Source organism: Papaver somniferum, chromosome 10 (genome assembly GCF_003573695.1).
Source record: "Papaver somniferum cultivar HN1 chromosome 10, ASM357369v1, whole genome shotgun sequence".
Classification (NCBI taxonomy): Eukaryota; Viridiplantae; Streptophyta; class Magnoliopsida; order Ranunculales; family Papaveraceae; genus Papaver; species Papaver somniferum.
The window spans coordinates 39,623,544-39,695,632 of NC_039367.1; the positions used below are offsets into that span (position 1 = coordinate 39,623,544).

Consider the following 72,089-nt stretch of genomic DNA (forward strand, 5'->3'; position numbering starts at 1 on the left):
AAGGTTCCTCCGCACCCATATCGAAACAATTCTGATTTTGATAAAGAACGACTTCAGAAGGAAGGGAAAGGTAAAATATATGCCAAAAGAAACAATCAGGAATTTCCGATAGTTGTTTCAGACAATCACACTAATGTGGAAAATAAGGAAGTCCTTAGAATGAGAAAATCTTATGAAAATCTCATTGAAAGAATTAAGAGAGATTTATCTATATCTGAGAATTCTCACATTAGTACGTTTTCTCCACATGATCATATCTCTCTAGTTAGAAAAGATCATCGTCTTGGGAGAAAATATTTTGGGCAGAAATTCCCGAAGAGAAAGATGAACTATGTTTCTGATATTTACTGTATCAAAATTGTGCATTCTCGTCCCTTTTCGTGCTCATAATCTTGGATGAGAAAGGCACAATAAAACAGGAGCACATTGGTTTTGTGTAGTTGTTTATCAGAAAAATTCGGTGACACTGTATGGGTAGCTGCGAATCCATGGTTGTCTGAAAAATGTTCATGTTTAACATGATCTTCCAAAAAGAAGTTTTATTTAGAATTTTCGAATTTTAATAAACCTTCCAGCTTGAGAAATTTGGACTAAGGAATCGAAATATATTCCTTTATATTTTCGGATTCTCCAGAGGTCTTTTGGTCCGAAAGTTGTCTCTTTTAAAAGGAGAAACTTTCTCTTACCTGTATTCGGAAACCCTGATCAAATCTTTTTATATTTATTTATTCATAACCGAGCATGCCTCCAATAACTCGCAGTGTCTCAAAGGCTAATAAGGAGGAAGCTCAAAAGGTTAAGGATTGTCAAGGAATCAATACAGAGAGGAAGAAGAAAGGAATATCAAACATCATGTCTGATTATGACTTTGATAGTTCGGTTGGATCACAAGATGAGTCATGTCAGTTGGCATACAACCTACAAGATCCAACCAAAACCAAGTGGATCTGTTCTGATAGTATGATTGACTATATCCAGGGTTTTGAGGAACTAAGAACCAATCTCAATATAACGGTTCGAAATCAAGATTGGCTCAAAGATAAGATTGAGGAAACAAAAGCTGATATAGCTAATATGAAGATTCAAGTTGAAAGACTTGAGAAACAAGAAGTGGTTGCGGACAAGTCTCTTGAGACATGCTTTAAGAGTTTGAACACTGAAGAGACCTCAATGAACAACAAGAGCACCACTAGAGATTAAGTTAGTTACTGTATTTTTGATTTCTTTGAATGATTGTATTGGTCTATTATAAATAAAACTATTATGAATAAAATTATTTGATTTATAAATTTTCTTGTGATAGTTTTCGGTTCACATAGCCTGTGTTTGAATGATTTTATCTTATTGCTATGTATGTTTATGGGATGTCTGATTTCAGTTTTACTACCTTAATATTCGATCTCATATAATGTGAACCCTTGTGGTTTGGGTGACTTTTTGATTTAGCAGGATTAAGTTCTAGCCCATGTTGGTAGGCTTTATCAAAGAATCATGAGGGGTTCTGGTAGAAACAATATATGAAAAAGTCACAATATGTTGAATCGGTTTTGGTTTAGCATAAAAGCATATGTGTTTCGACGGTTTTCAACTTTTGCTTGCAATTGTTAAAACCGATTTTCAACCTTTCTCTTGAGGTTAGTGATATTTGACTTGCAATGTTTCATTCCCTAACGTATCTTTCAAGTCGTGCATATTGAAAACAAAACTGCGAAGCATATTTGAACTCTAGATAGACGTAGTACTAAGGAATACAATACGAGGTTTATTGCTTAACCATTAAACTTTGTAGATAAGACATCACAATAATCATTTGAATGCTATTGTGATTATGTATGGGTATGAGGTGAGGATTTCATCCTAGGGAACAATGTTTTACATGTGTTCTAAGGAAGTAAGTTCATAAACTTGTTTGTGAACCGAAAAGGAAATTGCCAGGCGTTATTGGTTTTGTTATTCATTGCATATCTTATGAACAACCAATATGTGTGATTGAGTATAACCGTTCACGACTTGTTGTGTTCTTGGTAGAACAATTCACAAAGGCCTGACTTATGTATTGGTATGACTTTTATTAGTGAAACCGACCTTAAGTAATCACCTGAGATGGTATGATCGGGTTTGTGATTTTATGTCTGACCAAATATGGGAAAGGGGAACCGATCCTAGTAAGAGGTGCAGTAAATCACAAAGGGGAACCGATCCTTGTATGAGGTGCAACAAGGTTTATAACAGAAAGGGGAATTGATCCTATGGACATGTGCAACATATATAAGTTAGATACCATATATATGTGGGGAACCAATCCTAGTACCTAGTCAATCGAATTTTGGAAAGCTAGTGTGACTATGCACAGTACTCACATGGAATGTAGAACTGAAACTTGTTTTGGTAGAACCGATAAACCCATGATTGTGATTGAATATTATTTCATCAGTCACATAGTTCTTGAAAGTAAGATGAACCAATTCTAAACTTGTTTGGAAGTTTGACAAATCGGTTTCAAGGTTGTAAGTGTGAAAGAGAACTTACAAAGTAAGGATGTCGACATACTTTGAACACGTGCTATATATGTTTATTATTTAATTGTTCAAAGTTATTCATTAATATCTAAGGGAAGAGAATCCCAGGATCGAAACATAAATGAGTTAAGAATCTTTTAATTAAGGTATTTAACTTCATTTTATAGGGAAATAAAAATTAGTAATGTGCATTTACTAATTAGAGATTTTCCGAGAGATTTCGATCATTATTTTTGGACATGAGCATTTCCAAGAATTAGGAAAACCGAATTTGTGCTTTAATGAATATCTTGAGAATATTTTCTGTTTTGGAAATTCCTTGGTGTCCAAACTGCCTTGTCTATAAATACTTGAAGTTTGCCTTTCTAACAAACTAATCCTTCATAACAACAAGTTTCCTCTTTGTTGTGTTGTTACTGGTGTAGCCGCCTATTCGGAGAGGAGAGTAACCTAATTAGGCGAAATCTCTTACGGCCACTCAGTTTAAAGTCTTCTTTGAGAAGCTCTAGCGTGTACCGTCGGTGGGAAACTAGATACTTGTGGTTTATCTTTTGTTTTCATTGATTTGATTGACTAGCGGTGGTTGAACTTTGATTGCACCTAGTTTTTATGCTTGAGGATCTTCTCTTCTGATATAAGATTCACTCAAACTAGTTCAGAGTTTCGACAGGGATCTTTAGACTGTTGTTAGTTCTAAAGACGATCTTGTGATAATCCGTTGTTAACATACTTCGTTATGTGCATGATTGATCACAAGAGATTCAAGTGATTGTGTACAGGTTATTATTGAAGATCTAAGAAGATTTGAAGACGAAGAAGATATTGAAGATTTCTGATTTGTGGGTTCATAGTCTTTGGTGTGCACAATACTTGTTTCGGTAAAAGAGGATCCAATTAATAATCGGTTTATCCTTGTGATAGATTGGATTGATTAATTGAGTAGATCGGCATCAACACAATTCTTTGGATTAGTAGTGTTGTTGGCTTAATCTTAAACGATTACTTCGGTAATTGAATATAAGATAGATCTAAGAACCTGACGAAGGAGTTTATGTTAAGATAAACAGAAGAGCCTTTATCCCACTCATATCACTTGGTTGAAGAGAGTTGATACCAAACAGATTTGTTGTTCATTTACTGTTTGGAATACGAACCAAAGGAATTGTTCCAAGTACGTGACTAAGGTCAGAGGCGTGGGAATATAGACGGAACTAGGTGAACTATAGGTTTAGTTAAAGTAAATTACACAAACGTTAATTCCTATTTACTTGATAAGTGAATCTTATTGTGTTTGGTTAAGTCTGAACCTTTTTATCAAGTAACATACTTCGCTGTTGTATTGTCTCGATCTCGTATCCATAGACGATCACACGAAGTGTGAACCGATTAGTTGTATTGTATCGACTATCGGAGAAAGGACTTATAGGTAGGAAAAGTTTTAGCTTGAGGTATATTTGGGTACCCTCGCATTTTCACATTTATTTACTCACATGCATTGCCATTCTATCTTTATGAGACTATGTCATATGACTTCTAATAGATTTAATATTGTAAAAAAGAATTTTCAGATCAAGTTTGTCTTGTTTAGCATCTCAAAATATGATTTTAGCAATGGATGTTCATTGGCCCTTAACATTTTTGTGCCATATAGATCATTTAAAAATTTCCCAAGCAATGATATATAATATTTATGAAAAATGAGAATGTTTCAACATCAAATGAGAGTCTACCAGAACTACTGAATTCTAGACTCGGAGTAGGTTGAAAAACCATCTCGTGAACCATGGATATTGGTGGACCCGGGAAAGCGTATAAAATTGAAGAGCAATGAAAACGCGGGCCTACAGTAATACCGCAAGTGCACGGTCGTCGGTTGTAGCTCGTGCAAGTACGGGTCGATCCACAGAGATTGGGAGTGTTTTGTAGTGTTTAGCTATTTGGGCTCTAAATTGCTATTGGGCCTTGAAATGGACTATGGTCTTAAGGTTGAGAACATGAAAATATAGTCTATTGGTCTCAAAACCTTATGTTGGGCTTATGAACTCTTAGCCTAACCCAAGAAGTAAATGTGGACTGGGCCCTTAACCTACTAAACTTTTAAACAATAAACTGGGCTTGGGCCTTTGGATTGCTGTGAGCCAAGCTCAGTTGCAGCAGCAGCAGCAGTGGAAGGAAAGCAGCAGCAGCAGCAGGGTTGCAAGGCAAGGAGAAAACAGCAGCAGGGGGAGACAAGGCAGCAGAACAAGGCAAGGAAGAAAGAAGAGATGGCAGTGAAGCAAAGACAATGCAATAAATAAAATGTAAAGAAGCAAAGACAATGAAGTAAAGAAGACTAACAAAATAGCAAAGAAAACAAAACAAAGAACATCAATGACAGTGGAGGAAAACAAAAGTAACAAGGAAACAATGGAGGAAATGGAACAAACCAAGGCTGTTTTAGCCAAGGGCAGGGGTGATGGTGAAGGTGAGATGGTGAAGGTGAGCCTAGGCATACTACTAGAGTGGGAAGAGAACTAGTTTGCTCACAGTCACTAGTGAGCACTAGTTTCTCCCCACTGCTCAATCAATCCAAAGCTTCAAAGCTAAACTTCTACCACTAACAGTGAATAAAACATGAATTTAAACACAATAACATAACATGGGAAGCACATAACAGTGAAGGTGAAATGGTGAAGGTGAGATGGTGAAGGTGAGCCTAGGCATACAACTAGAGTGGGAAGAGAACCAGTTTGCTCACAGTCACTAGTGAGCACTAGTTTCTCCCCACTGCTCAATCAATCCAAAGCTTCAAAGCTTCTAGACTAACATTCCATCATTTCACAATGAACAAACTTAACATTTGAGCATTTAAACTAACATTAACATTAAACAGAATTAACACTAACAGGATTATCATTAACAGGGGACAAACAGGAACAATGAACAATATTAACCTAAACATGAACCCTAAACAGAACACTAAACTGGACACTTAAACAGAACAAGAACAGGAATTACAGTGAGCAAAACATAAGAAGAATAGGAACAGTAAGCATTAAACATCAAGTAACAGGACATGGTATTCAGAAATTAAACAGGTCATGGAATTATAAAAACAACAAATATTAAACAGAAATATAACAACAAGAATTAAACAACACAAAATAACAGAATTGAGAACAAATTAAACATAACCCTAAAGATTTAAATTGATTTGAAGCTGAAATTGAAAATTAAAAGTGAACCTAACCCAAATTGGGTGGTTACTTGGCTAGTCCAAGAACACCTTCTACACATAATACATATCCCCTATTTATACCCAGGACACCCAATTAGGGTTTACAAACCAAATCCCTAAATTTCCCCCAAAAACGGTAAAACTAGGGTTTTAAATTCATCTCACCAATCATGATGAAAGTTGTTTCTGACTTCGACCCACGTTGCTACATCTCCTTCTAGCCTTCCTGCACGCTTCGAATTCGTCTATAGACTCACTTATTTTACTGATTTCTCACCTAGGGTTTCAGAGAAAGGAATGGTGAGAAATCAGTGAAATAAGGGGCTAGAGAGAGGGGGAAAAAGGGAGGGTAGGTGATGGTGGTAGATATGGAGACGTTTGGTGGCTGTGGCAGGTATGAAAGTAGCAGGTGGAGGTGATGGTGGCGGAATGGGTGTTTCTGCAGAGGAATGGGGGAGAAGAATGAGTCGACAGTTTAGGGTATAGGGTATCCGTTTTTAGGGTGTTGAGCGGGCGCATCAAAGTTAGATGTTGGCGAAGCTGAACCACTGGAATCGAAGCTGGTAGGTGAATCGGACGGCTCCGCCTGAAGAGTCTGGTATCTACCGTCGGATGTCTTGATACAACGAAGTTAACGGCTCTAGATGGGGTTAGGTGTTGAAGTGTTAAGCGGAAGTATCGAGATTTGATGCGCAGGCAAAGAAGCGACCGTAGGATCTAAATGTGATCTAATCTGAAGGCTTGGAATTTAGGCACTATGGTGTTTTGCAGGTACTTCAGATTTTGATGAACGATGAAGAAGCGACCATTGGATGATGAGATGGATCCAATCTAACGGCTGAGAATGAGGGGGTATGGATATAGAAAATGGGTTTGGGTAAGGGTTTTGGGCCTTGGGTATGCCAAGCCCATATCTTCTTTAAGAACAATTCTTCCTTCTTGAGCCCATTCCTAGCTTTTTGGACGTGCGCTCCATTCTTTGCGGCTTCCTTGCGTAATTTCTTCCGGCTTTTCACCACTCTTCAGCTCTTTTCCGCTCCGCAATTCATCCAGACTTTATTTATTACCTAAAAATGCAAAATTAAGTAAGAAAAATATTTATTCTTGAAAACAATGAAAATACAGAATATGGGATAAAATGTAGAATTACTGCACAAAAGATGAGTTAAATGCCAACAAAAAGGGATAAATATATACAATATTTGGCACTCATCAAATACCCCCAAACCTGAATTTTACTTGTCCTCAAGTAAAACAAAACTAAGGAAATCCTAACTATACCACTGTCGCTGGTCTCTCGAATGCATTTAGCGTATGCACTAAGCCTTTTAAACCACTAAGTGTCCCTAGTGGACGAGTTGAAGTCTCGTGAAGGTTTGCTTAGAACGTACCTACAAAGTTCTAGGTCAAAATATAAGCTCAGATTCCATCAAATGTGACATGTGCAAAACAGTTTAAGCTCACAGCAAAATGGAGATGTCAATCTAGCTATCGAAGGCACAATCCTAGCACTGATAACAAAAAAAGACATGTGATAAGAGTGTAAAGTGTATCTACACATGTGTAAAGAAAGATCTGAAGTTATGACTACTAATCACCAAGAGATAGTTTCTCAGGCTAAGAACTGAGGTCGAAATCTAGCTAGCTGTCCGGACTTTACGAGAATTGTGAATGAGTTGGAGGTATTTCACAATTACTCGCGTTGTACATCAATGGCATACACCCTCCTTGCTTATTACAAAAAACAACAAAATGACTCTTTACATGACTCTTATTTACATTGACTACTCTCTTTTATTTTTGGAACAAGAGAGGATGGAATTGATAAATACTTGATTTTGATTTTTTTTTTTATTATTTTTTTATTATTATTATTATTTTTTTTTTGAATATATACATCGTTTTTTTTTTTTTTTTTTTTTAAGAAGGAAACACTTTTGCTACATATACAAAAGGAAACAAAAGATTACATGACACTTTGCAAGAGGTAGCCCTTTTTGATGCACCCAGTTAAATTCGATGGTTGTCTTTCTTAATGTAACCTCCACCTTCTATCCCAACCAACCAAAGAACAAGCTAGTCAAGTTTCGTTCAGTATTCTAAAGTGATTGGCAATCGTAACTTCCTATCAAACACCTTGAAGATCGAGGCCATACATGTATTGGTAGATCGTGCGCGTGCAAATTTCTTATCACTATGTGAATTGTGCTAGAATCAGGGTGCCTAAATATCTAGACTAAGACTCCTAATAATTACATATTTGCACAAGAGTCAACATTTCAAGGTAAATGAGCTCCATTTTTATGATTTTTCATTTTTTAATTTTTTTTTTGAATTTTTTCGATTTTTTCAAAAAGATGGAGTTTTGTTTTCAATTATGGCATATTATCGTGGTATCTACTCTATACCCCCAAACCTAAACTAAACATTGTCCTCAATGTTTAAAAATATGGAAAGAATTAGAATGCAACATATGGAAAGGGACATGCTGAGTAGAGTAAAAGGAGAGAGAATACCCGATTTCGGCGAAAGCAGAATTAAAACTCCGTTATCCAAGGCAAAACTCCAACATATTCGGAGTCACAATGGATGAGCACAAAATATATACAAAAGGAATTTTAACTAACACATTATCTACAAGAAAATTTGGTTTTTAATGGGATTGGACTTTTTGGGAAAAATTTGGTTTTGTCGGGAGACATTTGAAAATTTGGTTTTGAAATGGGAGTAAAATAAAACTTTTGGTTTAAGATGGGATAAAGAAAAAAAAAAAATTGGTTTAAAATGGGAGCAAGTAAAATTTGGTTTTTTTTTTTTTTTTTTTAAGAAAATAAAATTTGGTTTTTGAATGGGAGCAAGCCCACTGTTGGTTTTGTGTTTGCTTTGGCTCAGCTAGGTTGAAAACTTTTGGTGGAACTGAGTCCAAAATCTCGGCCTAGAATTTGGGTACTCGGCCCACTAACGAGTTCAACTAGCGTGATCGGTTACAAGCTCAGCTGGGTTTAAAAACCCAGAATACAAAATACAAGTCCAAATTAAACAAGCTCACAAAAATTAAATACAAGCCCACAAATTAAACAAACAAGCCCACATAAATTAATTACAAACCCAACAAAAAATAAAAAGCCCAAAAATTGGCTTTAATATTACAATCCCACAATTAAAAATTGGAAGCCCACAATTCGGGTTCTCTTAAATGGGTTACCTTTTAAGCACAGCCCAGCTGCTCTGATATTGTTGCAAAAACCCAGTTGGGCTTTGGTTCTTTTCCTTGGTGGCGTCCCAGCAGAGGAAAACAGGTTCAGAACAGCAGGTCCAACAGCAAATGAAGTGAAGCAGATGCAGATGCAAATGCTATGCAGTGAAATGCAAAAATAGCTAATAAAACTACAAGAAAAAACACAGCACCAATCCCCGGCAGCGGCGCCAAAAACTTGGTGGACCCGGGAAAGCGTATAAAATTGAAGAGCAATGAAACGCGGGCCTACAGTAATACCGCAAGTGCACGGTCGTCGGTTGTAGCTCGTGCAAGTACGGGTCGATCCACAGAGATTGGGAGTGTTTTGTAGTGTTTAGCTATTTGGGCTCTAAATTGCTATTGGGCCTTGAAATGGACTATGGTCTTAAGGTTGAGAACATGAAAATATGGTCTATTGGTCTCAAAACCTTATGTTGGGCTTATGAACTCTTAGCCTAACCCAAGAAGTAAATGTGGACTGGGCCCTTAACCTACTAAACTTTTAAACAATAAACTGGGCTTGGGCCTTTGGATTGCTGTGAGCCAAGCTCAGTTGCAGCAGCAGCAGCAGTGGAAGGAAAGCAGCAGCAGCAGCAGCAGGGTTGCAAGGCAAGGAGAAAACAGCAGCAGGGGGAGACAAGGCAACAGAACAAGGCAAGGAAGAAAGAAGAGATGGCAGTGAAGCAAAGACAATGCAATAAATAAAATGTAAAGAAGCAAAGACAATGAAGTAAAGAAGACTAACAAAATAGCAAAGAAAACAAAACAAAGAACATCAATAACAGTGGAGGAAACAAAAGTAACAAGGAAACAATGGAGGAAATGGAACAAACCAAGGCTGTTTTAGCCAAGGGCAGGGGTGATGGTGAAGGTGAGATGGTGAAGGTGAGCCTAGGCATACTACTAGAGTGGGAAGAGAACTAGTTTGCTCACAGTCACTAGTGAGCACTAGTTTCTCCCCACTGCTCAATCAATCCAAAGCTTCAAAGCTAAACTTCTACCACTAACAGTGAACAAAACATGAATTTAAACACAATAACATAACATGGGAAGCACATAACAGTGAAGGTGAAATGGTGAAGGTGAAATGGTGAAGGTGAGATGGTGAAGGTGAGATGGTGAAGGTGAGCCTAGGCATACAACTAGAGTGGGAAGAGAACCAGTTTGCTCACAGTCACTAGTGAGCACTAGTTTCTCCCCACTGCTCAATCAATCCAAAGCTTCAAAGCTTCTAGCCTAACATTCCATCATTTCACAATGAACAAACTTAACATTTGAGCATTTAAACTAACATTAACATTAAACAGAATTAACACTAACAGGATTATCATTAACAGGGGACAAACAGGAACAATGAACAATATTAACCTAAACATGAACCCTAAACAGAACACTAAACTGGACACTTAAACAGAACAAGAACAGGAATTACAGTGAGCAAAACATAAGAAGAATAGGAACAGTAAGCATTAAACATCAAGTAACAGGACATGGTATTCAGAAATTAAACAGGTCATGGAATTATAAAAACAACAAATATTAAACAGAAATATAACAACAAGAATTAAACAACACAAAATAACAGAATTGAGAACAAATTAAACATAACCCTAAAGATTTAAATTGATTTGAAGCTGAAATTGAAAATTAAAAGTGAACCTAACCCAAATTGGGTGGTTACTTGGCTAGTCCAAGAACACCTTCTACACATAATACATATCCCCTATTTATACCCAGGACACCCAATTAGGGTTTACAAACCAAATCCCTAAATTTCCCCCAAAAACAGTAAAACTAGGGTTTTAAATTCATCTCACCAATCATGATGAAAGTTGTTTCTGACTTCGACCCACGTTGCTACATCTCCTTCTAGCCTTCCTGCACGCTTCGAATTCGTCTATAGACTCACTTATTTTACTGATTTCTCACCTAGGGTTTCAGAGAAAGGAATGGTGAGAAATCAGTGAAATAAGGGGCTAGAGAGAGGGGGAAAAAGGGAGGGTAGGTGATGGTGGTAGATATGGAGACGTTTGGTGGCTGTGGCAGGTATGAAAGTAGCAGGTGGAGGTGATGGTGGCGGAATGGGTGTTTCTGCAGAGGAATGGGGGAGAAGAATGAGTCGACAGTTTAGGGTATAGGGTATCCGTTTTTAGGGTGTTGAGCGGGCGCATCAAAGTTAGATGTTGGCGAAGCTGAACCACTGGAATCGAAGCTGGTAGGTGAATCGGACGGCTCCGCCTGAAGAGTCTGGTATCTACCGTCGGATGTCTTGATACAACGAAGTTAACGGCTCTAGATGGGGTTAGGTGTTGAAGTGTTAAGCGGAAGTATCGAGATTTGATGCGCAGGCAAAGAAGCGACCGTAGGATCTAAATGTGATCTAATCTGAAGGCTTGGAATTTAGGCACTATGGTGTTTTGCAGGTACTTCAGATTTTGATGAACGATGAAGAAGCGACCATTGGATGATGAGATGGATCCAATCTAACGGCTGAGAATGGAGGCGGGTATGGATATAGAAAATGGGTTTGGGTAAGGGTTTTGGGCCTTGGGTATGCCAAGCCCATATCTTCTTTAAGAACAATTCTTCCTTCTTGAGCCCATTCCTAGCTTTTTGGACGTGCGCTCCATTCTTTGCGGCTTCCTTGCGTAATTTCTTCCGGCTTTTCACCACTCTTCAGCTCTTTTCCGCTCCGCAATTCATCCAGACTTTATTTATTACCTAAAAATGCAAAATTAAGTAAGAAAAATATTTATTCTTGAAAACAATGAAAATACAGAATATGGGATAAAATGTAGAATTACTGCACAAAAGATGAGTTAAATGCCAACAAAAAGGGATAAATATATACAATATTTGGCACTCATCAAATACCCCCAAACCTGAATTTTACTTGTCCTCAAGTAAAACAAAACTAAGGAAATCCTAACTATACCACTGTCGCTGGTCTCTCGAATGCATTTAGCGTATGCACTAAGCCTTTTAAACCACTAAGTGTCCCTAGTGGACGAGTTGAAGTCTCGTGAAGGTTTGCTTAGAACGTACCTACAAAGTTCTAGGTCAAAATATAAGCTCAGATTCCATCAAATGTGACATGTGCAAAACAGTTTAAGCTCACAGCAAAATGGAGATGTCAATCTAGCTATCGAAGGCACAATCCTAGCACTGATAACAAAAAAAGACATGTGATAAGAGTGTAAAGTGTATCTACACATGTGTAAAGAAAGATCTGAAGTTATGACTACTAATCACCAAGAGATAGTTTCTCAGGCTAAGAACTGAGGTCGAAATCTAGCTAGCTGTCCGGACTTTACGAGAATTGTGAATGAGTTGGAGGTATTTCACAATTACTCGCGTTGTACATCAATGGCATACACCCTCCTTGCTTATTACAAAAACAACAAAATGACTCTTTACATGACTCTTATTTACATTGACTACTCTCTTTTTTTTGGAACAAGAGAGGATGGAATTGATAAATACTTGATTTTGATTTTTTTTTTTATTTTTTTTATTTTTTATTTTTTTTTTTGAATATTACATCGTTTTTTTTTTTTTTTTTTTTTAAGAAGGAAACACTTTTGCTACATATACAAAAGGAAACAAAAGATTACATGACACTTTGCAAGAGGTAGCCCTTTTTGATGCACCCAGTTAAATTCGATGGTTGTCTTTCTTAATGTAACCTCCACCTTCTATCCCAACCAACCAAAGAACAAGCTAGTCAAGTTTCGTTCAGTATTCTAAAGTGATTGGCAATCGTAACTTCCTATCAAACACCTTGAAGATCGAGGCCATACATGTATTGGTAGATCGTGCGCGTGCAAATTTCTTATCACTATGTGAATTGTGCTAGAATCAGGGTGCCTAAATATCTAGACTAAGACTCCTAATAATTACATATTTGCACAAGAGTCAACATTTCAAGGTAAATGAGCTCCATTTTTATGATTTTTCTTTTTTTAATTTTTTTTTGAATTTTTCGATTTTTTCAAAAAGATGGAGTTTTGTTTTCAATTATGGCATATTATCGCGGTATCTACTCTATACCCCCAAACCTAAACTAAACATTGTCCTCAATGTTTAAAATATGGAAAGAATTAAATGCAACATATGGAAAGGGACATGCTGAGTAGAGTAAAAGGAGAGAGAATACCCGATTTCGGCGAAAGCAGAATTAAAACTCCGTTATCCAAGGCAAAACTCCAACATATTCGGAGTCACAATGGATGAGCACAAAATATATACAAAAGGAATTTAACTAACACATTATCTACAAGAAAATTTGGTTTTTAATGGGATTGGACTTTTTGGGAAAAATTTGGTTTTGTCGGGAGACATTTGAAAATTTGGTTTTGAAATGGGAGTAAAATAAAACTTTTGGTTTAAGATGGGAAAAGAAAAAAAAATTGGTTTAAAATGGGAGCAAGTAAAATTTGGTTTTTTTTTTTTTTTTTTTTAAGAAAATAAAATTTGGTTTTTGAATGGGAGCAAGCCCACTGTTGGTTTTGTGTTTGCTTTGGCTCAGCTAGGTTGAAAACTTTTGGTGGAACTGAGTCCAAAATCTCGGCCTAGAATTTGGGTACTCGGCCCACTAACGAGTTCAACTAGCGTGATCGGTTACAAGCTCAGCTGGGTTTAAAAACCCAGAATACAAAATACAAGTCCAAATTAAACAAGCTCACAAAAATTAAATACAAGCCCACAAATTAAACAAACAAGCCCACAAAAATTAATTACAAACCCAACAAAAAATAAAAAGCCCAAAAATTGGCTTTAATATTACAATCCCACAATTAAAAATTGGAAGCCCACAATTCGGGTTCTCTTAAATGGGTTACCTTTTAAGCACAGCCCAGCTGCTCTGATATTGTTGCAAAAACCCAGTTGGGCTTTGGTTCTTTTCCTTGGTGGCGTCCCAGCAGAGGAAAACAGGTTCAGAACAGCAGGTCCAACAGCAAATGAAGTGAAGCAGATGCAGATGCAAATGCTATGCAGTGAAATGCAAAAATAGCTAATAAAACTACAAGAAAAAACACACACCAATCCCCGGCAGCGGCGCCAAAAACTTGGTGGACCCGGGAAAGCGTATAAAATTGAAGAGCAATGAAAACGCGGGCCTACAGTAATACCGCAAGTGCACGGTCGTCGGTTGTAGCTCGTGCAAGTACGGGTCGATCCACAGAGATTGGGAGTGTTTTGTAGTGTTTAGCTATTTGGGCTCTAAATTGCTATTGGGCCTTGAAATGGACTATGGTCTTAAGGTTGAGAACATGAAAATATGGTCTATTGGTCTCAAAACCTTATGTTGGGCTTATGAACTCTTAGCCTAACCCAAGAAGTAAATGTGGACTGGGCCCTTAACCTACTAAACTTTTAAACAATAAACTGGGCTTGGGCCTTTGGATTGCTGTGAGCCAAGCTCAGTTGCAGCAGCAGCAACAGTGGAAGGAAAGCAGCAGCAGCAGCAGGGTTGCAAGGCAAGGAGAAAACAGCAGCAGGGGGAGACAAGGCAGCAGAACAAGGCAAGGAAGAAAGAAGAGATGGCAGTGAAGCAAAGACAATGCAATAAATAAAATGTAAAGAAGCAAAGACAATGAAGTAAAGAAGACTAACAAAATAGCAAAGAAAACAAAACAAAGAACATCAATAACAGTGGAGGAAAACAAAAGTAACAAGGAAACAATGGAGGAAATGGAACAAACCAAGGCTGTTTTAGCCAAGGGCAGGGGTGATGGTGAAGGTGAGATGGTGAAGGTGAGCCTAGGCATACTACTAGAGTGGGAAGAGAACTAGTTTGCTCACAGTCACTAGTGAGCACTAGTTTCTCCCCACTGCTCAATCAATCCAAAGCTTCAAAGCTAAACTTCTACCACTAACAGTGAACAAAACATGAATTTAAACACAATAACATAACATGGGAAGCACATAACAGTGAAGGTGAAATGGTGAAGGTGAAATGGTGAAGGTGAGATGGTGAAGGTGAGATGGTGAAGGTGAGCCTAGGCATACAACTAGAGTGGGAAGAGAACCAGTTTGCTCACAGTCACTAGTGAGCACTAGTTTCTCCCCACTGCTCAATCAATCCAAAGCTTCAAAGCTTCTAGCCTAACATTCCATCATTTCACAATGAACAAACTTAACATTTGAGCATTTAAACTAACATTAACATTAAACAGAATTAACACTAACAGGATTATCATTAACAGGGGACAAACAGGAACAATGAACAATATTAACCTAAACATGAACCCTAAACAGAACACTAAACTGGACACTTAAACAGAACAAGAACAGGAATTACAGTGAGCAAAACATAAGAAGAATAGGAACAGTAAGCATTAAACATCAAGTAACAGGACATGGTATTCAGAAATTAAACAGGTCATGGAATTATAAAAACAGCAAATATTAAACAGAAATATAACAACAAGAATTAAACAGCACAAAATAACAGAATTGAGAACAAATTAAACATAACCCTAAAGATTTAAATTGATTTGAAGCTGAAATTGAAAATTAAAAGTGAACCTAAACCAAATTGGGTGGTTACTTGGCTAGTCCAAGAACACCTTCTACACATAATACATATCCCCTATTTATACCCAGGACACCCAATTAGGGTTTACAAACCAAATCCCTAAATTTCCCCCAAAAACAGTAAAACTAGGGTTTTAAATTCATCTCACCAATCATGATGAAAGTTGTTTCTGACTTCGACCCACGTTGCTACATATCCTTCTAGCCTTCCTGCACGCTTCGAATTCGTCTATAGACTCACCTATTTTACTGATTTCTCACCTAGGGTTTCAGAGAAAGGAATGGTGAGAAATCAGTGAAATAAGGGGCTAGAGAGAGGGGAAAAAAGGGAGGGTAGGTGATGGTGGTAGATATGGAGACGTTTGGTGGCTGTGGCAGGTATGAAAGTAGCAGGTGGAGGTGATGGTGGCGGAATGGGTGTTTCTGCAGAGGAATGGGGGAGAAGAATGAGTCGACAGTTTAGGGTATAGGGTATCCGTTTTTAGGGTGTTGAGCGGGCGCATCAAAGTTAGATGTTGGCGAAGCTGAACCACTGGAATCGAAGCTGGTAGGTGAATCGGACGGCTCCGCCTGAAGAGTCTGGTATCTACCGTCGGATGTCTTGATACAACGAAGTTAACGGCTCTAGATGGGGTTAGGTGTTGAAGTGTTAAGCGGAAGTATCGAGATTTGATGCGCAGGCAAAGAAGCGACCGTAGGATCTAAATGTGATCTAATCTGAAGGCTTGGAATTTAGGCACTATGGTGTTTTGCAGGTACTTCAGATTTTGATGAACGATGAAGAAGCGACCATTGGATGATGAGATGGATCCAATCTAACGGCTGAGAATGGAGGCGGGTATGGATATAGAAAATGGGTTTGGGTAAGGGTTTTGGGCCTTGGGTATGCCAAGCCCATATCTTCTTTAAGAACAATTCTTCCTTCTTGAGCCCATTCCTAGCTTTTTGGACGTGCGCTCCATTCTTTGCGGCTTCCTTGCGTAATTTCTTCCGGCTTTTCACCACTCTTCAGCTCTTTTCCGCTCCGCAATTCATCCAGACTTTATTTATTACCTAAAAATGCAAAATTAAGTAAGAAAAATATTTATTCTTGAAAACAATGAAAATACAGAATATGGGATAAAATGTAGAATTACTGCACAAAAGATGAGTTAAATGCCAACAAAAAGGGATAAATATATACAATATTTGGCACTCATCAGATATCTAAAGTTCAGAATATAGGTAGGTTCACGAACCCAGTTCGTGAACTGTAGATTCTGAATGGGACAGTTCACGAACTGTGATGATCTGAATTTGTGAAATAAACAACGATTCATGAACCCAGTTCACGAACCTAGATATCCGAGTTCGTGAAAAGATGAACGGTTCATGAACCGTAACGCCCTAAATTCACGAACTGGCTAAAGGTTCACGAACTATTTTATAAACAGTCCCATTACGTATTAGCATATGCTTAGAGACTATATTTTCATAAATATATTTAGTATTGCTATGACTCTCATTAACATGTATCTATGATCACTAAAACACCTTGTGTATATGTATCATGATTCAAATCTTAAGTATTTAAATGAACACAATATTGCTTACAAGTTTGAATGGCATATTTGCCAAGAACTATCATTGTACACGGTTTAGGAACCCAAACCACAGTGTATACGCTTCTATGTGATTTCAATACAAGTTTATCTAGCTAGAGTTTCATCTAAACAGCGAAAGTTTTGCTTGATTCTCAAGTTATCCTAACTTGAATTCTAACCAACCCCCGGTCTTGAAAAATTATAAATAGAGAGACTCGTTAAACTGGGAAATTTAATCTCTGACACTTTTGTGTCCTAATTGATTTGCTGGAGTTTTCCTCTATTGACCTAGGTTTCCTCGAGAAACATAATTAGGTATACGACTTAAAGATTTCACCTATGGATTCGTGAAGCCAGGTCCGACTATCTTTACCTCGATAGTTCATGTATCCTGATCCAGTTCTTCCTGTTATCTAAGTTTTAATAATCTCGTTCAGGAACAAGATAAATAGAAATAAAAAAGTTCTCTTAATCTCAAACTTTGTGATTCCTTAAGATAAATATCTGAAAACTATTCTTATTTGATTAGTTCACGATATTTCTTGACAAATGGTTAAGAATCCAGGCTTCCCAGCTAACGATTTTTATTGTGAGGTTTGTTAGCTTTGTCTATTGTGAACATATTTCCAAGCTTTGATTTATTCGATCTAAAGGGAAACCAAATAGGCTTATTTGTTAGAGGCAGATTGGTATCAAAAGTCTTCAATTAGGTTGAAGCAAATCTTAGGTTGTAAAGGACGTCAACTAAGGGAATCAATTGTGTAAAGCCTTGCGAGCTTCAAGAGATGTAAGGAGCACGACTGAAGCTGAATTGCTTGGAGGGTAAATTCGGTTCAACTGTATTCCAATCCGGAGACTGATAGTAGGCTAGTGTTTGTAGCGCCTTAATACAATTCGATGTTCAAATCTGGACGAGGTCCCGGAGTTTTTACGAAGTTGCAGTTTCCTCGTTAACAAAACTTCTGGTGCCTTACGAGTTTTCATTTTCCGCATTATATTATTTTGTTTATCTTTATAATATGAGTAGCACACGTAGTACATGTTTGTACCCAAAAATAATTCTAGGCACTAAACACGATGATTTGATGATGATTATATGAATTAGGGCTAGAAGATGATAGAAAATAAATAAGAGAGACACGAATTTAACGTGGTTCGGCAAGTTGTGCCTACATCCACGGAGGAATCCCATAGGGAGTGATTATATTGATATGAGGTTTACAATAATTGTGGTTAGCTAACCTAGGATTCCATATCTTCTTAGGGCTTAGAATACATGTATTTATATAGTTTGTGTAACCCTAATACTGATATAAACTTCATGTGCAAGCAACTTTGGCAACAAGACTTCTGGAATCTTTTATCACGGGCTTGAATACCAGACCATCTGTGTATTTTATACACGGTACAAACAGTACATATTCCATTCTAGTAGATAAGTTTATATTAATTGTGATCGATCACGAGACTCTTTCTAGTAGAAGTCGTACCTTGAAAGATAAATATCAAGTTTCATACTTGACAGAATTCTGATATGATTATTTGGGCATGATTAGTCTGATCTTGGTTATTGATTTTTGAGATCCTCCAAATATTCTTCCTAATGATTAGGTTCACAGACTCTTGAGTCTAGACTTTCTGTTTGAGAAGAGATAGAGATATAAACTCTACATACATGTTATCAATGATCATTAAGTTGGTTTCCTTGTATTTGTATTAGGTTTTGTCTATACAGGTTGTCGGACGAAAAAATTGGTGGTGTACTTGGTACCCTATCCTTTTCACAGCCAATATTAATCAAGTAGTTTATTTGATCGCTCTGACTGTCATATAGCTCTAACTGCAAACATCATTCCTAATAACTTATCTGGCAGACAGAATAATGGGAACCGGAGGAAACTTAATTTCCCCTTTTCAAAACTGAACATTGATGCAACTTTAAAAAATCAAACCAAAAATGCAGGTATGAGGCTAATACTGAGAAATTTTCCATGTGACACAAATGAACTTATATATTGTAACTAATGTTCTTCTGGAAGCAGCTGAATAGGCCAAAAAGAAACGTGTGAGGAATGTACATCTTAAGGGATATTGGAAAAATGTTGTTTGCTTTATGATAGCTTATGATTAATAAAATGGATCTTGAATGCTTTTGACAGTTGGATATGCATTTATGCACATAGAGAGATTAACCACGTAGATGATAAATTCGCTAAACGTGACATTTCTTTACTATTATATATGAGGAAGAATGGTTAACAATCTACCTAACTGGATACATTTATGTGTTCAGAAAGATGATACTTTGTAAGATTCCACTTCAATCTGATGAATTTATTTTATATTAAAAAAGATATTAGTGTCCAATTCACCAATGCATAAGTCAGAGAACCCATCCACAATAAATCGAACAAACCAGGGTGGGTCGGCTGATTGAGTGAAAAATACTCAGCCTTGTGATTGACGCCCACTGCGTAATTTCTGGTTAGTCCATGTAATTTTAATATGATTTAACGTAGTTAATCTCGAATCTCGGTTTCGATTGGGACCGAGACACTGGCAAAACTTTGTATCAAGGAGATTATCGTTGAAATCTCAGTGAAATTTTGGTTCCAAATTTTATACCTATTTTATATCAAATGTTTTTTTTTTCACATTGCAGCTGTTAAGATATAAGGAAATACCATCAATTTTTTTATTTAAAAAACTACTATTCATTCAAAATATAAGAAAACTCAAGATCCATACAAAGTTTAATATGAGAGTGCGAGAGAGGTCATTTTGCGACTGTTTAGGGATCAATATGAGATTGAGAAGAAGAAAAAATAATCTTTAGTGCTTTAATCATTGTTAAATTTTCTAAACTACCCTCATATTTTAGGTAAATTTTCATTATCACCCTTTTTTTTTTGCTCAACAAATATAAATTTTATTAATTTCAAAAGGAGATTACAAAAGAACTAAAATCTTCAAGAAGAAGAAAACAATAAAGAAACTAAAACAAAAATACTCCATTTTTGGAGATATACAAAAGGCTCATTTAGTAAAATCTATAATATGGTTGATTTTCAACTTCCATGTTGTGTAGAAATGGGGGTCTTCTTGTGAAGATAACAGTTTCTACTCTTGCCATATTAGCTCCTCTCTTAGCCATAACATCTGCAGAGAAGTTCACTTCTATGTAGCTGTGAACAAAACTCAAGAACTGCAACTTATCAATGATTTTACTCCATCTGGTGACTGTAAACCATGGTATATGACCTGATGTAAAATCTGTGATAACTGCCTTTGAATCAATTCTGAAGATGACCTCCAGTTTACCATTCTTGATAGCCCATTCTCCATCACATAGTAAGACCATAACTTCTGCATAGTAGTTTGTTGCCACTCCCAGTCCTCCTGCCAAAACAACTATACATTCACCCTCTGAATTTCTTCCAATAAAACCATACCCTAAATTACCAGGATTCCCTTTTGAAGCACCATCACAGCAGAGAACAATCTGAGTATTGACTGGAAGAAAGAAATAAATTTCTTGAATTCTTGTGGAAACAGTTCTTCTACAACTCATGTTAAAATGTTTCAAAATTTGCAAGTCATATGCTGAGTTCCACATTTTGCCTTTCATTCTTACTTCACTCTCAGCAGTAAGTTTAAGAACTCTAGTCTTGAGTAATTGTTCATTGAAGCTTTCATTTTCATAAACACATTTATTTCTCAGAAACCAGAGCTCTCTCAATGTTATGAAAGCATAAGTCATCCATATTTCCTTAATTGTCGTGTTCTTTTGCTTAGCAAATTAAAGTATCTCCTCAAATGATCTTGGATTTTTAAAACATAACATATCACCTAGCCATTTCCACACAATCTCACTGTGATTACAGTTCCACAATATATGTTCTAGATTTTCTTCAGAATTTTTGCAGAATGGGCATCTAGAAGCAATACTAAAGTTCCTCTTTTTCATGTTTTCATCAGTGGAGCATATATTCCTTCCACACATTACTAGAGATAGATGGATGAATGGAATGGTTCCATACCTGTTTATTCCACTGAAGTTTTGGATTCTTTCTCCTGATAGTTTCCATTGCTGAGGCAACAGTAAATTATGCAGTTATGGTATTACTCCAAATTCTTCTATCTTCTTGGTTATCAGCAACTGGTAGCTCATTTATATCAAACATCTCCAGCATTTCTGTTGGAATCACCCATTCACCTTCCAGCAAAATGTCAGAGACTTTCATATCTGAAAATTGGATCAAATAAGGATTTTCAGGGAATAACTCTAACAGAGTCTTATCTTTTATCCATTTTTCTTTCCAAATTGATATTTTTTCTCCATTCCCCACTATCCATCTAAAATGATTGAGAACATCATTTGCTACCCATTGCATACCTGGCCATACAGATGATTTTTTATAATACTGAATCCAATCACCATCTTTCTCTTGATACTTAGCTTTAAAATATCTAGACATTTCATCTTCTCCAGTTAGAATTTTCTAAACGAAAATTTCCATTACCACCCTCATCTCGGTCATCTCGAATATCCTGTCTCGCGTCATCTCGGGACGAGATTTCAAATTAAGAGACCAAATTTGTTCACACTCCTCTAACGAGTGTATATTTCAGGTATTCTTCTGATTGGTTGATTATTTAACTGATGGCCCCATTACCCTCCATGTTTAGCATCACGATCCTCGTTGCATAACTTTCTAAATAAATCAAGGATAGAGATTGAAATGTGAAATATAGACTCGTTAAAGAGTGGGCAAGAATTCATACTCTCAAATTAAATATGATACAATGTATACCATCTCGCTTGAATTCCGAAATTGGTAATTTGGGTGAGATACGGGCCATCTCGTCTGAGATTGACTATATTGATCCGAGTAAAACGCAGAGTCCTTCTAAATTCGGATCCAATCCCCTACAAGTGTCAATATCGTAATTTCAGGTCTGTCTCCACTCTCGCAGTTTCTCTCTCTCTTCTTTGGTGTACTCATTCTCATTGACTGAAGACGTAAAATTAATAGAAGTTGTGCAAAACCTCAGCCATCCTATTCTGGTCCTGTTAAACCTCCTTAGCAATGAGATCTCGTAACTTACTTTTCAAACCCTAATCTTACTTTACTCATCTCATTTTCGTACAAATCTGTCTTCTCATAATAATAATAATAATAATATTCATCTGTTTATGCAGCAATGGCCAGAAACTTAGGGTTTCTGTTCGTCTTGATATCAGTAGTTGCCATCTGCGAAGCTTCAGTATTTCACCCGATCTCTGAGAATCATCGATCTGCTGCTTTAGAGCTCTTTTCACCTGTCGATGGATCTTTCACAAGGTTCAGTTTAACCTAATTTATACTTGTTTGATCCTTCAATTATGCTGTAATAATCACTTTGTATTGTTTATTATGAGGGTTAACCTTTCTAGATCTTATTTGATACTGATAATTGGACGTAATTTGACTATTTGATTTCACTAAAACCATTTATGATTAACAGAATTTGATTTTTTACTTCAGTCTACAAAGATCTGATTTCACTACTATAGTGAAATTTAGAACAATGTATGACTTATAATTTTTTTCATATAGGAAGGCGTTTGATTGAACTTTGACGTTTAGGATGATTCTCACATTGAAATAAGCCCACTTCACATTAGAATAGTGATCGTGTTTCTTTCGAAATTGCTTCTGTAGGAGCGTGGTTTATTCCTGCATTTTGATTTTGAGTTTATTATGCAATTTTTGAACATATATTTTTATTTTTACAAGTTCAATACAAGTTACAAAGCAATCTTATGCTGCAACTTTCTGATTTTTGTTTGTTTTTGCAATTATTTCGTATTGCTAGCAGAACTTATTGGAGTTTCAAGTTCTCTCCAACATTATTTATTAAATATTTGAAACCGATAATTTAACTAATGATACTGATGTTTGTATCAGCCTAGAAGAGGCATATGAGGCATTAAGAACTTTCCAGATTCTTGGTGTTGAGAAGAATACTGTATCAAGTACTTCAACATGTCCACTTGTTGTGAAGAATCTTCAGTTGTCATCTTCTCCTAAGGACTTGTTCTATGCCTTGAAAGTCAATAGTTTCTTGAACTGTAAAGTTGAGGCTAATACTTTTGCGGTATTCTTCCAATTCTTCTCGTTAATCTGTTTTATTAGCATACTCAGTTACTAGCCACATACCATAGAAAGTGCGTTCTTGTCAAAATTGACTTTTTTTCCTTCCTATTCTTCCTTAAGGGGATTTTTTCGAAACTTCAAGCTGCTGTGAAGGATGCAAGTTCAGTTCTTGACTATTATTATTCAGTTGGCAGCTTAGTTTTGATCAAGGTATTATTTAGTCTAACCTACTCGTGTCTTTTATAATTTTATGTTGCTTCAGATCTTATCTTTCATTTTGAGGTATTGCAGGTGTTAATCGTATTGGAGTTATTGCAGCTTCTTACATACTTTGTTTTGATCTCTCATGCAGGATAAGGGTGCTGAAGGGGATGCACTTCTTGCGGATGCAGATGGAACATTTCACTCGATCAAGGTAAGGCGGCATTTAATAATTTCGAACTGCAAAGTTAGTCTTTTAGAGTGCTTGAGGATCCCTTTTTCTCGGTTTCTGATATGTCGAATTGTTGCTTAAACGCCCTTGGCAGGCCCTTAGTCATGGTGATGGTAGATGGCGCCTTAACTCAAAAAGTGCTGAATCTAGTATTTATGCTGCTGGACTAGCACTTGAAGCACTTGCTGGAGTTGTTTCGTTATCCTCTGCTGAAATTGATCAATCATTGGTAAGCTATTTCATGTATTGATTAAAAGAAAGCCTTGAAATATCATTCCACAAACAAACACTCTTTAATAACTATTTTATCTAAAGTCTAAGAAAATAGTAGCATCATCTATAGTAAGAGCAAACATACTTGGGATAAGGAAATCTGCTGAAGTTAGCCTGCATCTTCTTATCTGTGGGGGTATCTGCTACCACTTCTATAAGTACAAAATAAATTCCTGTTTCGTGAATACTGAAAAGATATAACCATTCTATTCCTATTTCGTAAAAATATATAAAATTTTACATGCATATTATACTCGCCGCATAAAAAATTAAATTGCGAAGCTTCGAATATCTCATCAGTTGCGAATGATTTACTGATATTTGGTTTGCCGTTATTTCAGATTGGGACTGTAAAAAATGATGTAGTGAAACTTTTTGACAGTCTAGAAAAATATGGTATGTATGTCTTTCGAAGTGTCAAAATTCCCGTTATCTTTGTTTTTCCTTGCCATGTTCGTCATATCTATCTTATTGTATTTAGATTGCTTCTCAGTTGCTGCATGGGTTGCAGTATTACCTTGTTTATTTTGTCTTCTTTTTTCTTTTGTACTAGTCAGAAATTCTTCTATACTACACCGACTAAACAATAACAATATATCTAATTATTTGAATAGCCGCTGTACTTCTATTCTATGATGCCGACAATGGACCCTTGTTTGTTGATGCAATGTAATTACGAAGTAATAGTATCTTAGGAGACACCAAATCACCTGTGCGTTGATTGTAAATTTGGTCTTTATTTTTTCTTCTGTTCTTTCATATTTTTCTATTGTAATTTGGAGATAGAATTCGTTCTGATACGAGTTTGTTAAAGTCAAACATGTATATAAATTTTTATTGCCAGTTTGCCCATATTCATGGCTTTTACTGGTTCAGATGACGGAGCCTCCTATTTCAACGAGAAACTTACGGACGCACGTGAAGATCAAGGTCCAATTTCAACCTCATCATCAGTAGTAAGTGGGCTGGCAGCATTTGCGTCGGTTAGCACTGGAAAAATAAATGTATGTGAAACTTGATACGAAGGGATCTGTTTTACTCATTAGTTTTTTCATTTCTGGTTCATAATTGAATATTTCTCCATCTTATGTCAAATGTTTTAAAATTTGCAGCTTTCTGGAGATAAGATTTTGGGTTTGGCCAAGTACTTCCTTGGAATCGGGGTCCCTGGGAGTGCCAAAGACTTATTCAATCAGATTGAGTCCTTGTATAACTTGGAGAATAGCAGGCAAGTAATTTATGTGAATTGTCCTTAAGCAATCGTTTTCCACCATTATATTGTAACAATTTAGTTAGCTGTACCAGTTCCGTGAGCGTGTGACCATTACAGGGGTACATAGTATTGCTATCTGAGTACTGAGAAAGTATTTACGCTGTAACTTTATTGTTTCGTATGGATAACTCAGTTTTGACATAGTAGTTACTTCCTCTTTGCAGGGTTTCCATTCCACTTATCTTGTCGCTTCCAGCAACTGTTGTATCATTGAGTGATAAAAATCAGCTCAAGGTGTGCCAACTGTTTTAATGTTTCTAGTGCTCATCACTTGGGATCTCTCCGTATGAAAGAGAAGTTTCTAATTAATTACCTAACTGAACAAAGTCAGCTGCGTTTGTTTCTTTCGTGAATTCTCCTGAAATGCCTCTTAATGCCTTTACCATGATTCCTCGGCGTGGGAAAATGTTGATGGAAACACGGAGGATTGCGTGCTTTATGAAATTCTGAATTGAACCGCATTGGCTAAATTGTAAATCTCTGTCCTTGTCAGGTTAAGGTGACTACTGTGCTTGGATCTGGTGCACCACCTTCAACTGTGAAACTTGTGCAAGCTTTCCAACCAAGCTCAAAAGACACTCCATTAATTGAAAATAAGGTGCAATATCTCCTTGCATCATTCAGTTTATGCCTTTCTTATACTATCTTTAGAAGTATGGTGGCTCTATTGACTAAGGTGTTTTCTCATGAATAGTAAACTTATGATTTGTGTTTAACTGTTTTTATGATGCAGGAACTTAAGTTTGACTCAGAAAGCAATGCCCATTCATTAGATGTATTGCCACTAGGTTTTGATATTGGGAAATATGTTTTTGTATTCAGGGTAATCCTCGACTAATTCCTTCTATCCCCAATCGTATATTTTCACCCACTTATCGGATATGTCTCTTCAACTTTTTTGCAGGTGTTGCTTCATGATTCTGAGCATAAGAAGATTTATGCTACGGGAGGTCAAACTCAAGTGCCTATTTTTTTTACGGGATCAGTCAAAGTTGACAATGCAGAGATTGCTGTATTGGATAGTGATTTCCAGAGTACTGGAAACAAGAAAAAGTAAATCATGTTACTTCTCTCTTAGTTATTCTTGTGGCATATAATACCATGTGTTAAGATGGTATACATTTGCTTGATTACATGGTTGTGTACCGTACTTCGGAGAGTTGTAGACTGCTCCCTGTATTTGGATGCATTTCTTCCTTGTCTTACCTAGACAGGTGAAGATTGGAAGGAAATTCAGTAAACCATAGTGATGCATCCATATTATTTAGGTGAAAGGTGTCAACGTCGCGATTAATTGAACAACTTTGATGATTCATGAGCTGTCAAAGATACATACGCTGGTGCAGAATGTGTCGTTGTACATTATTAATGTGAATTATGATGAAATCGACCTAAGGTTCAGTCTCAGATACCTGAAATATGTTTGTATTGTTTATCAGATTAGATTTATCTGGAGATACTTCTTTATCACTGTCAGCAGACCATCTGCAGAAGTTGCAACTAACCTTTCAACTTATCACTACTCTTGGCCACTCCTTTAAGCCAGAACAGGTATGTAATTCACTTTCCTGTCAAGTTGTGTTATGGCGTAACTTTCACCTTTCATTATTTATTAAGGTCTTTAACTGTGTGTAGGTCTTCCTCAAATTGATTCATGAGACCAAAGTTGAGCATATTTTTGTGGTGGGGAGTTCTGGAAGCCAGTTTGAGATTGTCTTAGTAAGTTTCTCCGTTCACTTGTGTATCCCGTCTTAATTATTTGCGAAACTTTTGCTGTATTGTATATGTTAAAGAGGCAAGTGAATCATTGATAAGGTAATATGATATTTTATACTATGCTGGTAGTATTCACATCTTAATTACTAGGTCGCCACTACTGTTACTTGTGTTTTAGTAGTAAGTTCAAATTAGTCTGGTGACAAGAATAGATTAAGTGTGTCCACTAGAATTCTTATCAGTTTGTTCAAGATCTATGGATGACAGCAGTTGATATTGTGTACCACACAAAACCGAGGCTGTGCTTGTATAGGACCCCTTTTTTCTTGAAATATCAATTTCCATCAGAAAAGATAATCAATATTTTATTGCTTAGGAGTGATATCTAGAGCTATGCGATTGCTTGCTGTATGGTTCTCTCATGATATATTTGGCTGACAGTAATTCTGCTCGCAGGACTTTCTTCGTTTGGTTGAGAAGTTTTACTACCTCTCAGGAAGATACAATATTCAACTCACAGTTGGTGATGCTGCTATGGTATACTTTATCTAACTAACGTTTATGGTATACTTTATCCAACTAAAGTTTAAGGTATTTCCGTCATTCCATATGTGTTGAACTAGTTCTTCGTAACTTTTGTAGGAGAATTCGTTCCACCGGGATCTTGGTCATGTTGAGCTGGATCTACCAAAAGCACCAGAGAAGGCAACACGTGCTCCTCTACAGCCTGCAGATCCTTACTCGAGATATGGTCCCAAACCTGAGATTACCCACATCTTCAGGTTACCAGAGAAACGCCCACGTCAAGAGCTTTCCCTTGCTTTCTTGGTTCTTACCTTTGTACCTTTGTTTGGGTTCTTATTAGGGGTAAGTTTTCTTTTCTTTATGCGGTGGAGTTTGGATAGGGTGTCGTTTCTGGAACATGAACAGTGATGTTCACTTATTTCCTGGTTTTTGAAAGCTGAAAGCTTGACATATGTCAAATAGGTCTCAGGCCCTAGATAGGTTAGGAATTCACTAATTAACGGTTTGGTTTCGTCGAGTTATGTAGGGTTTCAAAGGTTTTTTTTCTTTGTTTTTGCCCTTGAGAACCAGCTCTTGGTTGTGTTTTTTTGGGTGGGGATGTCGGGTGTTGGTAGAACCTTGTTTGAACTTGAAAACATCATTTCAGGGCCCTCTCACTTTCCAGTTACATCTGTACTATTGGATGCATGCTTTGTCTTGTAGTAGTTGTTTCAACTCCCGACATTCTTTTCAGTTATTTTCTACTTCTAGAAAAGTTTTGAGTCTGCTTATAACCAGGCTTTGGAATCTTTCAACAGCTTTTACGTTTGGGAGTTAACTTGAAGAAGTTCCCGACCTCAGAGAGCTCCCCTCTTGTACATGCTGTTCTCTTCCATGTATTCCTTGCAGCAGTTCTGGGCTGGTACCTGCTTTTTTGGCTGAAGGTAATATTACCACCTTTTGTTCTAAAGTATCTTCTTATGTACTATTAATATATTTGTCATCTAACATGGTAGTAAAGCGAGATTTATTTCCAATAGTAAAGAGCACCCAGGCAAGCTTTTTCCCTCAATTACGACTGGAAGTTTTTATTTATTTTGTGTTTTTTTGCTTGAATGCACAGATGGATCTATTCACTACTTTGAAGCAGTTGGGAATTTTGGGAGCCATGCTGTTGTATTTTGGACACAGGACTCTTTCATACTTGGCATCAGGATCATCCAAGCAGAAATCTGCCTGAGGAAAATTAAGAATTAGCATATATTAGACTCAATTTTGTAGAAGTCCTGCCAATTATATTGCTTCTGACTGTCTGTAGACGCATGATTTGAAAGAAATGTATAATGTCTGCCTTCTGGAGCATGTTCTTTTGATTTGAGAGAAATGCAGTGAAGAGCACGTATGTTGCGTTAATAGAATTATTTTAAATGCATCGTTTTGGGATGTCTGTGGTACTTAAGGTCAAAAAGTTCTTTTTTGGGGGGGTCAAAATGAGCTTAAGCGGGGGTTTACTTTGTGTTTACTTTGTTGGTGCATAAGAATAACATGGCATGCAAGTCATGCGGCAGACATACATCATGATGTTTGTGGTGAAGGTAAGTTTCTCAATTCGGACGGAGAACCACCTCCTCGGGTTTCAGAATTTGGATTTGCCCGCCTTTTAATAGGATGATGTAAAGAACACTTTCATTAATATTACCACCGAGCAGTGAAGCACTGACACACCAGTATTGGCGCCGTGTCTGCGTCAAACGCGTGACGGACACACGATGCGCGTGGTACACTGACACGACACACATGTAAAAGTCTATATTCTATTTTAGTAGTTTGGTAACATAGTGTGTCAAGTAAATCCAGATAATAGTTAATGTGGGAATGTTATATATGTCGCTACTATCCATGGACTTATCACAAATACCCTTGTCCATTATGTATATACCCCTAGCTTCTAAAAAGGAAACTAAAAAATAATAATATTCCATTTTTACCCATTAATCAAAAGTGGAAATAAGTTTATTTCATTTACAATTATCAGGTCTAAATTTATTCCCTTTGCTCTCTCGTCAGTTTCAGACTTTCAGTCTCTTCCTCCTCCACATCCGCCATCACCAACACCACCACTATATCGATCAAACCAAACTCCACCACCATCATCTCCACAATCAACATCTCCACCTCTATCTATAACATTTCAATTTGTGTTTCTTTTTTATTTCCAGTTAGATTCGAGAGAAAGATTTAAGTTTTTCGATGAAATTGAAATCATCATCAGATGTAGTAGAATTTGATAATTGCTCTTCATCTTCTTCGTCCAGATTTTGATAATTGATCCCGTTTTCGAGATTTTTCGATCTATTAATTTCGATTGAAGATTCATGGAGTTATATGAGTTGATCTATGTATTAACAGGTATGATTGTTGTAGGTTTAGGTCTTTAATTTTGATAAGAACTACTCATGAATGAAATTGGCGTTGTTGTTAAATTCGAAATTGTCACATCGATTTCAGATTTGATAGATTTGGTGATTTGAGAAGAAATGGAAGGTAAATCAGAAACACCTATATGAAGAGATTGTTTGTGAAGAGATGATGGTCGTTAGTATCAGATCCGATTTGGAACTGATCAGGAAAATGAGCAGTGAAGATAAAATTGATCGAGAGATTCGTAATCAGGTGAGAATGAACCAACGAGTTCGATTTATTAATTTGGATATGTTAATTGTTTTTATTTTCTTTCAGATGTATGATTAGGGATTTTTTTTTTTTTTGTTGGTGAGATTTTAGGAGTTTTGTGAATGATTTTTGTTGGTGATTGGATATTGTATGATTAGCAAATGCAAAAGTTGTTCTCAATTCAAGATTATGGTGGTGCTTGTAGTTTGTATTGTTGCAACAACTGATGTTATGCTGGTGAATGTTGTGTTTGCAGCAGTGTTTGCGGCAGTGGATATTGTGGTGGTGGCAGTGGTGGTCCTTTTTGTGTTTACAGCAACCTTTGGTGGTGGATTTTAGTGCAGTGTAATAGAGGTGATAACAACATTTATGTTGGTGTTGGTGCAGTAGAGGTGGTGGTAGTGTAAATGGAAGCAGCAAACCTTATGTTTAAATGAAATTCAAATATAAAAATCATCAGGAGCAGCGGTCCATCTTCTTCTTCTTCGTTGAAGATTCGGGTGAGATCCCAATTTTAGGTTTTGATTTCTGGTATGGATCTCATTTTAAACTAAATTTCCGATAATAAACGATTTCAATATCAGATTCAGAGTGATCGAGATTGATTTTTGGTTTCATTTAACTTTTAAGATCGAGATTCGATTTTGAATGAATAATTGGCAGTTTGAATTTGGAGTTTGAATGAAGAATTCAGTGTTGAAAAAGATACATCAGTCATGGGTACTTGTTGATTTCGATTATAGATACTATAATTAGAGAAAGCAAAGAAGAATCAGGGGTCTGTTGAGAAGAATCGAGAATTAGGGATTTGATTTACATAAAATGAAGAAATTGAAGCTCTCTAATAAAGCAATTGAAAGTTACTGATCAACTTTGAGTTGGCTTGGTGTTTATTTGTGATTGATTCAAGAAGAAATTTGAAGATGTTGGTGGTATCTGAGATGGAGTTGACCTAATTGATTGCTGTTGTGCAACATGGAAATGGAAGCAGAGGTTGCTAGGGATGGAACTGCAGGGCTGGGAGTTGCTATTGCAAACAACAAGAATTAGAGCTGATATTGCAGACAACAACAATTAGAGCTAAGAGAGGAGCTGTGTTTGAGGATGCAAGGCTGTATTTACAGTGTAGGTGTGGAACTTGGTGATTGTCTTTTGGAAACTTAGGAGATGGCTTATGATGGAGATGTTTTTGATGATTTGGATATAGTTGTAGTTGTTGAGATGGGTTTGCAGTATTTGCGTACTTTAACAAAGACGGTGGTGGTTATATTACAGTTGACGAACTCCAGCAAGCTTGTGTGGAGCATGACATGACTGACGTTCTTCTATCATTAAAGAAGTTGATCAGGATAATGTATGTATTGAAAATCATTGAAATTTTTAATTGTTCATATATCATTTTGAGCTGGAATTGCAGTGACTGGTACTGGTAAAGATGCAAGTGCAGGAATTGCATTTTTAGTGATGCTGCAAGCGCAAAATTGCAGCTGTTGTTGGAGTTGATCTATAAGTTTGTGGAACAAGGTTGCAGTTGGTGAAGCAGTGAACAAATGGGAGTTGAAGTGAAGTGCAGAACAGTTTGATGCTGCAGCTGAAGCTTGGCCAATAGAGCTGGGTTTGCATACAGTTTGTGAAGTTGAGCTTACTGATAGATGCTCAGCTGGTATATGTGAGTTTTTTTTTTGTCAAACCAGGTAGCTTTTTATATGCATGTTACCTTGTGTTTATGCATGAATATGTGGTGCAATGGTAGCACAACTACCTATATGTCAGAAGATGTGTGTTCGACTCACACTAGGTTCACTTTTTTGTGTACAATTTTTATTTTTTGGAGACAACTTGTGATAGTTGCCTCCATATATGAAGATAACTTGTGCTAGTTGCTTTCACTTTTGAAAACAACTTTGTGCTAGTTGCCTTCATTTTTGAAGACAACTTGAGCTAGTTACCTCAGATTCGGAGACAACTTGAGTTAGTTGGCTCCATTTTGTTTTGCAACTTGTTCTTGTACATTATTTTATTGAAAACAACTTGAGCTAGTTGCCTCCACTTTTGGAGACAACTTAAGTTAGTTGCCTCCGTTATGGACACTATTTATTGGAGACAACTTGAGCAAGTTGCCTTAGATATGGACACAACTTCTGCTAGTTGACTCCACATGGTAGTGGTGGTCGTCGACGGCGGTGGTTGGCGGCGATGGTGGGTGGCGGTGGACATTGGTGGTGTTGGTTAGCGGTGGCGGTGGTTGGCGGTGGTGGACAGTTGTGGTGGTTGGCGACGGTGGTGGTTGGTGGTTAGCGGTGGTGGACAATGGTGGTTGGCGGTGGTGGTTGGTGGTGGTGGTTGGTGGTGGTGGTCGTCGGTGGTAGTTGGTGGTGGTGGTGGACGGCGGTGGACAGTGGTGGTGGTGGACGGCGGTGGACAGTGAGGTAGTTTTTTTCTTTTTTTCTTGAATAACGGTTAGTCCTTTTTGTAATACACTATGTAAAAGAGAATATTTTAGTAATGTATTAAGCTTAAAGGTATTTGTAAAGTTTAAAAGGATATATTTGCAAGGATTAATGTTAGTTAATTTTTCTATATGTGAGCTAACTTAACGGCATAAAATTGAATTTTCTTTCATGTATTTACGTGATTAATGTATTTGATATACTATATCACTATGATCTTAGCATATAAAAATTATTTTATTAATGTATATATAGACGCGTCCGTGTCCTGATGATTTTGGATTTTTGCCAGTCCATGTGTCCGTGTCCCGTGTTAGTGTCCGTGCTTCCCAGCCACCGAGTGTTAAAGAAGACGTCGAGACTTTTTCTCTCCCCGTATATTATCCATATCCCCCAAAGAAAGGGATATGCACATCTAAGCGTCCCAAAATGTTTCCAACCGCTCAAATTTTGAAGGCACAGTTTTCCGAACGCTCTTTAGGTACTTCTCTTCTCTCTCTCTCTGAACCTTAAATTTTTTGCAGCAAACATGGTTTAAATTCGCAAAACACAAAGAAGCCATTAATCAATGGCTGTTCTTTATACTGAATTCTTTCCATACTGTTACTCTCTAAACATTCACTCAAAAGCCTCTCCATTTCCTTGTCATCATCAAAAGTCGATTATTCTCAGCTGCAAAAACCCTACCACAAATGACCGCATCTCTGGTAAGATAAGAGTTTCAGCTGAAACAAGATACTTCATTTTCAGTCACTTGATTTTCAAGAAACCCATTTCATTAAACTCCTCAATAGGTCCTGTAAAGCAGGAAAATATAGCGAAACACTTTATTTTCTGGAATGTATGGTGAATAAGGGTTTTAAACCAGATGTTATTCTCTGTACAAAACTTATTAAAGGGTTTTTAAATGCTAGAAATGTTGCGAAAGCCGTCAGGGTCATGGCGATATTAGAGTCACATGGTGAACCAGATCTTTTTGCTTATAATGCATTGATCAGTGGATTTTGTAAAATGAATCAAATAGAATCTGCAAATAAAGTATTACATCGAATGCGAAACCGAGGTTGCTTACCGGATATAGTTACTTATAATATACTTATAGGGAGTCTTTGTAGTAGAGGGAAGTTGGAACTAGCAAGGGAGGTTTTCAGTCAGTTGGCGCTGTATGATTGTCATCCTACTGTGATTACTTATACAATTCTTATTGATGCTATAATTGTACAAGGGGGCATTGATGAAGCAATGAAGCTTTTAAAACAAATGTTATCGGAAGAGCTTCAACCTGATATGTATACTTACAATGCTGTTGTTAGAGGAATGTGCAAAGAGGGGATGGTAGATCAAGCTTTTGACTTCATAATGAATTTGGCTGAGCTAGGCTGTGAACCAGATGAAATCTCGTATAATATCTTGTTACGAGCATTTTTGAGTCGAGGGAGATGGATTGATGGAGAGAGAGTAATCGAGAAAATGATCTCGAGGAGCTGTGAACCGAATGTAGTCATTTATAGTATTTTGATTAGTTCATTATGTCATGATGGCAAAATGAAAGATGCTATCGTTGTACTGAAGACCATGATGGCCAAGGGGTTAACTCCAGATGCTTATAGTTTTGACCCAGTAATCTCTGCGTTATGCAAAGATGGGAGATTGGATTTAGCAATTGAGTTCTTGGATTTTATGATCTCTAATGGTTGTTCTCCTGATATTGTAAATTATAACACAATCTTAGCAGCTCTCTGCAAGAGTGGAAAGGCCGAAGAGGCTCTTGAAATCTTTGAGAAGCTGAGCCAAACAGATTCCCCTCCGAATGTGAGTTCATATAACACAATGATAAGCGGGTTATGGAACAGTGGTGACCCTAAAAGAGCTTTAAACATGGTCTCAGAAATGGTAGATAAAGGCATAGACGCTGATCAAATAACATATAATTCTCTAATTTCATGTTTGTGTAGGGATGCAATGGTGGAAGAAGCGATTGAGTTGTTGGTAGATATGCAGAATAGCGGGTTTAAGCCGACAATTATTAGTTACAACACTATGTTACTAGGCTTGTGTAAGATACATAACATTGATACGGCTATCGATATACTCGCAGTGATGGTGGAAAATGGGGTTCGACCAAACGAAACTTCTTATATTTTGCTTATTGAAGGTATGGCTTATTCTGGATGGAGAGCTGAAGCTATGGAGTTGGCAAATTCACTTGTTTCTATAGGTGTTGTTTCTAAGGATTTCTTCAAAAGATTGAACAGGACATTTCCTATGATTAATGTATACAAAGATCTCTCTAATTCAGACATCGAGAAATAGTTCTTTTTGGTGGCTGTACTTTTTCAGATCATGGATTATTTTTAATGTGTTCTCACCATATGACCAAAATGGGGTTTACTAATTATGATCCAATTTGTTTTAGTTTCTTTTCCTCGGCTGCTTCGACCACGCTGTCGAAAACTTGACCCAATTGTTAATTTAGCAAATTTTAGCGCTGCAGTTTCACTGCAATGTCCAAACAATCTCCATTATATTAAGATTATAATGGAGGCTTCAGCAAATGATATTCAAAGAGTCAAGACTACTTCTCGGGTGTAGGGCATGAATGTTGCATGAGGGCCTCTTACAAGCAAAATCCTATTAGTTCCTTTCGGCTATGCCTTCCTGGTTCAAGCTAGAGCCATATATGATTTTTAACAAAGGCTTTAGTAAAGTGTCCTACCGATTACTGAGAGTGAGTCACTATTTTAAAATGGCATTCTACCAATTACTGTTGTTGCTGCAGTCAGCCGCTACTACTACCACCAATCCTGCAAGTCACATTCGTCGAAGTCATTTTGTTGATCATCATCAGAATTATTCTAAATTGTACACTGGAAATAGATATATCAACCTTCAGTCTCAAAGTAGAGCAATACTAAATGTTTGTGGAGTACTTCTAAATTTACTAGACGCACAGTGAAAGCATCCGTTGTCTTCAGTTTGTAACTCCAATTATGGAACACGAATGTGTTTCAAGATTAAACCATGTTTGGTTTGTTATTTATAAACGATTAGACAAAAAGACATACAAACCTATCCAACTAGAAAACTGGTTCCCTGTTCAATAAAAATGATTTCATGCTAATTACTGGTGAAGTGGCAGGTCTCATATATCTGATGGACAAATCGAGCCATTACAATAACCCACTACCTCCTTGATTTATTTGCTATCTTATGAACACGTCTTCCACTACCCTCGCTCTCAGGATTTACAAAAAGAGAAGGAAATCAACATCCGGGATGGTCTCCCTCTCCATAGGATTTACCCTTATACAAACAAAAATACAGTAGCAGAGAGTAGGAAAAATGAATAAAGAACCCCATGGGGGTTATAAAAGAGAGCGAATTCCATAAAACTAGAATTTTATTCTTAACTTGTCAGAGTTGTCTACATAACATATAATACAATTTCTGAAAATATGAACCAGATCTACAGAACTTTTTTCTGTTGGCAACAGATTGCCAACAGGATATTGAAATGGAGCCAATTACCTCTTCAAATAGATATAGCTGGAAAGATGCAAATTGCAATCCCAGTATTCTGACGCCCAACAAATCTGTAGACTGCAAATTCGTAGAACTCTTCATGCCATGTCTATTCCGTCTCTGTATCTTCCTTAAGTACCTTCCGTTCGATCAGTTTATTACGTAGCTTCGTAGCATCTTCTGTCATACCGGCAGCAGCAACTCCATTAACTAGGGCAGTGTAAATTATTTCATTAGGCCTGCATCGACTAGATACCATCATATCTAGAACTTCAATAGCCATTTCCACCTTACCATTTTTGCATAATCCCTGAATTACAATACCGTACGTACTAGTTCTGATCTTACGGTTTCTTCTGTCCATTTCCTTCAACATCTCCAATGCCTCTGTCACCAGATCCACCCGGCAAAACCCAGCAACCAAAGAATGAAAAGTAATATCATCAGGAGTAACCCCATGCTCGTTCATCTCAATGAATAGAGCCATTGCTTTCTCCATATCACCCTTCTTAGCTAATCCATCAATCAAGGTATTATAAGTGATCAGAACAGGAGAACAGCCGATGCGTCTTAACGATAGAAATATGTTTAACACCTCATCTGTCATTCCCTCCTTAACAAGGGTCCCAAGAAGAGTATTGTAGGTAATGATATCAGGAGTACATTCCCGAGAAACCATTTGATCTAGGAAGTCAATAGCCCGATCCAAAAGCCCATTTTTGCATAGACCATTCAGCAAGATATTGTAAGTGACAAGAGTAGCATCATTGGAAGTCTTATTCATAATTGAGAGGACCTCATCCACTTCATCCCAATGCCCATGGCTACAAAGGCAATGGAGAAGGGTGTTGTAAGTGACTGAATTTGGCTCCATCCCACGTGATAGAAGCTCAACGATAATGAAGGTAGCTTCTTCATATTTCCCTTCCTTACACGTAGAATTAATCAGAGAATTATAAGTGACTATATCGGGATAACAACCCTCCATCGACATATCCTCCAAAACCTCCATTGCCCGTTCTGCACCGCAGTGCCTACAAACAAGCTCGATAAGCACAGTGAAAGTGATCAGATACGGAGGACACCCCTTTCTTAGCTGGTCCTTCCAAAATCGTATTGCCTGGTCATACTGATTGTGATCGAACATGCGCCTCAGAATGGTGTTATATGTGATCACATCAGACGAACAACCACTCAAACCCATGTCCTCAAGAACATCCATAGCTGCTCTTATCTGTCCTTTTTTACACAGACCACCAACCAACATATTATAAGTGATTATGTCCGGCACCCCACCAGACATAACCATAACTTGCAATACTTTCATTGCTTTCTCCAACCGACCAACTTTGATCAAGCCGCGAATTACGTTTACGCAGGTATTAAAATTGGGAACTTGACTTTTACGAGACATCACATCAATAAGATTCGATGCTTCCATTAATTTACCATGGCTACAAAAACTCTGAAGGATATTATTTTTCAGAAAAGTGAAAAATACTAGAACCCCTTACTATATGGGTTCAATATATAGAAGCCCCACTAAATGGATCATATATTGTCAACTCCATACTTTCAGAAAATGATATTACTAGGCCCAAAATATCAAATTTTCTTCAGATCTGGCCCATAATTAATTATTATGAATTTTAATAATGACAACATTACCCTTTAGTATATATACAAGAGGAATATATCAGAAGATATTTCATTTCTTCATTCTCTTTCTCTTTCTCTTTCTTCTCCATCTCTTTCTCTCTCGGCTCCAGCGTTTCAGATCTGTGAAGAAGAAGAAGACGAATCAATCCAGTAGTTTTTGCAGCTGATCATCAGTTAATCTTCAAATATGAATCAATCATTCAATCGATTTCATTTGAATCTAGGTTTTAGTTGGTTTTTAAGCTGCATCAGGTTAGGTTTTCGTTGGATCGACTGTTTTTTTTGAAGATTTTGAATCGAATCTAAGTTTCAGTCGATTCGAAGCAGCAGAAATCATTTCCGATTAGGTTCATCATTCTTACTTTTCTTAGTTCGATTAATTCGATTAGGTTTTTGATTTTTATTTTGATTGATTCTGTTCATATATGAGAAGAAGAAGAACCTGATTTTTTTTTGAATCAATCGAAGATCTTTAATGTAGTTTTAACCCTAATTACTTACTTTTTATGCAGATTCAACAATGGAACTAAGAAGATCTTCAACAGCAGCAGAAATAAATTCGTCGTACGAGAAAATATATGAAAATCAATAAGATTTCTCTCGTTTTTAATTGAATCAACAAGTTTTAAATCTAGGTATGCGTTTAGGATATTGTTGTTTCTGTTGTTTTTGTTGTTGTTGTTGACTTGTTTTTGTTTTTATTTTGCTTATCTCGCCTACACATCGTTTGATTGATGAATCTGTGGCAGTGTTGGTGGTGGATATGCAGGTTCTGGTGGAAGATGAGGAGGTTGTAGTGGTTGAGTTGGTGGTATTGGAGAAGTTTTGGAGGAGGATCTGAAGTCAGTGGTAAGTAAGCTGATTCTTTCTTTCTTATTTGACATAACTTGCTTTATTTTCAACATTTTTTATGAATAGATGTATTTTGTGTACAAATTTATAGCAATATGACATGTTTTGTGTTGTTTCATTAATTTTGTATTCTGTGTACAAATTTATAGCAATACGACATGTTCTGTGTTGTTTCATTAATGTGTATGGATAGTTTGATACTTAGAAATTACTGTGCAAGTGTATGAGTCTTAGAATTCTGATGCACAACATGTGTAACTTGCGTCTACACATCCAAATTTCATGTGTAACTTGCGTATACACATGTATAATTTGCGTATACACATGTGTAATTAGGAGTTACACATGCTAATTGAATGTGTAGCTTATAGTTACATATGTGTTTTCATTGAACTGCTGGATACACATGTCATATATGGATGTGTAATTCTCAGTTACACTAGTCAGGTGCATGTATAACTCCTAATTACACATGCTAAGCAAACAAAAGCACCCAATTGTTGAGACAAAAGCAATTGCAGGCACTTTCCTCCCCCCATTGTTGAGACATTACTTCCAAAACACCCAAGGTCTTATCTTCGTGTAATTGCTAGTTAATGGTGGTGTTTTGGTATGAATCTAAGAGGTTTAGTATGGATAATTTGTATTTGGAGTTAGTGGTGGTGTTTTGGTATGAAGCTTAGAGGTTTGGTATGGATGTTGGAGCTGTGTTAGACACTGTAAGTTGGATCTACTTTACATTCTGTTTGTCTTAGTGGTGGTGTTTTGGTATGAAATATATTTGTATGCACATCATGTTTTAAATATGTTAGCCATCTATAATCTCATCTTTTATCGACTCTGAGAAGGATATCATGTGATTTCTATAACCATATCCTTGTTTATCAGTTTGCAGCTATGTGTACACTACGTGACAGTCTGCGTGTTTAACTAGCATTGGTAGACTATGGATGAGTAACTAGTAGTTACACATGCTAATTAAATGTGTAACTTATAGGTACACAAGCTAAATGGATGTGTATCTACTAGTTACACATGTTAATTAGATGTGTAACTATAAGTTACACATGCTAATTTGATGAGATATGCATATACAGTTCTTAGAAAATATTGAATGGTGCTGGCAATAATTTTGATTATTTTATTTGTTCCTGAATTTTTCTTTTGTAGTGGATTGACTACGTTAAACTACATAGAGATTGATTAATTGTATCAGAAGTGCAAGGATGAAGGTTTGTGTTTCGATTTTTAAATGCCAGTACCTTTTGTTATTTGTCTGAAACTTTTACAAGTAATTCACTGGACTTGACTGATAGACTAGATTTGGCACTTGATATCATCACATATATTGACATATTTAAACTGAACCAAGAATGATGTTCATGTGAAACCAATCCTTTTTTAGCTGTTTGCTCCTGGCCTGTAGTTGTATGTTTTATTTGATGTTTGTGAGTCTTCGTTTATATCTGAATAAGTACTTCCTTGGCCTTCTACAACTGAAGTATCTAGTATTCATGTATTGGAGGTGATTTGTATATGAGCATCTTGGAAGATGCTCATGATTTTGCTATATTCAGTTGTCAAATACAAGTGTGGTGGCTGTGGTAGGAAGTGCAGGTGATGGTGCTTACAGAGTGATGGCTGGTGCTATACTGAAGAATGGTTGCAGCTGCTGGAGTGACTACCAGAGCCACCACACCTTATATGACATGTGTAACTGTTGATTACACATTTCATATGCATGTGTAACTCCAAATTACACATTTTATATGCATGTGTAACTCCAAAGTACACATGCATTTTATGTGTACTAGATGATTATACATGCTTGTTTATGAGTGTTTAGTTAGATGATTATACATATGCTATGATTTGATGAAATTTGTAGTGGAAGGTATGCTGATCTTTTGTAATGAAATGGTACTGAACAGGTTATGGATGTGTTGATTTCAGAGTATGAAAGTTCATAGAGAGCTGTAGGAGTGTGCAAGTTGTACAGATGCAGATTTGGCATTGGTTTGTAATGAACGAGTACTGTTATTGCTATCATATAGCTCAGGTATGCACTGGTTGAAGAATCAGAATGGTTTGAGTTAATGATGCTCAGGTAGATTTATGTTAGGAGTTAACATTACATGTACTGGTGCAACTACAGTTAAGACAGTGGTATGGAATAGAGGAAATGAAGCTGGCTGGTGCTGAGATTTGTACTCAGTTGGTGTTGGTTGCAGTTGCAGGACATGGGTTCCGATGGAATTGATATGTGGTAAGTTATGGCCTGAGTCTGAGAACTCAATATTGCATGCTAGATGCATGTTAGGATAAACAGGTGCAGAGTTGCCAATGTATGTTGCTATTGCAGTGGATTTGTCAGGAATTGATGCTGGTAGAGAATGATGAAATGAGTCATGGTGGTAGCTGTAGGATAAATGTTGTTTAAAGTGTGCATAGTGTTGTGTAAATTTCAATTACACTAGATATATGCATAGGTAACTCCCAATTACACTAGACAGATACGTGTGTAACTAATGCTAAGAAATTATTGTAAATAAATCTTAAAGTGTAATACATGTATTTTTTTTGTGTTTACTTTTTTATGTCTATTTTTTTATGTGTAATTTCTCATTACACATGCCATATGGATGTGTAACCGTTGGATACACATGTTATATGCATGTGTAACTTCTGCTTACACATGTCGTACACATGTGTAACCCTTTCATGCCATACCCATGTGTAACTTCTAGATACACATGCTCGTTGCATGTGTAACTTCAGATTACACATCCATATATTATTGGTGGGAGGCAGTGGTCAGCGGTGGTGGCCGCCGACGACGGAGGTGGTGGTTGGTGGTGGTTTCTGCTGCTGCTGGTGGTCACTGGCGGAGGTGGTTGGCGGTGGTGGTTGGTGGTGGCGGTAGTCGGAGGTGGTGGTTGGTGGTGGTTTCGGTGGTGGTGGTCGGAGGCGCTGGTGGTCGCCGGCGGAGGTGGTTGTTGGTGGTGGTGGTTGGTGGTGGCGGTCGTCGGAGGTGGTGGTTGGTGGCGGCGGTCGTCGGAGGTGGTGGTTGGTGGTGGTGGCGGTCGTTAAAGATGGTTGTGACATCATGTTTAGTATATTTTAATATTTTGAGATTAAATTTAAATTTTATTTAATTTGGGGTTTGGAAATATAAAAAAGGGTATGGATGTCTTTTAATAACTCGGGCCTAGATTTAAACTTCTTTTAACTAGGGGCCTCATACTATGGGTTATCCATGGGTTGGGCCTTAGCCTAATTTTCCCAAAGGAAAATCGCTATATGGATCTAACTTACCACGCAGGACTGAAATGGATCTGGGTTCTATTTTGGATCTTAGAAAAATTGTCGGGCTTGGCTTGGGAAGTAAAGGTGGGTCGGTGTCGGTGATAAGGTTAGAACCATTCTTTAGGGACCATGGTTTTTTTGGGGACCATGGTCTTATTAGGCCACATACCATATAATGTTAAGGGATGTCCTAAAATCATGAGATTACTAATTTGGCCCTTACCCTAATTAAAATTAACTCTAATCTAATAACTTTTCCTGATTAAAATTAACCCTAACTTAATCTAAAACAAAAACAAAAGAATCCTAAACCCTAGCCGCACCAAAAAAACGCAGAAAAAAAAACACTCTTCTCCTGTTCTTCTCTTCTTCCCCATTTCAACATCGTCTTCATCGATTAATCGTCGATTCATAAATTTTTCATCGTCGATTAATCAATCGAGTATAAGAATGGTTCGTCGAAAGCAAACCAACCGACTCCCAGGAACAGGTCCCCCATTAGGATATCTAGCAAATCAGCCAAGTGATTTGGAGATTCATAAAGAAGTTGAACCGGAAAATGAAGTCATAATCAGCTACAATAGATGCCCGAAGAAGCCTGAAACTGACATGGCAAAGATCCGCATGTATTTTTATGCAAACCCATTACTTTTAATTTGATTTTGATTCGTTTAATTGTATAGAAATCATCAAAATAGGGTTCAAATGGAAGTTACATTGTGTTGTTCGGTTAGAACGAGTTTCAAAAAAACCCTAGTTTTCTAACCGAACTTCCTGATATGAAGAACACGAAGAACAGTTCGGTTTCATGAAATTTAGATATAGCTTACCGAACTCGTAGTTCGGTTGTTTCGCAAAAAATGTTAAAACTGTTTTGCAACCGAACTTCACCTTTATTACTCAAAATTTGTTTGTTGAAATTTTGTAACCGAACTCTGCTTGTTTGCACACTATGTTGGGTTATGATACAACCGAACTTTGTCCATTATGTTAGGTTGGTTCGCAATTTTTTTTTTAAACTATGTAGTTACCGAACTCTACCCATATTAAAAAAAAAAAATTCAATGTAACCGAACTGTGCTATTTCCCCCCTGTGTTGAGTTCTCGTGTAACCGAACTTGTCCATTTCTGTTCGGTTGATTCGCAAACAATTTTTAAAACTACAACGTAACCGAACTCTACCCATATTACAAAAAAAATTCAATGCAAACGAACTGTGTTTTTTTCTCTGTATGTTGAGTTATGATTTAACCGAACTTTTCCCACTCTGTTTGGTTGGTTCGCAAAAAATCATGACAAACCGAACTCCTAACTAATTGCATAAATGTGGAGTTCGGTTTGTTCGCAAAAAAACTGGACTAACCGAACTATTCCCCGGAACACAATTTTTTTTTTTTTAGAGTTGGCTTATTTTCGTGAACTTCTGCTACTAACCAAACCTTACTACGAGAACCCTTATGTTGCGTATGATTTAGTCAATCATAAATCGGTTAAGCTAATATCTTTTTTTTTCTTGATTAGTCGAAAAGGAAAAAAATCAAACCAACCTTTACTGGAAGATCTGAGAACTCCCACGCCTAGAGGCAAAGTACACCTTGGTGTCAATAAGCGTGGAACCAAAAATGCTAAGTATGGAGGTGGGTCATTACCGGGTGTTGTCATCCAAGATGTTGTCAATAGAGATAATGTTGACAATGTAATCCAACAAGTTAATGAAGAGATTGTGGAAGAGATGGGCAATCAAGAACATAATCAAGGTGGAGAAGAGGAACCAACTGAAGAAGAAGAATGAAATGAGGATGACAATGATGACGGTGAGGAAGATGGAGATAAGGATGGAGATAATGAAGATGACGAATCAGAGGAGGACTCGGATGAAGAGGAAGAGGAACAAGTAGAAATAGTGGCAAAAAAAACCTAGAAAGACGCCTAAAAAGCCTTGTGCTAGATATGCATACATTCCTGATGACGATTTGTGTTTGCCGCCAAAGAAGCCAACTTATGGTACTCCAAGAGATGGAGGGGAGGTATTGATGGGCTACCAAAACTCATGGGCTGCCAAGATCTTTGCGACTAAGGTATTGAATCTTAACCATCAAGATGTCTCAGTCATTTTATTATGAACTTTATTATATTTTGACATATATTATATTTTTATATATATATTAGTATATAAGATATGATGTTGTTTTTGTAGGATCATAATAATGTTGTTCGTGTTTTGAAATGTCAAAAGAACAAGATATGGAAACTAGATAATGAGTGTCATGAGGTCTGCTTGGCGGTATTTGATTGTGTATTATGGAACGGGATACAACATGCACACCAAAAATTTGATGTTGTCACTGTTACTGCATTTGCCGAGAGGGCTTATCTAGAGACGGATACCTTTCATCTACCTTTTGGTGAGATGGCAATAACTCCGGATGATTGTTTTAGAATCACATCCCTACCAATTACGGGAAAAAGTGTTCGAGATGGCTACGATCCCTCGATGAGTTATGAACTTCTTGAAAAGTTGGTCGAAAAGTGTCTAGGATGCAGCGATAAAAAGGCACAATGTGAGTTTAGACGAGCTTCCAAAGATCCTGAGAAAGGTGATGAGTATAATGAGTTTGAGGCAGACCGCACATACAAGAAGAAGTTGAAAAAGATCAAGTTCAAAACCTTGTTTGATGAGTTTTCAGGGACGAAATATTTGGTTGCTCGAGGAAAGTTGGTGATGACACGAGAGAAGATTAAGCACCATGTGACTGCTTATTTGTTATATCAACTAGGAACCATTTTCTTCCCGACACTTCAGATCACGTGGTAAATGCTCATTACATCCAGATATTGGACCCCCTGAATAAGGTGAACAACTACTATTCGGGCATTTCGGTTCTTTCATTCGTTCAAGCGGAACTCAGAAAAGCTTCGAGGCTTAAGAGTGGCTATTTTGGAAGCTTATACACCCTTGTTCAGGTACCCCGTTAAATTATCATTTGTGTGTTTCAATATATAAGTGAATGAATGTGTATTGTTACTAATCGTATTGCGAATGTATTATTTGTTGCTTCTTCTCATAGGTTTGGGTGTACGACCACTTCCCTAAACTGCAATTGTCTCATGCTCACACTCCTTGGCCTTATGGGAAGCCTACAGCTGGTAAATATGAATTTTTGAATTCACAGGAAAAGAATAAGAAGAAAAAGGTGTTGGAATTGAGGGAGACATTGGATAAGTTAACAGTCGAAGATGTGGTTTTCCATCCTTACACCATTGCATCAGATGAAGACGAGGAGGATGTTGAGGTTATTGACTTCTCACCTGTTGCGGCTTATAATTGACCGCTGTTTCATCCTGAAGGTTGTACAATGTATAATCCTCGAAGAGTATTGAGACAACTTTCTTGTGCCAAAGTGTCCCACAAGTGGAAAACTTCAACTTCAAGGTGAAGAAGGAGGGAACTAAGAACACCGAGAAGAATTTCTCCCCAAATACGATCCTGCTCCATCAGTGGACCACTGGAAGAACTTTGGGAATTATCTTATTCCAGTCGAAGAGTGTCAAGATTCGTTTGATAAGCCAAATGCCGCTGACGAGGGATATATGGAATGGTATGAACATTTTTCTCATCCTCGTGTAATAACAGTGTCCAACAAGCCCGTGCTGATAAAGCAAAAATGAAGGCAATGGAGAAAGAGGCTCAGAAAATTATGAAGCATACCCCTGTGTGTGGTGATGAGGCCTTGATCTTGTGGAATTCGACGGTAAGATATTTACTCTTATTTTTGTTTTTTCAAAATGTTATAAAGTATTGAAAAATAATAGTTACTTATGTTTTTTATTGAGAAAAGGTGAAGGCAAGTGCTAAATTGTTGAAGAAAATGATGGCAAAAATCCGTAGTGGAGAGCCGATGGACACTCGACAACAAACAGACCTCTACAACCAATGGACTAATGTTTTTAATCCCAACCTTGTCGATACAAGCCAGGTTGATCCAAGCCATACCATGCCGCCGAAGAGGAGTCGCCGAGATGGGGAAGGTTCAAGTCGGATGGTTGGACAATAAAGCAGTGGAGATGACACTCCTAGTGACGAAAAGACGACCTAAAGCTCCTAAACGCAAGAGTAGAAAAGTTTCTCGTAGTGGTCGTGGTAAATGAGTGATTGCAACAATTAGTACTTTGGTTTCTTATGTTTAGAAAACTTATTGTGGATTTGGTACTTTGTTTTGTTATGTTTGGAAGACTTTTTTATTGCGGATTTGGTAGTTTGTTTCCTTATGTTTGGAAAAATTTTGTTTTGCGGATTTGGTAGTTTGTTTTCTTATGTTTGTTTCCAACATTTAGTTGTGTGGATTAGTAAATGAATTTCATAATTTGGTTTTTAATTTGTGTTTTAAGGGATTAGTTCGGCTATTTGACTCATATGTGTTTCATTAAATTCAAATTTTTAAGAAACAATTAGGTATTTCGGTTAGTAGACTAAATATCGTAAACAACCGAACTTGATGGTCCATAAGTTCGGTTTGTTCGCAAATTTTGTAATCTAACCGAACTCAGCTACAAAAAAATTCAAAAGTTACAGAGTTGTATTCGGTTACTTGCATTTTTTTGCAGGCAACCGAACTCCAGTGTTCGGTTACCTGATAAAAAAATGCAGGTAACCGAACTTATGGGTTTATAAACCATCCTTAGTGTAGTTTTAGTTCGGTTACCTGAAATGTTAGACCAGGTAACCGAATAATACACTATAACCTTTGAATTTTTTTTGTTGCTGAGTTCGGTTACCTTGGATTTACGGAACCAGCCGAACTTAAGGACAACCAAGTTCGGTTATATGTATAAAGTTTTCAGGAAACCGAACTTAGGAGTTCGGTTTTGTCGATGCATTTCTTATGTAACCGAACCATCTATTTTGAAATTTGTATGACACAAATTTCAAGTAACGGCTATTTTCATAGCCGTTATACACCTCAGTGGTATAAATATGTGTCTCATGGTTAACATTTTGTCTCAAAATCTTCTAAAAATGGCAGCTACTACTCCTAAATTTACTATAGATGAAGATCTTTCTCTTTGCAGAAACTACATATTATACTATCCAAAGAGGGGTGAAGAACGAAGAATGAATGGTAATATGAGTCAAAGTTATTGGGGGAAAATTCATGAGAAATTCTGCTCCGACACAACAAACCCTCATAACCATGATCATATAGCTTTGTTCATTCGATTTGGAAAGATTAAAGATAGAGTTGTGGAATTTATGGCTTTATTTCGTATTGTAAGGCGGTATCGACTTGGGGGTGAAACATTCGAGGAAATCATTTTAACAGCAAAAAATGAATGGCGAAGATGGAAGATAAAGAATTTCAAATATGAAGATCATTTCCGCATCCTCAAAGACTTTTTCATAACGCGTTTCAGATATTAAATGTTATGTAATTTTATTTCGTCCATGTCCTGTAATTTCATTTCCTAACCGAAATTTTGTCCTGCAATAGTTCGGCAATGTCCTTTAATCTAAGTTCATTTTTATAAACGACATTCCAAAAAACCCAAAAATAAGACCAAATAACTAAAAAATATGACCAAATTCCAAAAACACAATCTTTAGTTCTTATGTTGATGTTCAAAGCATACTTAGTTTAATTAATGGTACATTTAATCATCCGCAAGGGAAATTGAGCCTTCGTGTATAATTTTATCTGAATCCTTCAAAGCTTTCCACATCTCCATGTTACGCTCATACATAATGCATCAACCCAACATTGTGTCGGGGTTAAATCCAGGCCAATAAGAGTTTCCGCATATCGGAGGCAATGGACAATTGTCTTCTAACCGGAGGCCTATAAAATGGTTGTTGTTAATCAACGCAATCACCACTCTCCTACGTTTAAGTTGCTCGACACATATGGTTGTTTTTGGAGTGTATGTGAAACTAGCACCTTTTGAAAAATAGTGAACCACGCAATTGAATGCTTCGGCGATTACCACAAATCGGTATGCCATCCAATGATCCATTGTGATTGGATTGGCCCTGTGGAGACGGATTTGATACCTAACAAACTGCACATTGAGACTAGCATCCCCATCGGACAACATTGTCTTGTAAAGTTCCGGTTTCTCCTTTAGCTTCATCTACAACCTTTGCCGGACATAAGTGATTTGATCATCATTATATAGTTTCGCACCTTGAGTGAAAGGCCCTAGTTGTTGTACAGCAACGTACCATCCGGAGGGACGTCATTGGTGGATATGACGTACTTTCTAATGTAAGGGGGTAGCTCTTCCAAGTAGCTTTTATCAACAAAAGGTGGTGTATCATCAATTGGTCGACTCATTTCTGGGATGCGGCATATTGGAGCCTTAAGCTTCACTTCTCGTTGAGTTGGTTGGCTAGGTTCCGATGGAGTAAGTGGGGTTGGTGGCGAGTGTAACATTGGTCCTTTTTTCTTCATATCCCGTTCACTTGTTTCGCCCTTTTCCATAATATACCTAGCCCTTTTCTTAGAATCTTCTTGGTACTTCACCGCGGTATGCTCATGCCCCGAAGGATCTCTAGTAAAAGGGGTTATTTCACTATTCCTCTTAGCCAACACCTTTGCATATTCTCTTACTTGTTTTTTTGTTTCTTTGGTGCATGTCCTACCTTTTCCCTTGCCTTTTTTCGGTTCTTGCACATTCTCCGAAGTGTGGGGATAAACGATTGGATGCATTTCATCCCAAAATATTTGCCTTTCGAGTTTGTTCATGTTCCGGTACATCTCGATAACGATTTTTCCCATTTCATTGTTACCAAACTCCTCCCCGACATCGCCCTTTGGAGGAGGGACAAAACTTAATTGTTGCCAATATGGATCTATATCGCTTAAAGGGATTATTCCATGTTCATACTTAACTATCTTATGGCGACAAGGGAGTCCCATAGACTTCATCATGTTGCAAACACACACCTCGTCCGGCTTGGTTCCCCATACGTCAATCAAATTCACCTCTACCATTAACCTCTTAATGCAAACACGTGAAACATTATAATGGATTCCCTTGAACAACCGAAGGTCCTCCAATTTCTTGATGTTACCACCTTTTTGTACAATCTTTTTGTACTTCATGATGCGGATTTTTTGAAACTTCTCTTTAATTCTATCAATCTCGTGGTTGAAGTAATTCTCCATTGCGTTAAACACAATCACAAAATTATCGACACATCCAAAAAGATTTTTCTTCAACCGGTGGTGAGCCGATTCTACCAAACTTATCGCTTGATTCCTAAAGTGTTTATGGTGGTTGGTAAATGCATAAACGAAGCGCTCTTTATGCGGTTCCAACCATTGATTAACCACATACGTTATAATATCCTCGGGATATTCGGGGCTAGACCAATGGTCGATAAATGCGGCAACATTTAGATTATACTCTTCTTCTGTGAGAGACCAAGTCAATGACTCCCATTCACTAGAGAAAGTAACCCATTTAGCATGATTTATAGTGTATTGTTTATTGAATTCCTCTTTTGCATCCGCTTGTTCATCTTCCGGTAGCTTACTAATCTCTTCAACTGCTTTCTTCTTTGGTGGAAAAATTTGAGGCTTGCACCTATTCATCACATTACACCATATATGGAACGTACAAAGCATATTATGTGCTAATGGGAAGACTCTCTCTATTGAGTTCATTAATGCTACATCATTGTCCGTCACTATAACCCCGGGGATATCATCATCTCGGTATATGGCCTTCAATTGTTGTAGCGCCCAAGTGTAACTTGGTTCTTGCTCATATTCTAGAAAACAAAAAGCAACGGTAAACGGTGACTTCGTCGAGGTATGACCAACAATGTTCAACAATGGCATCTCATATTTGTTAGTCTTGTATGTGCAATCCATTATAAGAACTTGATGGAAGCATTGAGCCAATTGAACACTCTTCAGATGCGCAATGAAGAGATGCGTTATTTCTTTTTCCGGGCCTACCTTCTTTTGAACCGCGTAGCCTTTCTCTTGAGCACAAAAAAACAAATGTTGCATAACTTTTCTATCCTTCCATTCATTCCTTTTCATTGTCTCAATTGCATTGTAAATGGTGGACAAAGATGATACGTTATCCTTGTTATCATCCTTTAGTAAGTGAAGCATATTAATTGGGGAAATACCCATTCTCCTAAATTTAGCTATTTTTTCCATTTCTTGAGGAGTGAGCCTTGCGGCCATTGAATGTCCTTCAAGATCATCCGGACGAGGGTGGTTATCATGACCTACCACCTTATCCATAGATAGAACCCATCCACCCTTTTTTTGCACTTACTAAATACAAGCTTGAACGGACATTTAATTTTCTTTGAGCACGTTGTGTTCTTCCTCATCGTCTTTCCTTTATACACATAACCCTTCCTCTTGTGACTAGCTTCCGGATCTCCACTTCTCTCCCAAACCATTTCCAAACGAGTTTTGCTTTCTTTTCCATTCAAAACTAATACGCACATGGCTTTCTTAGCATGTTCTCGGACCCAATTTTTCGCCTCAATAGGTTCATCAAATACCAAATCATTGACATAGTAATGTGATGTATCTTCGAACAACATATCAACCGGAGAAGGTTGATTATCCATTGGTATAGGTAGGCATTCAATCTACAAGAAATGGAACAACATCAATTGCAATCACAAATAAGTTCGGTGACATGATAATTTTATCGTGTTAACCGAACACGTAGTTCGGTTGCTTAGCATTTTCAACATATAACCGAACACGCATGTTCGGTTAGATAATCTGTTGGGTTAAAGTTTGCGATCTAACCGAACTTATTACACTTGGTATAACCTAATATTACCTAACGTTCGGTTAGGTAATTGGTTTGTATGAAGTATGCGAACCAACCGAACGTTGTATACTAAGTAAAATCCTACTTTACGTAAAGTTCGGTTAGATATTGGTTGCAAACTAACCGAACTTCTAGACCCTAAAGTTCGGTTACATTTCGGCCAAACCGAACAGAACTCTGTAATCCTATTTACAAAGTTCGGTAACATGTCTGTTAACCGAACTACAAAAAACCTCCATTAATAGCGAGTTCGGTAACCTGCGTGTTTGGAATAAGTAACCGAACTACACTTTTAGATGAGTTCGGTTACCTGTTCTTCACACAAGGTAACCGAACAAGCACAAATCTACCTCACAAATTTAGATTTTTTTGATACTTTGGAGCAATTCAACCAACATTATCTAAGTTTAGAGCATACTTGGGTACCCAAATACTCTTCCTCTTGTTGTGGTTGGTAAAATCCATCGTTTTCATTTTGAGATTGGTTTTGGGGAAGAATACAATCACCATCTAAGAAATAATTCATATCCGGATCATTGTGAAGATTGACAAATACTCTAGGAGAGGAAGGAGATGAAGATTCAGATGAGCTATGATCAATTGAATCATCACTTGAATAGTCTACATTAGTGAACTCAATTTTTTTTCCATGTTTTTTTTCTTCATCTTCTCTAACTTTACTCTCTCAATAATCCTACTTCTTTTTTAAAAATCTGATTTTAATCTCAATTTCTTTATTAAAAATCATTACACTAACTAATCATTACCCAAAAATAATCTGGAGGGTAATTTAGGTATTATAATAAATATCTAGATAAGGGGTGACCTAGATTAACTTCTAATGTCCTACCCAAAATAAAAGAATGGTCCCCCAAAAAAAGGATGGTCCCCAAAAAACGGTTCATAAGTTTAGTCCCATTTTAGGTGGTCCCAAGACTCAATTAAAAGGGATTTTAGTTTGTCCTTATTTGTTCAAAAATACTCTAGAATGCCCTTTTCTTTTTCTAATTTTCTCTCACTTATTCACATGATATATATAATTATACTAGTATTTTTTTTCTTCTCTCTCTGCTAATTTCTCTCAATTCTTAACATAAAAAAAAAGAAACTTAAAAATCCAATCTCTCGAAATATAAGTCGAAAATTAATTTTATATATTCAGAAAGGTCTGGACGAGATCTACACAACGAGTACCCATTATACTATGTTTGATTTTTTTCTTCTGATTTTTTTTTTCTCTAGGATAATGGTAGTTCATATCCAAGAATGAACACTAGTTTAGAGCATGGTAAGTTCATTCTAGTTCTAGCAGTTCCTTTTTTAGAATGAACTCGTATATGATACTTAATTATAACAATTTATTTTGTAGAATAAACTTGTAATAGTAGTTCATTTTGAAGAATCAAGTTGTATTGGTAGTTCATTATTGCAGTTCATATTGTATAATGAACTCGTGATAGGTGTTAATATTGTAGAATGGACTCATAATGGTAGTTCATATTGTAAGAATGGTATCATTTTGTAAAATGAACTCGTGATGATAGTTAATTATGGTAGTTCATATTGTAGAATGAACTCGTAACAGGTGTTCATTATGGTAGTTCATATTGTAGAATGACCTCGTAAATGATAGTTCATATTGTGTAGTGAACTCTTAATGGTATTCCATATGGTAGAATGAACTCGTAATAGTAGTTCATTTTTTAGAATGAAATCGTATGATAGTTCACTTTGTAGAATGAACTAACTAGTATGGTAGTTCATTTAAGTAGTTCATTCACTACAAGAAAATCTTGCTATTGATACACTATATATTGTCACACCTTCAATATAGATGCTGCAAAAGAAAATTTCAAGTCACATTACTTTTCAACTGCAGCTAAAAGGTATAATTTACTGCTACAAAATGAAACTTTTGCCACACAACTGCAACAACAATATGAAAAGAGTGGCAAAAAAGTATAATCTTTTGATGCAGCAATAAAGAGTAGGTGCAGCAACAGAATTCTTGTTACATAGGTTATCGCGGCACTAGTAGGGGTTTATGCCATAACCATTAGGTGCTGCAATATGTTAAGTTTCTTGTAGTGATTTTATAGAATGAACTCGTATGGTGGTTCATTTTGTAGTTGATTTTTAGTTAAAAGATAATATAAAAATTAAAAGCTACGAAATATAACAATAATGGTCTCGTTGGAAAGGTCTCGCGAGGTCCGCCTGCAATCGAAAAATGAAAATGTCTATTAAATTTTGCATGTATATACATATGCATTGATTTGCTATAAAATACAATACAACATGAAACTCTGAGTAAGATGCAAGCTGTTAGAGCACTGCTCGGTCGAACTCGCAAGCTTTGCTATCTAAAGCTTGTTTGTCAAGTTTAGTTGCCATAACTATAAGTCTTGATTTCTAGTCTACTTATAGCTAAGTCTCGGATTAGGATAGAAAGTGTAGTTGAGCTCTAGACTCCATGGCGTTCATCATGCAAAGACGAAGAACTACTCAAGAAACTGGTGGAACTTCATCGACAAAAAGGTACGTGGAGACTTGAACTTATCTATCACTCAAAAGTCTATCTACTCTATCTCCTATCTTGAGACAAAAGTCGTATTGCTATATAGACTTCGATTATACACATTTGCTATTTCGAGCCAAGTTTATCTCGCTTATCTATTTCTCAAAATATGTGTTGGCAAGCTTTCGCTTTGGCCAAGTTCATCTTTACTAGTGACGAAAGTCATGCTAATTATTTCAATTACTTAAAAATCGCTTTGATGAAAAATAGTTTATGAATAACAACTATATAACATCTTCTAAGAATGTTTCAATGATTGAAATGAGAGTTTAGATTATATAACCATTGTTGTATATAAGCATTTTGTGGAAACGCATACATGTATAAGTCCTTATTCCTTGAACCAAAGTATGCGTACATTGTTGTTCAGGATAACCGGAGCTAAGTCCGTGTACCTGTACGCGTACTGTCGCAAGTTCACATCCCGTGAATTTTTGCTGGAGTTTGTGAACTGAAAACAAGCTCAGTCCGGGTACTTAAGTATGCGTACCAGTATGCGTACTTAAGTGGATTATTTTCTAAAAATAGTTTAATTCGTGAACTAAGACATTTATAAATTAAGGAATGCAATCTTTGCAAACCGTGGCTATAATGTTCATGAATCGATTCGTGTGAATCAAAACTGTTTTTGCTTCGATTGTGTCTTGTATAATTCTATGAGATCTGAGCAATTGAACAACTCTCTAACTAGTTCTTTTGAGTTATTTGAGCTAGTTATGGTGAAGATGAATAAGGTTGATATGAAAGTGCTCATATGGCTAACCATTGGTTAACTACTGTTGAACCAACGACTTGTACACGTTTAGGTACGGTTACTCAAACCTAAATGAAGTTACATTTCATGTGTGTAAAACAAGCTAAGTTCTATCTAACAGTTGAAAGATATTAGCTTGAATCTAATCAGGTTTTCATCTAACGGTGAATATTGAATGCTTTGTTACCAAGGTAACTTAGATTGCAAACCCTGATTTGAAATCTATATAAAAGAGAACTCTAGCAACTGGGAAACCTAATCCCCACACCTCCTGTGTGATACTAGTTGTGTAATCTAGAGTCAATTCTCCTTTAACCTTAGGTTTCTATATAGACCCTGTAGTTTAACGACTTGAAGACTTCATTAGGATTGTGAAGCCATGCCCAACTATTTTCTCTGTAGTTGCGTGATCTGATCTTGTTGTTTCTATCGTTTGAGTACAATCGTAAGATTGGCTTGAGATTAATTTCTCCGATAGGCAAGATAGAAAAGTAGTCACAAACATCTTCGTCTCATCTTTTGTGATTCCACAATATCTTGTTTCGCTAGTCGATTAAGATTATTGTGAGGTGATTGATATTTCTAGGCTGTTCTTCGGGAATATAAGTCCGGTATATCAATTGGTTCATGTTCACCTTGATTTATCAAAATACGGAACAAAACTCGTAGCTATTTATGTGGGAGACATATTTATCTATTCCTGTAAACTTTTCTGTGTGATACAGATTTGTTTATTAAAGTCTTCGACTTTGGGTCGTAGCAACTCTTAGTTGTGGGTGAGATCATCTAAGGGAATAAAGTGTGTAGCCTGCTAGGATCAGAGACGTAAGGAGCACAACTATACCTTGGATCATTGTGAGATTGATTGGGGTTCAACTCCAGACCAAAGTTAGTTTGTAGTAAGCTAGTGTCTGTAGCGGCTTAATAAAGTGTGTGTTCAATCTGGACTAGGTCCCGGGGTTTTTCTACATTTGCGGTTTCCTCGTCAACAAAACTTCTGGTGTCTATGTTATTTCTTTTCCGCATTATATTTTGTTATAAAATTGAAATATCACAGGTTGTGCATTGAATCGATCAATTGGTAAATCCAACCTTTCGTTGTTGATTGAAATTGATTGATCCTTGAACATTGGTCTTTGGTACCGTTCAAGTTATTTCTCTTGTATTCAATTAGGCTCGCAGATTTCTATTTGTTTGAGTAAGGATTGAATCAAGAAATCGATGTATAACTCTTTTATATACTTTTTATTAAGATTGAGTCTAACTGTCTAGTTGATTCTCTTAAAAGTATATTGGAGTTAGTCCATACAGATTGCTAAGCGAAATATTGGGTGAGGTTGTTGTACCCCCACATTTTCACAAGCTATTTGATGAATTTATCAACATGGTAAAACAGCTCAACGTTATCAGTGGCTATAAATAAGATATGCATTCTTGTTCAACATATTTCATGACGAAACTACTAACATATATGACATGAAAACTGGGTAATAGGAAGTCAGTTCATTTGTCAGATGGTTCTCTTTTAGTTTACACTAATACAATATCAGCATGAACTACCAAATGATCCAGCCAACCAAGTATGAGCTTCACATATAGCATGCATGTACCTTTAATCATGTAATACCAAAGAAACTAACAGATTCAACTCAAAATTATCTAGCTAGGAATAAAATGATAGAATTTTAGATAGTGGTAAATAGGTTGTCGTTCACTCGGACTTGATGAATTTATTTTAAGAATTAATAAACTAAAATAAAAGGAAAATATATACAAAATATGTCACAGGATGAAGAGTTTACTGGGACTCAGGATTTCACTGACTTTCATATTCAAGTGGTTCAAAAGTTAATCCTAGGCAATTATAGCTCAAAATAAAAGAAACACTAACTCTATTCTTTGCCAAAGTGGATTTCATAAAACATTAGTTGTAAATTGTAAGCGTGAAGCATCAAAATTACCTAGATTTAAGCATGCGTCATCAAACAAAGTCACAAATAATTAATAAAAATCATAAATCATTAAAAATCGGTGCAAAAAGTAATTAAGGAATTAATTTAATTTACCACATGATGAAATTCAGCTTCATCCGTCGCCCTAGAGATGGGGTCTAACTCCTCATGTTGGAAATACACTCAAAAGTTGAATTCATTGCTCAAAAAGGTGTTTGCAAGAGGAAAGAGTATAATCAGTGTGTTTGTAACAGATATAACTGTTACAGAACCCACTATTAAGAGAAACACTAACAAACGTTGCGAACTCGAAATAATTGTTACAGAAATTGTTACAAAGTTATTGGATTTGAATGTATAGGCAACGGTTTCTGCGACTGTCTAAATATGTTGTTTTGTGTTCTTCCTCTTCTTCGCATGAAAGTGCAGAACTCGTCTGCAACTTCTTCTACGCACCAGAACTTCACCCCTAACTCTCCATGTCTTTCTATGCATCCCCAGAACCCTATATATACTCGACAGGGGCTCAAAATCACTGTTATCAATCCGGAATCATTCTCATTAATGCTGCCAGCCACGAGAATATTTTCTTTGTTTTTTTTTCTTCTCCTGAACGCGTCTGTAGCAATCCAGTTCACTCCAAAACCTCCTTGTTTAACTCAATCACGCTCCATAAGTCTTTCAAACACGCTCAAACTCTTTGTAATCCCGTAACATACCCTTTCAAACACGCTCAAACTCTTTGTAATCCCGTAACATACCCTTGTAATCCAAGGTCCATTGTAATCCAAATCAGCGAGAAAGTTGCACAAAATCTTCCTAAAATCATCACAGAATCTTCAACCAACTCCGAGTATTTTTCCTCCCCTGTTTTGGGAAATCTTCCCATATCTTCCTTTCTTTTCGAGTTTAAGTCCACCAAATATCCTGTTTAGTCGTAGCAGACTATTACCAAACCAAATCCACGAAAAGATTGCATAAAATCACGTCCAAAATCCACCCTGAGAAGTCACGGAGCTACAAACTCCATTTTCCCGCCAAAACCAGGTGACGAAGAAGGTCACCCCCTATCCAGAGTAGGGGTGCCAATAGAACTGGGGTGTGTATAGTAAGAAGGTGGCCCTTATCGAAAGAGGTGCCCATCAGTAATTGAGTACCCCTTATCCAAAACTGAGAGTCCGAATAACACATGTCCTCCGGGTGCCAAAATCAATTTTTCGAGCCGAATTTTCCAACAAAGTTTATTTCTCAAAAATACCTACACACAAATAAAATATCAATATTAGTATAAAATCGAGCACTAACAATACAGAACATGAGGACAACTTAGACACAAAAATGTGTCTATCATAAAATTGAACTCAAAAACAACGGATTCAACTCAAATTATCAAACTCAATCAATAATATTATCTAATTGAACCAAAGATATAACATATTCAACTCAAAACTATCCAATCGATAATATTCTCTAATTAAACGAAAGAAAAACCAAATTTCACCTCAAAATCGAGTAAATTAATTCTTCGTTTCAAACACCAAACCAAAAATAATTCAAAGGGAATGAGCAAATATTATCTAATTAAACCAGCGATATACTACGATTTTCTCAAAAGCAATCTTAAATTCATTTTCCCACGAATTCCAGAAAAAATTCAAAGGTAATGAGAAAGAGATTCTTACCATAAGTTTGCATGATTCACTTTCTTAGCGGAGATGGAGAAGAAAGTGAAGATTTCACAAAGAGATTCTTACCAAATAAATGGAGATTTAATTTTAGGGTTTTCAAAAACACAGAAAGATAATTGTTTGAGCAAAGAAGAGAAACTGAGAGAAAACTTTCAAAGAAGAATAAAAAGTTTACAAAAAATAAATAAAAATAAATAAAAAGAAAATAGGGAAACTGTTTCACTGTACTGTGGGGCGTAAAATAGTTAACTTACCGATAATCACTTGGGACGGCTAGAGTTGGGGTGTCCCAACAACTACCTTCCAAGGATGATTTTTTTAGTAGTGGTTGTCTATAAAAGCCTTTTTTTCTGTAGTGACATATATCATTTCTCAGTGATTTCCAATCACTCGTATACTCCTTATATTTCTCCTCTTTTTTGTCATAAAAATGAAAAATACATGATAAAAATACTAGAGCAAACCGAAAGGATTTTACAATTTCATAAGAACTCATACAACCTATAAGAGTTAAGCACGAAGGTCAAACATACCATTTTAGACAAGTAATACTAAAACCGACACTACCTAAGTAAATTGGTTTAACACCTTATCAAGGAAACAATTTCCCGAAGCAATTTTCCCTTTAATTTGATTAGTCAGAGAAAGATAAGAATTAACTCGGCTTCTTATCAGGATCCAATTATTTATAAATAATTGTACCTCATTTGGACAGGACAAAACTAAGTTAACTAGTTTTCTTATCAAGGATCCGATTAGACTTGAATAATCGTACCTCGTTTTGATAAGCCTAAACTAAGATAAGAATTAACTTAACTTTTCTTATCAGGAGTCAATTGGACTAAAGCAATTGAACCTCCAACTTTGTTAAAAAAACAAAAATCAAACTTGATTAAGTTTTTCTTAACCAGAACCAATTGAAATATAACAATTGTACCGAACTTTTCGTTAAGCAAAAGCAAGAATAGGAATTTAAATCATCTTTTTTCACAGGAAAATGATTATTAAAAATAAATAAATCGTTACCTTACTCTTCGATATGACAAACTAAGATCCAAAACGATTAAGTTCTCATATCAGGAAAGATTATCAAAATAATTCTTTCATTGATTTCTACTACCACTCTCCCCACAAAGATATGACGTTAAAGCACCAATTTAATATATAACTCTCCCCATGAGTTGTTCACTACAAGAGAAAATAATAACAAACAAGACAACCTTTACCTGAGAAAGGTCGACAAGGTCTTAACTATTATGTGCCAATGTAAAAAATTAAACCCTAAACTCATATGTATACTAAATACCCAACTCATGAGATATAAATTGATAATATTATAAATTGTGACTTCATACATGAGTTACACTATCATAACTTTCTTATGATTTTGATATAGCAATCACAAGGATATAACCGAAGATCATTTATACTCAAAATTCACGAATCATAAGATAGTGAACCAATATATGGGACTGAAACACTACGGTTTATCCCATGAACTCAATTGGAATACACCATAAATATTCAACATAAAATCAAGTATCACAATTATCTCAGTCTTGTAAAAAATGAAAATACAAAACCATAGAAAAAAAAAAGAAAAAAAAAGAGGTTATTCTGAGTTCGGAAGAAGAAGTTATGGGCAAAACAGGTTTACACTCCTTCGTATGGACTTAGGCTAGGTAGGGACCGATCCTTAGGCTAGGTAGGTACCGATACTAACATGGATCCACAGATAAAAACTGTTTTAGGCACACATATTTTCCTAAAAGTACGAATATATCAAATATTTTCAAATACTAGATTTTATTTCCATAATCTACACATAAGTGCCTTGATTTTTCTTCTTCCTCCTCACTCAAAAATCAGCACACATGGTGAGGAAAGAATTCTAATACAGATCAAGTGGTATTAGTATGAGATTTTCTCTCATTATGGAAATTAGAACAAAAAGATTGTCCTTGATCTAGTATCGTATGAGAAATTCTCTTCTTGTTACCTCGAACTAACGAAGTATCTTGAGATTGACTTGGGTTGCCTATGCAACTTTTAGCAATTCTGTTTTTGAGACAGTTTTTGCATCTTGTCTTATTTTTCCCTTTACCATTAGATGATTTAATAACATCGGAAGACATGTCCATTTTTAAAATGGGTAAATCACTAATGGAGGAGGAAGAAATAAGATTAACAACTAATGCAATATTAGTTGTTTCCTCTTCTTCAGAATTATATGAATCAGAGGTCTCATCTAGAATTACAACCAACGCCTTGCTTCCAGTGTATTTCTTAAGATTGGGACAATCTTTAGCAATATGACCAAACCCTTTACACTTAAAACATTGCGGCTGATATTCATCATCTTCTTCATGATCCTTTTTGACAGGAACTCGATCATGTGGACGAGAAGATCGATGAGTATCCTTAAAGAATCTCTTATTACGCCTTTTTAAGAGATCTCGGAACTGTCTAGTAATTAATGATAATGATTGTTCAATTTCATCATCAGAATTTTCTGCAATCTGTTCATCTGAATCATCCATCTGTCTATTCCTCTCCATTGGAGCTATCAGAATTTTTGCAGCTTTAAAAGCAATTCCTTTATTTTGAATAGACTGTGATTCATGATCAAAGATCTTTAACTTTCCAACGAGTGTGCTTCGTGAGAGAGTTGAGATATCATTTGCTTCTATGATTGCATGCTTCTTAGAATCGTATCATGGTGGCAACGATCTGAGAATTTTGCACGCTATATGTTTTTCAGAGATAGTCTTTCCAAGAGAGAAAGAGGCATTGATTATCTCAGAGAGTTTAAGGTTTTCCCAATCGGACGTAAGAGTTTGAAGTCTAGCTTCTTTCTCTGAAGTGTTTCCTTCGAATACGATCTGAAGGTTATCCCAAGCTTCTTTCGAAGTTTGACATGTTGATACATGATCACGGCTTATAGCATGTATTATAGCATTCAAACCATCTGAATTCTGCTTTGCAAGCGCCTTTTCTTCGTTTGAAAAATCTACTAAGCGTTTAAACTCAGTTTCTGAATTTTCTATCTTTGGACGAATATAACCATCGACGACTAATAGCCAAGTATAAAAGTCTCGTGATTGAAGAAAATATCTCATAGCATATTTCCACCATAGATAGTTTGTTCCGTCAAATCTTGGCGGTACGTTAATTGAAGTCGATTCATGAGAACTCGAGTTCATTCTTATAGGTTGGATCGCACCAAACACAGATTGTTAGATATTTTCGTGTTTGCCTGCTCTGATACCAATTGAAAAGGCAAGGGTACCCAAATATACCTCAAGCTAAAACTTTTCCTACCTATAAGTCCTTTCTCCGAAAGTGATTGTCTATGGACTGAGTCGAGACAATACAACTAATCGGTTCACACTTCGTGTGATTGTCTATGGATACGAGATCGAGACAATACAACAACGAAGTATGTTTACTTGATAAAAAGGTTCGGACTTAACCAAACACAATAGGATTTCTTATCAAGTAAATATGAATTAACGTTTGTGTAATTTAGTTTAATTATAATAAAAAAATTATAATGCGGAAATATAAAGTAAATGACACAACAAGATTTTGTTAACGAGGAAACCGCAAATGCATAAAAACCCCGGGACCTCGTGCAGAATTGAATACTCTCAGGATTAAGCTGCTACACAAAATTAAACCTAACTTCGTATAGTTGAGACCAAGCAACTAAACCTATAGTTCACCTAGTTCCGTTTGTATTCCCACGCCTCAAACTTATGAATAAGTCACGTACTTGGAACAATTTATTTGGTTTGTATTCCAAACAGTAAAGGAACAACGAATCTGTTTGTTATCAACTCTCTTCAACCAAGTGATGTGAGTTCGACAAAGGCTTTTCTGTTTATCTCAAATAAACTCTTTCGTCAGGTTCTTAGATCTATCTTATTCTCAACTACCAAAGGTAATTGTTAAGATTTTGCAATCAATACTTTTAATCACAAAGAATTGTATTGATGCCGATCTACAAAACTAATCAATACAATCTACCACAAGGATAAACTGATTATAGTTGGATCCTCTTATACCGAAACAAGTATTGTGCACATCAAAGATTATGAACCCCAAATCAGAGATCTTCAATATCTTCTTTATCTTCAAATCTTCTTAGATCTTCAATAAACACCTGCACACAACAACTTGAATCTCTTGTGATCAATCACGCACATAACGAAGTCTGTTAACAATAGATTATCACAAGATTGTCTTTAGAACGAACAACAGTCTAAAGATCCCTGTCGAAACTTCGATCTAGTTTGAGTGAATCTTATATCATAAGAGAAGATTCTCAAGCATAAACAAACTAGGTTCAATAAAACTTCAACCACTGTTAGTCAATCAAATCAATCGAAAACACAAGATAAACCGCAATTATCTAGTTTTCCACCAATGGTACTCGTAGAGCTTCTCAATCCCAAAGAAGACTTTAAACTGAGCGGCCGTAAGAGATTTCGCCTAATTAGGTTACTCTCCTCTCCGAATAGGCGGCTACACCAGTAACAACACAACCGAGGAAGTTTGCTGTCACGAAGGATTAGTTTGCTAGAAATTCACACTTCAAGTATATATAGACAAGGAAGTTTGGACACCAAGGAATTTCCAAAACCGAAAATATTCTCAAAGATATTCAATATATTCCAAATTCGGTTTCCATAATTCATGGAAATGCTCTGTCCAAAATAATGACCGAAAATCTCTTTGGAAAATCTCAACTAGTAAATGCACATTACTAATTCTCATTTTCCTAAAATAAAATTAACAACCTTAATTAAAAGATTCTTAACTTATTTATATTTCGATCCTGGGATTTTCTTCCTGTAGCTATTAAGTAATAACTTTGAACAATAAAAAATAAACCTTATTGTACGTGTTCAAAGTATGCCGACATCCTTACTTTGTAAGTCCTCTTTCATATTTACAACCTTGAATCCGATTTGTCACACTTCCAAACAAGTTTAAAATTGGGTCATCTGACTTTCAAGAACTATGTGATTGATTAAGAAACACTCAATCACAAATCATGGGTTTAACGGTTCTACCAAAACAAGTTTCCGTTCTACCTCAATGTGAGTATTGTGCATAGTCACACTAGCTTTCCAAAATTCGGTTTACTAGGTACTAGGATCGGTTCCCCACATATATATGGTATCTGGTAGGCTCTTAAAGATGTAGAAAATAAGAGTAAAAGAAAGCCTACTTGTTAAACCGTAAGTGCACGGTGTCGGTTGTAGTTTGTGCAAGAACGGGTCGAATCCACAGGGACTTGTGTGTGTAGTTGAAGTTTCCTAAGCTAAACAGTGACAGTAAGTGACAGTGGCAGTGACAGTTACAATGGCAATGAGCCAAAGGCAGTGAAGTATAGAATGAAGGTACTAGGGTCTTTGAATCTACTTCTTGATCCTAAGCTAAGGCAGCATCTAATCGAATCATGTCTTGTTTCATCTCAGGAAATACCATAATGGGTGATTTATCAACTAATTTTACTAGCATACCCCTAGCATCAGCTGTCTTTCTACAGCACAGCTGATCACAGGTTTACTTGCACAACCAATTAATCTATCAACTCTAAGGCATTTGGGCACAATCCTTCTAATGTACTGAATTTTTAACCATTATCGCTCACTTACCCCTAGCATCAGCTGTCTTTCTACAGCACAACTGATCACAGGCTTGCTTGTTCAAATGGCTACTAGCAGTCCTAACTCATTTTTAGCACTACAAGAACAATGACATGATTACTAACTATCTTAACATACAATCAAGAGTTTCATCTAAACCCTAGCACATGAAATTAGAACATGATAAACATAATTAACATTTGAAATTGAAATTAACTGAATTAAGAACTATAATTGAAATTCACAGAACATGGATAATTGAGGGCACTGGCTAGTCCAGGCCTCTGAGGTGGTGCTCTGGCTAATCCAGGCATAACTCTAACACATACCCACAACATATATTTATACTCAATTACACTTTACAAGCAAAACCCCCAAAACAGTAAATTAGGGTTTCTGAAAATTGAAATTCAGTTTACCCAATCCTTGATAATGGCTTCTGTACGTCGACCCATTCTTTTTCTGACTCTCCTGCTCCTCTCCATGCCTTCCAATTGCGTATCTAACTCGACCTAATTCATTGATTTTCTCATCTAGGGTTTCAGAGAAAAAAGAGGGGAAATCGATGAATTAGGTGGGTAGAGTGGTAGGGAAATGATGGGAAAGGAGATGGGTTGTTGTAGAGTGGTGATGGTGGCTATGGCAAGTGGAGAAGGTGGCTGTGGCAGTGGCAGGGCGTGGTGGTGATGGAGTTGCAGACGGAGGTGAGGGGAAAGAGAAGAAGAAGTCGATGGGAAATTTGGGTAAAGTGTGTTTGGTTCGGGTATAGGGAATTTGGTGTTTGGGTGTTGATCGGGTACAACGAGTTTGATGATTTGAGAAGCTCAGCCGTTGGATGTGGAATTGATAGATCAATCTGACGGCGAGATAGAAGGGAGCTTGTAGCGACCGTTGGATGAATAATACATCAAAATTAACGGCGCAGATTAGAGTTAGGTGTTGTAGTGTGAAGCAGGATCTTCAGATTTTGATGAGCGACGATGAGGCGACCATAGGATGCTGAGATGATCCAATCTGACGACTACAGGAGAAGTGGGCTATGGATATTGGAAATGGGTTTGGGTGAGGGTTTTGGGCCTTGGGTATGCCAAACCCATATCTTCTTTAAGGACAATTCTTCCTCTTCAAGCCCAGTTCTAGCCTTTTGGTCTTGCGCACAACATTCTTCGCGGCTTCCTTGTGTAATTCCTCCCGACTTTTCACTACTTTTCTGCTCTTTTCGCTCTGCAATTCATCCAAGCTTTATTTGGTACCTAAAAATACAAAATTAATTAATAAAAATATTTATTCTTGAAAACAATGAAAATACAGAATATGGGATAAAATGTAGAATTGATGCACAAAAGATGAGTTAAATGCCAAGAAAAATATATAGAAATATGCACTTTTTAGCACTCATCAAATACCCCCAAACCTGAATTTTACTTGTCCTCAAGTAAAACAAAACTAAGGAAATCCTACATATACCACTGTCGCTGGTCTCTCGAATGCATTTAGCGTATGCACTAAGCCTTTTAAACCACTAAGTGTCCCTAGTGGACGAGTGAAGTCTCGTGAAGGTTTGCTTAGAACGTACCTACAAAGTTCTAGGTCAAAATATAAGCTCAGATTCCATCAAATGTGACATGTGCAAGACAGTAGAAGCTCACAGCAAAATGGAGATGTCAATCTAGCTATCAAAGGCACAATCCTAGCACTGATAACAACTAAAGACACGTGATAAGAGTGTAAAGTATATCTACACATGTTTCTAGAATGACCTGAAGTTATGACTACTAATCACCAAGAGATAGTTTTTAGGCTAAGAACCGAATTCTAAGCCAAGCTAGCTGTCCGGCTTTACGAGAATTGTGAATGTTCACCCAATGAGTTGGTGATATTTCAGTTTACCCGCGTTATACATCGATGGCTGCACCCTCCTTGCTTATTACAAGACTATTTACAACAAAAAGATGACTCTTTACATGACTCTTATTTACATTGATTACTCTCTTTTATTTTTGGAACAAGAGAGAACTATTGTCTTTAACATGACAAAACATGGAATAAATACTTGATTTTTTTTTTTTGTAAGAAATAACTTTGATCTTTACAACATAGTGACACTTTTGATACATGAACAAAAAGAAAAACATAATTACATGACTCTTAACAAGAGGTGGCCCTTATCGAATGCATCCGGTCAAATTCTATGGTTGCTTTTCTTAACGTATCCTCCAACTTCTATCCCAGCCAACCAAAGAACAAGCTAGTCAAGTCTCATTCAGTATTCTAAAGTGATTGGCAATCTAACTTCCTATCAAACACCTTGAAGATCGAGGCTATACATGTATTGGTAGATCGTGCGCGTGCAAGTTTCTCATCACATGTGAATTGTGCTAGAATCAGGGTGCCTAAATATCTAGACTAAGACTCCTAAAATTTACATATTTGCACAAGAGTCAACATTTCAAGGTAAATGAGCTCCATTTTTATGATTTTTTTTTTTTTTCAATTTTTTAATTTTTTCAAAAAGAGGGAGTTCTGTTTTTCGATTATAGCATGATATCGTGGTACCTACTTTTCACCCCTAAACCTAAACTAAACATTGTCCTCAATGTTTCTAAAGATAAACATATTCATAACTTGGACATATCGGAAAAACATGTTGAGTTTTGAGAGAAAGGAAGGAGAATACCCGATTTGACGAAAGAAATAACCGAACTCCATTATTCATGGTTAGAATCCAACGTATTTCAGCCGCGATCGCCATGGGGTAGTAAGATATAAAGAAAAAGAAACGAAAAACTACCTACCGGATTATGTACAAAAAATTCACTATATACATAAAGTCTAAAGAGTTGAGGATCAACCCAAAAGACAAAGTGTTGAAACATAGAAAGTTTCAAAACACTAAAATTGGAATTAAATGGGAGTGAGAGTGAAAAACTGAATGAATCACCCCTAAACCTAAATTGTTCAACAGGTTTACTTTTAAGCACAAAATCTTTTAATTTTAGGGGTTCAGGATTCAAAAGGTCTAACTCATAATGGACTGTTTTCGGGATGGGCAAAGAAATGCATTCCAACTGTGGCTCTTTAAAAGTGTTATATTTTGAAGCAAAATAGTCCAAGAGGACTTGGGAGGCACACAGTTCCAATCCTAGATTGGGAATTTTCAGAAAAGTTGGTTTAAAATTTTTGTTGCAAACCAAATCCAGGTTGGGTGGAATAATCTCAATTTGCGATTTAGGTAAGAAAGTGGGTACATCTAAATTATTTTCATGGGTACGATCAATAGTACCAACACATACTTTCCCTAAATCAGAAACAGGTAAAACATGCTCACATTCATCGAACAAAACATCAAGACCTAAATCAGTATCATGATTGTTCGAAGTACTCAAATCATCACCGGAAGAAATAACATTTTGTGACTTAGGCAAGGAATCAGACACATCAAATTCGTCCTCATGCATAATAAAATTAGTGTCTACAGAAGATTCAACTATTCCTATGTCATGTTCATCTTCACAGAAGAATTGTACAAGCCCCATATTAGAATCAAAATCATATGAATTACAATGAGTATCATAAGAAACAACATTCATGAAGGTTGAGGCTGAGAAGCCATATGTTATTGAACCAAAAGGTTCCACAATATTTTCAGCAAAAACATGTTCTTCTAACATATCATTATCATCATAATCATCATCGTGGTAACATGCATATTGGTCCTCATTAAAAGTGGTGGTGTCCTTAGTCGATTCATGTTCCTCTAAATCAGGTTCATATTCAATATCATTTAGATGAATGGGACTGGACACTTTATTAGGGACAACATGCATTTCCTCATGAATTTCCTCCTTTTGTAGTTGAAGCAAAATCTGATCTAACTTCGCCTGAATGCGTGATATAGTTCTATCAGAATTTTGCTCACTGAGTCTGAGAGCTTCTACGGTGGAGTCTAAATTCATGGGAGTACAAAATTCTTCATGTTCAAATTGTGGTGAATGGTACATGTGTGCATGGTCATTAGGGTTTACAAAATATTGATCGCAACCTTCGAAAGGTTGATTATGGTCCCAATGACTACCAGCCTCACAATTTGTGGGCATTTCATAATTTGGATTTTCATGGTATCCCCTAGATTTCCTAAATTCATGCAAAACATAGCAATATTCATCAGGGTGGTCTAAACCACCACAAAAGGTACAAACATGCATATTAGGTTGGCTAGGTTGATACATGGGTGAATAGTTATACGGGTTTGCATATTGAGGCTCATGACCTTGAAAAGGTCCATAATTATAATCCCTATAACTATTGACATCATGGTCTGTGGGAGGCTCATAAGGTGAATCTTGCCCGTAAGCATCTCTAATAGATTTATTCCCAGAGGCAGACCAAAATCCAGACATGTGTTTGTTTTATGAAATAATCACACAAATCACAAAAAAGTAAGGCCCATACTTTGAGAAAAAAGCAAGCCCATAATTTTTTTTTTTTAAAGGGAGATGATAAAAATTTGGTTTAATTTGGGAGCAATTTTGGTTTTAATTTTGGGAGCAAAAATTTGGTTTTTGAAAATAGGAGCAATTTTTTTTTTTTTTTTGTGTTGGGTTTTGAAGCCCAAATTTTAGTTTAAAAGAAACTACAAGCCTAACAAAAACTAAATTACAAGCCCAAATAAAGAAAGAAATAAAAATAAAACTAATTATTACAAACCCACAAAAAAGAAAATAAAAATAAAACTAAAATTATTACAATCCCAAAAAAAAAAAAAAAAAAAAAAAAATTAAAATAATTATTACATGCCCAAAAAGATAATTACAATTACAAGCCCAAAAGAGAATAATAATACAAACCAAAAAATTACAAGCCCAAAAAATTTGGGTTTGGGTTTAGGCTTACCTTTTTGGAGGGAAGCCCAGTTGGGCTTTTATCCCTTTTCTTAAGTTGCACAAGCCCAGTTGGGCTTTGGATCTTCCTAAACTTTTGTTGGAGAGGCCCAGTTGGGCTTTGGCTCTCAGCAACAAGCTCAGACCAGCAACTCAACAATAGCAGAAGGAAAACAACAGCAGCACCAGAGGCTGGCTGTAGCAATGGCCCAAGCACCAGCAACAGCAGGAAGAAGTAGCAGCAGCAGCAGGGAGAAGAAGAAAGTAGCAGCACAGCTGCAGCAACAACAACAAGAGCACCAGAGGCTCAGCACCAGCAGCAGTAAGTGGCAACAGCACCACAAGCTTGATCAGCAACACCTCATGTACCTGGTGATTCAAGGAGAAGCTCAGTTCTCAGAAGTGGGCATAGTCAAGGGAAAGAAAGCATTTTTCATTATGTCAGTGCTTTGATCAACAGACAGATGAGTAAACAGATGAGACTGAATTCAACACAGGATGCTATCAGCAAAGGGTTATGCAAATGGATTGCAGAATACAGGGCAGGGCAAAGCTACAGTTGATGAGTAAAGCCACAGAGCAAAGCTACAGATGCAGTGATGCTTTGCAGGTGTTCAGAGCAGAAACAAAGATGCAATATGCAAGATGCAAATGCAGAGATGCAGATGCAGAAGATGATGCAAACTAAAGATGCAATATGCTAATGATGCAGATGCTTACACTAAGATGCTTATCAGAACTACACAGCATGTTATGCAAGAAAAGATGATGCAAGTGACAGCAAACTAAGCTACAGTAAGTTACACTAAAACAGCAAAACAGCACAGTAAAAGGAACAACTTCACTACACAGCAGCCAAGTCCCCGGCAGCGGCGCCAAAAACTTGGTAGGCTTTTAAAGATGTAGAAAATAAGAGTAAAAGAAAGCCTACTTGTTAAACCGCAAGTGCACGGTGTCGGTTGTAGTTTGTGCAAGAACGGGTCGAATCCACAGGGACTTGTGTGTGTAGTTGAAGTTTCCTAAGCTAAGCAGTGACAGTAAGTGACAGTGGCAGTGACAGTTACAATGGCAATGAGCCAAAGGCAGTGAAGTATAGAATGAAGGTACTAGGGTCTTTGAATCTACTTCTTGATCCTAAGCTAAGGCAGAATCTAATCGAATCATGTCTTGTTTCATCTCAGGAAATACTATAATGGGTGATTTATCAACTAATTTTACTAGCATACCCCTAGCATCAGCTGTCTTTCTACAGCACAGCTGATCACAGGTTTACTTACACAACCAATTAATCTATCAACTCTAAGGCATTTGGGCACAATCCTTCTAATGTACTGAATTTTTAACCATTATCACTCACTTACCCCTAGCATCAGCTGTCTTTCTACAACACAGCTGATCACAGGCTTGCTTGTTCAAATGGCTACTAGCAGTCCTAACTCATTTTTAGCACTACAAGAACAATGACATGATTACTAACTATCTTAACATACAATCAAGAGTTTCATCTAAACCCTAGCACATGAAATTAGAACATGATAAACATAATTAACATTTGAAATTGAAATTAACTGAATTAAGAACTATAATTCAAATTCACAGAACATGGATAATTGAGGGCACTGGCTAGTCCAGGCCTCTGAGGTGGTGCTCTGGCTAATCCAGGCATAACTCTAACACATACCCACAACATCTATTTATACTCAATTACACTTTACAAGCAAAAACCCCAAAACAGTAAATTAGGGTTTCTGAAAATTGAAATTCAGTTTACCTAATCCTTGATAATGGCTTCTGTACGTCGACCCATTCTTTTTCTGACTCTCCTGCTCCTCTCCATGCCTTCCAATTGCGTATCTAACTCGACCTAATTCATTGATTTTCTCATCTAGGGTTTCAGAGAAAAAAGAGGGGAAATCGATGAATTAGGTGGGTAGAGTGGTAGGGAAATGATGGGAAAGGAGATGGGTTGTTGTAGAGTGGTGATGGTGGCTATGGCAGGTGGAGAAGGTGGCTGTGGCAGTGGCAGGGCGTGGTGGTGATGGAGTTGCAGACGGAGGTGAGGGGAAAGAGAAGAAGAAGTCGATGGGAAATTTGGGTAAAGTGTGTTTGGTTCGGGTATAGGGAATTTGGTGTTTGGGTGTTGATCGGGTACAACGAGTTTGATGATTTGAGAAGCTCAGCCGTTGGATGTGGAATTGATAGATCAATCTGACGGCGAGATAGAAGGGAGCTTGTAGCGACCGTTGGATGAATAATACATCAAAATTAACGGCGCAGATTAGAGTTAGGTGTTGTAGTGTGAAGCAGGATCTTCAGATTTTGATGAGCGACGATGAGGCGACCATAGGATGCTGAGATGATCCAATCTGACGGCTACAGGAGAAGTGGGCTATGGATATTGGAAATGGGTTTGGGTGAGGGTTTTGGGCCTTGGGTATGCCAAGCCCATATCTTCTTTAAGGATAATTCTTCCTCTTCAAGCCCAGTTCTAGCCTTTTGGTCTTGCGCACAACATTCTTCGCGGCTTCCTTGTGTAATTCCTCCCGACTTTTCACTACTTTTCTGCTCTTTTCGCTCTGCAATTCATCCAAGCTTTATTTGGTACCTAAAAATACAAAATTAATTAATAAAAATATTTATTCTTGAAAACAATGAAAATACAGAATATGGGATAAAATGTAGAATTAATGCACAAAAGATGAGTTAAATGCCAAGAAAAATATATAGAAATATGCACTTTTTAGCACTCATCAGTATCTAACTTATATGTGTTGCACATGTCCATAGGATCGGTTCCCCTTTCTGCTACAAACTTGTTGCACCTCATACAAGTCGCTTCCCCTTTTGTGATGTGTTGCACCTCTTCATAGGATCGGTTCCCCTTTACCCAGATTCGGCCAAACAAATAACAAACTCGATCATACCATCTCAGGTGATTACTTAAGATCGGTTTCACTAATAAAAGTCATACCAATACATAAGTCAGGCCTTTGTGAATAGTTTTACCAACAACAAAAACAAGTCGAGAGTGGTTATACTAAGTCACACATATTGGATGTTCACAAGATATGCAATGAATAACAATCCCAATAACGCCTGGCGATTTCCTTTTCGATTCATAAACAAGTTTATGAACTTACTTCCTTAAAACACATGTAAGACATTGTTTCCTAGGATGAAATCCTCACCTCATACCCATACATAATTACAATAGCATTTAAACGATTATGTCGATGTCTTATCTACAAAGTTTAATGTTTAAGCAATAAACTTCATATTGTATTCCTTAATACTATGTCTATCTAGAGTATTCATGCTTCGCAGTTTCGTTTTCAATATGCACCACTTGAAAGATACATTAGGGAATGAAACAGTTCAAGTCAAATATCACTAACCTCAAGTGGAAGGATGATGTTGTCGTTGTAGCTTCTTACTTCTTCACTTCTTCAAGTCTTCGCAATACTTGTAATGTCTCATATCCTAAATGACTCTAGTACATAATCAAGCGACTCTTAAATGAGTTTTTGATTCACTAAAATATGACAACCCAACTTGACATACCAATGCTTGGTGGGTTCAACCGAGCTATGCTCTAACATGGTCTTTTATGAGATGACCTTGTCGAGCGATAGGAAAAACTTGAACTATCATTATAATAATGCTTTTGCCAAAACTTTGGACAACAACGATCTGGGTTCTTTAGGGGAGAAATATTAGCCAATTCATTTGATACAAAAGAAAGTGCATCTTGAATCTTACAAACTTTGCATCCCCTTTGCAAGTGTTCTTTACTTCCACAAATAAAGAAATGCTTAGTAACATAAGGAATGTGAATTTTAATGTTAGTGGATGATCTTCCATTGGAGCTTGACGA

At 36.8% G+C, this 72,089-nt stretch overlaps 3 protein-coding genes, 1 long non-coding RNA gene and 1 pseudogene across 4 annotated transcripts; 3 read left to right on the forward strand and 2 right to left on the reverse strand.

Annotated features, from left to right (window-relative positions):
* Nucleotides 1-20,137: 20,137 nt before the first annotated feature.
* Nucleotides 20,138-20,857, reverse strand: LOC113315551. Its single transcript, XM_026563817.1, has one exon. It carries the CDS (start codon nt 20,855-20,857, stop codon nt 20,138-20,140), a length of 720 nt encoding a protein of 239 aa, XP_026419602.1.
* A 1,178-nt stretch (nt 20,858-22,035) lies between these two features.
* Nucleotides 22,036-28,890, forward strand: LOC113318032 (dolichyl-diphosphooligosaccharide--protein glycosyltransferase subunit 2-like). The gene is made up of 19 exons (XM_026566155.1): nt 22,036-22,197; nt 22,301-22,442; nt 23,049-23,238; nt 23,358-23,447; nt 23,590-23,652; nt 23,765-23,899; nt 24,285-24,339; nt 24,820-24,947; nt 25,056-25,171; nt 25,381-25,450; nt 25,710-25,814; nt 25,950-26,039; nt 26,121-26,269; nt 26,656-26,767; nt 26,852-26,935; nt 27,389-27,469; nt 27,575-27,799; nt 28,255-28,380; nt 28,560-28,890. The coding sequence occupies exons 1-19, from the start codon at nt 22,188-22,190 to the stop codon at nt 28,674-28,676; spliced, it is 2,088 nt and encodes a 695-aa protein (XP_026421940.1). The 5' UTR covers nt 22,036-22,187; the 3' UTR covers nt 28,677-28,890.
* A 580-nt stretch (nt 28,891-29,470) lies between these two features.
* LOC113318313 lies at nt 29,471-31,912 on the forward strand. Its single transcript, XR_003344423.1, has 3 exons — nt 29,471-29,845; nt 29,945-30,109; nt 30,366-31,912. It is a non-coding gene; the product is annotated as an uncharacterized LOC113318313 (long non-coding RNA).
* Nucleotides 31,913-32,991: 1,079 nt separating this feature from the next.
* LOC113317147 lies at nt 32,992-34,983 on the forward strand (annotated as a pseudogene).
* Nucleotides 34,984-35,946: 963 nt separating this feature from the next.
* On the reverse strand, nt 35,947-37,555 carry LOC113317647 (pentatricopeptide repeat-containing protein At1g08610-like). The gene has a single exon (XM_026565791.1). It carries the CDS (start codon nt 37,520-37,522, stop codon nt 36,191-36,193), a length of 1,332 nt encoding a protein of 443 aa, XP_026421576.1. The 5' UTR covers nt 37,523-37,555; the 3' UTR covers nt 35,947-36,190.
* Between the last annotated feature and the right edge of the window lie 34,534 nt (nt 37,556-72,089).

Coding starts and splice junctions, on each gene's coding strand:
- LOC113315551 (XM_026563817.1), bottom strand. CDS start 20,857: ATGACTTATGCTTTCATAACATTGAGAGAGCTCTGGTTTCTGAGAAAT.
- LOC113318032 (XM_026566155.1), top strand. Junction 23,653..23,764: donor GAACATTTCACTCGATCAAG/GTAAGGCGGCAT, acceptor CGCCCTTGGCAG/GCCCTTAGTCATGGTGATGG. Junction 27,800..28,254: donor TGTTTGGGTTCTTATTAGGG/GTAAGTTTTCTT, acceptor ATCTTTCAACAG/CTTTTACGTTTGGGAGTTAA.
- LOC113317647 (XM_026565791.1), bottom strand. CDS start 37,522: ATGGAAGCATCGAATCTTATTGATGTGATGTCTCGTAAAAGTCAAGTT.